General features: G+C 40.3%; 2 protein-coding genes across 3 annotated transcripts; one reads left to right on the top strand and one right to left on the bottom strand.

Moving 5' to 3' along the window:
* Positions 1–17,260: 17,260 nt before the first annotated feature.
* On the bottom strand, positions 17,261–39,013 carry LOC122541310 (uncharacterized). Its single transcript, XM_043677940.2, has 2 exons — positions 38,877–39,013; positions 17,261–19,211 (listed from the first exon to the last, which is right to left on the bottom strand). The coding sequence occupies exon 2, from the start codon at positions 19,114–19,116 to the stop codon at positions 18,163–18,165; it is 954 nt and encodes a 317-aa protein (XP_043533875.1). The 5' UTR covers positions 19,117–19,211; positions 38,877–39,013; the 3' UTR covers positions 17,261–18,162.
* A 213-nt stretch (positions 39,014–39,226) lies between these two features.
* Positions 39,227–41,393, top strand: LOC122541311 (uncharacterized). 2 transcript variants are annotated; one of them, XM_087979532.1, is made up of 4 exons: positions 39,227–39,332; positions 39,722–39,841; positions 39,942–39,985; positions 40,245–41,393. In XM_087979532.1, the coding sequence occupies exon 4, from the start codon at positions 40,594–40,596 to the stop codon at positions 41,266–41,268; it is 675 nt and encodes a 224-aa protein (XP_087835658.1). In that variant the 5' UTR covers positions 39,227–39,332; positions 39,722–39,841; positions 39,942–39,985; positions 40,245–40,593; the 3' UTR covers positions 41,269–41,393. The 2 variants fall into 2 exon arrangements, with proteins under 2 accessions (XP_087835658.1, XP_087835657.1); XM_087979531.1 differs by having other exon boundaries at positions 39,235–39,841.
* Positions 41,394–61,901: the final 20,508 nt, after the last annotated feature.

Below are 61,901 nucleotides of genomic sequence, written 5' to 3'. Positions count from 1 at the left end.
TCCGTTTGGAGCATCGACTCTGTGCTGGCTGGTGCTACGGTTAACCTGGGGGAAAAAGAAAGGAAATTAAAAGAAACAGAAGTTCCCTTTACAATTATGTTCAGAGTTCAGATGGAAAATGATGGTAGAGATTGATGTACAGCTGTGATTTATTCCTGCTTGAAGGTGGAAATGGCTTATGTTTTTAGTCTGAAAGTGACTGTGAAAATTATTCCACCAAAGTCTAATGTGTTGGTGTTATCAGCTTGAGTCTGATGTTTTAATACATTTGTTAATCCATTTGAAATCAACCTGTTCAAATATATAGGTTGGCGTTTCTATTCAAATAACAGCAGGAGGAGGTCACAAGGTCCAGTTACCTGCTGGTGTGATGAAAGGCAATATAGACTTTAGTAATTCCTGAAAGGTAGTTATAATTGTTCAAGAACACAATTACATGTGGAGTTCGGTTTAACAGACCCACACATCTTGCGATATGTGTGCTATGTGCACCATTTCCCTCAATGGTAAGGCTTACAAATGTGTATTTGAGAGCTTGTTGACATGTGTTAGTTATTGTTTGTGCTGTGTAGAGAGCCTGTCTACCATGATGTCAATATAGGAGGAGGCTATTTTGCCCTTTGAGCCAGTTACACCATTCAGTATAATAATGGCTAATCTAGCTTTGGTCTCGCCTTCAATTTTCTACCTACCCTCTAGCGTCTTTCACACTCTTGTCTATCAAAATGTTATCTAACTTAGATGTGAATATGTTAAAAAAAGCCAGCCTCAAGTACCTCATGGTGAGAAGCTTGCTTCATGTGTGCTAGAAACCTTACTATATTGATGGTGATAGTTTTAAATTCATCTCTCCCTATTGCCTCTTGATTTTCAATTACCATTGGTTTTCCTAAACTTAATTCATTTTTAAATTTGTTTTTCACTAACATATTTTTCTGATTAGTGATGTTATTACACACTTCTGAAGCAGATGGAACTTCAACTCTAGCTGCCTGGTCCAGGAGCAGGGATGCTACCACTGTGCAACAAGAGCTATTTTCCCCTCACTCATCCCATGAAGCCAGATACAAAAACTTGTTCAAAGCCTCTACCATTATTTACTTTCGATTGTCAATTGAGCAGACTTAAAGGAGCAGTAATATCTTTAGATACTCTTTTCCTTTCAAAGAATTCTCAAATACTACAATCTGTTTTATTGTAGCTGGCTCGCTTTCTCTCAATTTATGCTTGCTGTCTACTTATTACCTTTTAGTCATCTTTTGCTCATTCTTAAAAATGGTCCAATCCTTTGACCCACTGTTACTCTTTGTAGATTTTAAGTTTTTAAATTTTAATTTACTACGATCTTTCCATTCCTTATTTAGTCAAAGATGATTCATCATCCATCATTCTCAGATATATCTTTCTTTCTCTTTGAAATACATGCTGAAAGTTATTAAATACCTCCTTTAAAGTTTGCCACTACAATTTGTTCAGTATCCTTTTACTAGATGTTGACTGTTGTAATTCATCTACATTACTCAAGACATGCAGGACTGTCAATGACATTGTGACTGTGGCCTCATGAAAGTATAGCTACAATGTATACTAATAATCCACAAGACAATGCTGTCTGTTTCCACAATAACAGCTGATAGAAATTGAGTTTTATTAATAACTCGAATTGCAAAAGCCGAATTAGAAACATTTGATGGGTTAAAATGATGTTGACTAGATTGTAATTAACCTTGGTGACACAGAAGGATCTTGTGAAATGCATCCAAGGATATTGAGGGATGTACCAGATGACAGGTATAAATACACTGGTCATAATTTTCCAGAGCTCCTTTGAAGCAGGTGTGGTGCTTTAGGACTGGAGAATTGCATACTGATTTACAAAAGGGTGAAAGAAAATAAGCCTAGAAACTACAGACTGGTGCATTTCATCTCTGGAAGAAATGTTACCTTGGAACAAAATGAATCTAAACAAGTATTATTTAATATATTATTTAAGGAAGGAAGTTAAAGCCCCTGAGAGAGTACAAAGGTGATTTACTTAAATAGTATGAGGAATGAGCAATTGTAGATACAAGGAATGATTACAGAAACTTGGCTTTTTGTCCTTGGAGCAGAGATGATTAAGAGGTGACCTTATTGTAGTGTTCATAACTATAAACAATATTGACAGGGTGATGAAGAATATTTTGTTTCCATTTGGTACATCAATAACAAGATGATTACAATTTCAAGATTGTCAGCAAGAGAACTAGATGTGCGATGAAAGAAAACTTCTTTATTTAGAGTCATTATGATTTAGAATGCACTACCTGGGAAAGTTGTGAAGGCAGATCATGTAAGAGGTTTCAAAAGAGAATTTTTACAAGAAGGTTGCCAGGGTAAGGGTTTGAGCTATAGGGAGAGGCTGAATAGGCTGGGGCTGTTTTCCCTGCAGTGTTGTTTGCTGAGCGGTCACTTTATAAAGGTTTATAAAACCATGAAGGGCATGAATGGTATAAACAGACAAAGTCCTTTCCCTGTGGTAGGGGAGTCCAGAACTCGAGGGCATAGGTTTCAGGTGAGAGGGTAAAGATATAAAATGAACCAAGGGGGCAACGTTTTCATGCAGCGGGTGTATAGAATGAATTGCTACAAGAAGTGATGGAGACTGGTACAATTGCAGCATTTGAAAGGCACCTGGATGAATATATGAATAGGAAGGGTTTAGAGGGAGATGGGCCAAGTGCTGACAAATGGGACGAAGTTAGGTTAGGATATCTGGTCAACATGGAAGAGTTGGACCACAAAGTCTGTTTCCATTCCTTACATCTCTATGACTCTATGAAGTGGATATACATTTGAAAATGAGAAGTTTATAGTGTTGCAGAGGTACATCTGGACAATGTGACGAGCTCAATAGCTCTTTCCAGAGCCAGTACAGGCACAATGGGTAAAATAGCTTCTTTCAGGAGGGTAAAATTCTGTGATTCTGATTCTGAGCATGGGTTAATTAAGAAAAACCAACAAACAACTTTTTTTAGGAGCAAACCCTAATTTAGTTTAGTCTTTTAATGAGGAACAAGAGACTATAGGTGAGGATATTGTGATTAACTGGGAGTAGTCAATATCTCAAAAATATTTGCTTATAATGCCATAGACTTGTGAGAAACTTTGAGATAATTGAATTTTTTAAAAAAGTTATAATTAGGATACAAAAATCCTGAAGTATAATGTCCCAGTAGTAATTTTGCAATGATGTTCCCCAGGAGTAATTGTTATCAGTTAGTCACATTAAGCAGCAGCAGTCAGGAGAGAAGCAAAAATAATCTGTTGAAACTTTACAACATTTCTTTTGTTTCTATAGCTACACAGTAGGAAAATTTAACTTGATTATTTGCTGAAACTGTTCTGCCAGTATTTATTTTGTATGAGGGAAAATGCTGATTGGTTAGGAAGTGGATAAAATTTGTTAGAAGCATTGGCCACTTACCTTGCAATGTAAATTCTCCCCAAACAGATTCTAAATTTGCTTCCCAGGTCCATCAGTCACCTTTGCAAATTGTCCTGATAATTGCAAAACCCTTTTTTTGGGAATATTTAAATTCTGAATGACCAGATGCGAATTTAATTTGTTGAAGACTGGGTATTAGCTGTTGTGATGGGAGAGATATTGGATTTGAAATCAATAGGGTTTCCCATGGCAGATCCATTTCACATTCCCACATAATATTTAAAACAACACTTTTTTTAAACCCACTTAATCTGGAAATACTTTGAATAAATTATTTTGAAAATCACGCTGGCTTATTTCCAAAAGAATTGTGTTTTTGAAAAGTATTATTTCAGCATGGGAACTGTTGTTCTGACAGTTAAAGAAGGAATGATCCACAAATTTCCATTCTTGAAGAGTTACAATATCTTATGCTTGTCTTGATCTTTAATATAACAAATGTCCCCAAAGCTCTGCATAGGAACAACATAAAACAAATTTTGTCCATTTGGAGGGAACTGCATTGCTTGGCTTAAGACAGCTAAAAAAAAACTGGTAGAGAAATTATTTTGCAAATTACATAGCAACCTATCGATTTTTTTTAGGAGACTGTGGGGAAACTGCGAAATCTGAATCCTGGGTGTTGCTTGGCCATATTATGTCATGTAACTATGGTGAAAAATGAATTGAACACAGTATACAAATTTTTATTAGCAGGAATACTGCATGAAGAAAGGCATAATTCTGCTGATGCAAGAAACATGAAATAATTGTCTTAATGAAACACATCATTGTTAAATTTTCTTCTTGACCTCTGGTTATGAAAGTCTTATCTCCAGATTCTAAACTGATTCTTCATTTGAGCTAAACATTCAGGAAAGATTTAATTACTCAAGAAAACTGGAATATATTGAACGTATTATATGGCTGTTTTTGTTTGTGCCACAACTCTAAGTATTTACTTTCTCCACATGTGTTGCAACTACTGTCTGTCAACTCCTCATATTAAAATTAACAAGTTAGCTCGACAGAGACGAACAGTAAATTTCAACGTGTCCATTTTTAGGCCTGTGAAGTAATTAACTAATTGCAAGTTCTAGTCTTAATTCTATTTTTAAACCATTGACTTCATAAAACATTCATCTGAATACAATTAAATGGTGAAGATATTTAAATAGGATCTTTCCACAAATGAGCTTCCCAGCTTCAGACAATAATTGATTGAGGTATTCAGTTTTATGCACAGTGTTGGTTTGTAATAAGACCCTCTTAAGAACCGAGTTATGACTTGCTAGGATACTGACTTCAGCTGAAGACCATCCGAATGGTTAGCTCCCTTGTTCTCCAGAACTAGTGCCCGTGTCTAATGAACTGAAGCACATTTCTCTCATACCAGTCTCTGAGCTAAGGAGGTATATATTTAATTGTTTTGACTACATTTAGATATGCTCATTGTTCATGTAGTCATCTAAAGATTATTGCCTTTGGTTTATTTTTTGCAAACTTAGCTCAAAGCGGTTCTCAATCCCCCAGCAGACTCTCTTTCTCAATCCTCCGTTTATCATTGATTATCATGTGCATCGCCATAACTAAATTCTGCCCCTCCTATTTCCAAGTTCTTTTTCAGCTTTGAGGCAAACCTCATAAAAAAGGGGAAATGAGATAGCTTTGGCAAATAGAATTAAGGAGAATCCAAAGGGGTTTTACAAGTACATTAAGGACAAAAGGGTAACAATGGAGATAATAGGGAGAGAAAGATCTTCAAAGCAGCCCTTGTGTGGAGCTGCAAAAAATGGGGGAGAAACTAAATGAGTATTTTGCATCAGTACTTACTGTGGAAAAGGATATGGAAGATATAGAATGTAGGGAAATAGATGGTGACATCTTGCAAAATGTCCATATTACAGAGGAGAAAGTGCTGGATGTCTTGAAACACATAAAGGTGGATAAATCCCCAGGACCTGATCAGGTGTACCCTAGAACTCTGTGGGAAGCTAGAGAAGTGATTGTTGGGCCTCTTCCTGAGATACTTGTATCATCAATAGTCACAGGTGAGGTGCTGGAAGACTCGAAGTTGGCTAATGTGGTGCACAGTTTAAATTGGTTGGTCAGGATAAGCCAGGGAACTATAGACCAGTGAGCCTGATGTCGGTGGTGGACAAGTTGTTGGAAGGAATCCTGAGGGACAGGATGTACATGTATTTGGTAAGGCAAGGGCTGATTCGGAATAGTCAACAAGGCTTTGTGCAATAGAAATCATGTCTCACAAACTTGATTGGGTTTTTTGAAGAAGTAACAAAGAAGATTGATAAGGGCAGAGAGATAGATGTGGTCGATATGGAGTTTAGTAAGGCGTTCAACAAGGTTCCCCATGGGAAACTGGTCAGCACGGTTAGATCTCAGGGAATACAGGGACAACTAGCCATTTGGATACAGAACTGGCTCAAAGGTAGAAGACAGAGAGTGGTGGTGGAGGGTTGTTTTTCAGAATGGAGGCCTGTGACCAGTGGAGTGCCACAAGGATCGGTGTTGGATCCTCTACTTTTTGTCATTTACATAAATGATTTGAATGTGAGCATAAGAGGTATGGTTTGTAAGTTTGCAGATAACACTAAAATTGGAGGTGGTTTGGTGGACAGTGAAGAAGGTTACCTCAGATTACAACAGGATCTTGATCAGATGGGGCAATGGACTGAGAAGTGGCCGATTGAATTTTAATTCAGATAAATGTGAGGTGCTGCATTTTGGGGAAACAAATCTTAGTACACTTAATAGTAAGGTCCTAGGGAGTGTTGCTGAACAAGGAGACCTTGGAGTGCAGGTTCATAGCTCCTTGAAAGTGGAGTCACAGATAGATAGGATAGTGCAGAAGGCGTTTGGTATGCTTTCCTTTATTGGTCAGAGTATTGAGTACACGAGTTGGGAGGTTATGCTGCGGCTGTACAGATCATTGGTTAGGCCACTGTTGGAATATTGCGTGCAATTCTGGTCTCCTTCCTATCGGAAAGGTGTTGTGAAACTTGAAAGGGTTCAGAAAAGATTTACAAGGATGTTGCTAGGGTTGGAGGATTTGAACTATAAGGAGTGGCTGAACAGGCTGGGCCCGTCTTCCCTGGAATGTTGGAGGCTGAGAGGTGACCTTATAGAGGTTTAAAAAATTATGAGGGGCATGGATAGGATAAATAGATAAAGTCTTTTCCCTGGGGTCGGGGAGTCTAGAACTAGAGGGCTTAGGTTTAGGGTGAGAGCGGAAAGATATAAAAGAGACCTAAGGGTTAACTGTTTCACACCGAGGGTGGTATGTGTATGGAATGAGCTGCCAGAGGAAAGTTTGGAGGCTGATACAATTGCAACATTTAAAAGGCATTTGGATGGGTATATGAATAGGAAGGGTTTGGAGGGATATGGGCTGGGTGCTGGCAGGTGGGACTAGATTGGGTTGGAATATCTGGTCAGCATGGACGGGTTGGACCGATGGGTCTGTTTCCATGTTGTACATGTCTATGTTTCTATGACTCTATAACCTTGGCACCAGGCAGGCAACATTGCCTCAGGATTCATGTTGTGCTCTGCAGGTAACAGTATTTCTCCTCTTAATTGCAGTATCTGCTTCTACCTATTCTTGCCGTTTCCTCACCTCGCTTGAATCCCTGTTCCACTTTTTTTTTTAAAAAAATCAGCTGTTTCAGGCTGTACCTCAGCTCCAGGGAGCATCCACGACATCCGAACCTAAGCACCAACACTTTAAAAAAAACTTGCAGGATCTCGTCGCTAAAGTTTGCGAGAAAGTAATCAGTTTTTTCATGTGTCATGCACTATCATGCGCCTCGATTATGGCCATCTGCTGATTAGCTTTTGATGCATTTTTTAAAAAATTGCCAAATGAACAGACTAACGGTGGCAAAACCGTCCCCCTTTTTTTGTGTCATCGAGAAATAATTCCTTTCCCATTTAAAGTGGAGGTGATGGAGAATTTTTCTCAATGGGACTATCAAACGTTGGGTTGCTCGCCCTCGGAGCAGTGAAGGCTGGGAACAAGTTTATATATGTGGAAGACTGCGATGTTAAACGTATGATTAAGATTGAATTTTGTTCGAAAAAGATTTGAGGAGTGGGGAAGGGAGAAAAAGAGTTGAGCACACGATTGGATCCGACACAATCGGAGCGGTGACACTTTTTGGTTGGGGGGGTTGGGGGGGAGGTTGGGAAACAGAAGAGGATACTCGAGAAAAACATAAAAGGCGATGTCATTTATATGATTACTACAGTGCAACCTATAACAGGCGTTGTTGTGTGGCGCCGTGATCGTATAGTGGTTAGTACTCTGCGTTGTGGCCGCAGCAACCACGGTTCGAATCCGAGTCACGGCAGTGTTTTCTTTGGTGAAATTTTGCTCTGGATTACCCATATACCCATATAAAAGAACTCATATACATTTTAATTTGGATGTCAAAACCTAAATAGTCTTTCCATGTCTATTGCTCTCAGATGCCGTTTCTTCTCCCTTCCCCCATCACTGCTCTCGTTCCGTTGCCTTCTTTAATTTGTTTTTAAATTACCGCGGAGTCTAACAGGCACATTCGAAACTGACGCCGTTCGGTTTGCTCTGTTCTCATCGCTGTGGATGGGGTGTAAATCCCATCCACATCAATGCACGTTCATGCTTTGAATGCAGTCACATGAGGCGAACCACCCTCATGTTTTCCTGAGGGCGCGCGATAAACTCGGTGCTAACTGAAGAGACAGGTTGTCTGAGCGCAACATTCGGGCACTTTTCACTTTAATAGCCAAGAACAGGATAATTTTGAGAAAACGCCTCTTTTGTTTGAAAAAATAAGAAATGCGTGGTGACGAATGTTGCGCTCAGAAACGGGAGAGGAGAGAATGCGTGTTGAAATTTAAGGAGCGCTTAGGATTTCCGTCAGCATTTCTGGATATGGAGGGAAACACCAAGTGCACGTTGGGGGTTAATTCGTTTTCATCATTCTGCACATATGTGTATGTCGAAAGTGCGTGGTGCTGAAAAAGCACAGCAGATGCTTCCGAGGAGCAGGAGAATCGACGTTTCGGTCACGAACCCTTCATCAGAATGAGGCTGGGAGCCTCCGGAGTGGAGAGATAAATGGGAGGGTGTGGGGCTGGGGGGAAAGGTAAGCTGAGAGTGCAATAGGTGGATGGAGGCGTGGGTAAAGGTGATAGGTCAGGAAGGAGGGTGGAACAGATAGGTGGGAAAGAAGAATGACAATTGGGACAGGTCATGGGTGCTGAACTGGAAGGTTGGAACTGGGGTAAGGTGGGGGAGGGGAAATGAGGAAACTGGTGAATTCCACATTGATGCCCTGAGGTTGAAGGGTCCTGAGGTGGAAGATGAGGTGTTCTTCCTCCAGGAGTCGGGTGGTGAGGGAGTGGTGATTGTGGAGGCCCAGGACCTGCATGTCCTCGGCAGGGTGGGACGGGCAGTTGAAATGGTCGGCCACAGGGCCCTGGGTTGATTGGTGTGGGAGTCCTGGAAATGTTCTGTGAAACACTCTGCGAGAAAGCATTTAGTCTCCCAAATGTAGAGGAGACCGCATCAGGAGCAACGGATACAATAAACGACGTGTGGAAGTGCAGGTGAAACTTTGATGGATTTGGAAGGCTCCTTTGGGGCCTTGGATGGAGCTGGGGGGGGGGGGGGGGGAAGTGTGGGCGCAAGTTTTGCAATTCCTGTGGTGGCAGGGGAAGGTGCCAGCAGGGGTGGGTGGGTTGTTTGGGGGTTGTGGACCTGGCCAGGTAGTTGCTGAGGGAGCAAGCATTGTGGAAAGCGGATAAGGGTGGTGGGGTCCATTTGTAGGTGGTGGAAAATATCAGTAGATGATGTAATTTATGCAGATGTCGATAGGATGGAAGGTGAGGACCAGAGACAGAACCCCCCCGGTCCTCAAATTCCACCCCACCAAACTCCGCATAATTTCCATCACCTACAAATGGACCTCACCTGAATGGAGCCAATGCTGCCGTATATATATATAAACTTGTTTTCTTTCCCCCACGAGTCACCACCTGCATCTAAACCTACGTAAAGTGTGCAAGATGGAGGATGGGTTTGTGATGTATTTTCAGTGTTGCAGCTGATTTCCTTGAGTTTCAGGAACAGTAATTACTGTTATATAAGCTGTTGCATTCTTTTGAAACTTTATGGTAAAACTAAACAAAGCAACACACTTTTAAAAAAATGTAGGAAGAGAGATAAGAGGCAGCGACCACATAGGAAATGATTCAAATGAGACAGAAACCTGCACTGCTTTCTGACTCAACAGTGAATCTGCACAGCTACTGTCTCCGCTGTTTGAGTTCAAGAATCACTGGATGTCAAAGTGCATTAAGAACAATTAACAAAGAGTGAAATTCACAGCTGACCTTGGAGAAACTTGTGTGGAAGAGCTCAACACAACGGAACAGCTAAGTGGAAAATATTTAAATATATTCATACTCTCTTTCTTGATAAATCTACAAAAGTGTGTGTTATTTTATGATTATCTGTTCTATTGAGATCTGTCTCTTAATTGCATAAAAAAAATTGGTACTAAGTTAGCCTGTAGAAATGTTTTATGTTTTGAACAGTAAAACTGTGCTATTTTCTAAGTCTGCACATTGTTAAAAGGTAACCTTCAGTAGATTCTGTGATCTTCCAATCAGATGTGGAAGAATAGGCACAGTTTCCATGTTGCTGATAACTATGTCTGGAGGAGGTGTGTTTTGTTGTGAATCCTATCGAATTGCATGGATCAGCTGGAGAGGCAGTTAGACATAATGAGGATATTACAGTTACCAGTAGGTGTGATGGACGGTAGTTATGGGAAGGGAGAATAAAAACATAGATACAGTCAGGTAGTTGGGTTACCTCCAGGATGGGTAGTAGACAGAGGTAGGCCATGCAGGAATATGCTGTGACTATCCCCATCTCAAACAAGTATGCTGCTGTGGAAAATATAGGAGGTGATGGACTCTCCGTGGAATGTAGCACGAACAGGCAGGTTTCTGGTAATGAGACTTGCTTTAATGTAACAAGTAATTTGTCAGGCTCCAATTGATCAATTGTGATAGGGGACTCTCTCGACAGAGGCACAGACAGATGTTTCTGTGGCTGACAGCGAGAAATCAGAATGGTGTGTTGTCTCCATAGTGCCAAGATCAAGGATATCTCCGAGTGTGTAAAAGGTGGTGGGTGTACACATTGGAACTAACAACATAGAATCTCATCCTTTTCACTTCCTGAGGACAGAATATAATAAGTCAGGCAGGAATTTAAAAAGGAGGTCTTCAAGGCTAATAATATCTGGATTACTCCCAGTACCATGAGCTAGTGAGGGTAGGAATAGGAGAATAGAGCAGATGAACACATGGCTAAGTAGCTGGTGCAGGACAGAAGGATATATACTTTTGGATTTTTGGAATCTCCTCTGGGGTAGAAGTTACCTGAATTGCACCTGAATTGGAAGGGGGCTAATATACTGGTGGTGAAATTTGCTCGAGATGCTCAGGAGGAATTAACCTAGTAAGATGGAGGGGAAGGGGGCAGGTACAGGGGCATGGAGAAAATGAGGAAAGAGATCAATCTGAGACTGGCACAGTTTGGAAAAGGAGCCAGTCAAACAGTCAGGGCTGTCAGGAACAAAGCAGAGAATGAGGAAGGACTGATAAACTGCATTTAATTCAATACAAGAGGCCTAACAGGTATAGCAGATGAACTTGGGGCAAGATTGAGAAATGGGATTGTGATATGATGGCAATTACAGAGATATGGTTCAAGGATGGACAGGACTGGCAGCTTAATGTTCCAGGGTACAGATGGTATGAAAAGGATAGAAAGGGGAGCAAGAGTGGAGAGGCAGTGGGGTTATTGACTAGGGATAACATTATGGTTGCACTTCAGGAGGATATTCCTGGGAATCTGTCCAGGGAAGTTATTTGGGTGGAACTGAGAAATAAGAAAGGAATGATCATCTTATTGGGATTGTCCTCTAGTCACCCTAAAAGTCAGTGGGAAATTGAGAAACAAATTTGTCAGGACATCTCAATTATCTGTAAGAAAAATAGGGTTATTATGGTAAGGGATTTTACCTTTCCAAATATGGCCTGAGACTGCCATAGAGTTCAGGACTTGGTTGTAGATGTATTTTTTAAGTGTGTACGAAAATAATTAAGCAGTCCATGGTTGTACATAATAAAAAAAGGTGCAATGCTTGATCTCTTCTTGGGAAATAAGGCAAAGCAGGTGACTGAGGTGTTGGTGGGGGCCAACAACCGTAATACTGTTACTCAAAGGAGCAGTGCTCAAAAGTTTGAACTAGCAAATAATCCTGTTGGATTATAACCTGGTGTTATGTGATTTTTAACTTTGTCCACTCCAGTCCAACACCAGCACCTCCACATCATAGCTGTAAAATAATGATGGAAAAAGATAGACTGGGTCTAAAAGTTCAATATAGAAATCGGAGGAAGGCCAATTTTGATGGAATGAGCAAGCACTTTCAAAAGTGTTGCTGAACAAAGAGACCTTCAATTGCAGATTCATATTTCCTTGAAAGTGGAATCGTATGTAGATAGGGCAATGAAGATGGCATTTGGTACACTTGCCTTTATTGGCCAGAGCATTGAGTCTTGGAACTGGGAGGTCATTTTGCAGCTGTACAGCACATTGGTTAGGCCACTTTTGCAAAACTGTGGGTGAATCTGGTCTCCCTGCTCCCTGAAGGATGTTGTGACACTTGAGATTTACAGGGATGATTTACAGGGATTTTGCCAGGTTTGGAGGTTTTGAGCTCTTTTGAGGCGAGCTAAATAGGCTGGAGTTATTTTTTCTAGAGTTTTGGAGGATGAGGCATGGCCTTAGAGTCCACAAAATCATGAGGTGCATGGATAGGATAAATAACAAGGTATTTTCCTTGGGGCTAGGGAGTCTAAAACTAGAGGGCATACATTTAAGTTGAGATGGAAAAGATGTAAAAGGAACCTAAGGTGCAACTTTTTCATGTAGAAGATGGTGCATGTAGAATGAGCTACCAGAGGTGGTGATGGAGGTCGGTACAATCATTACATTTAAGATGCAACTATGGGTATAAGAATATGAATGGTTTAGAAGGATATGGGCCAAATGCTGACAAATGGAACTAGATTAATTTAGGATATCTGGTCGGCATTTACGAGTTGGACCAAATGGTCTGTTTCCATACTGTACTTCTCCATGACTCGAACTGCATCAATATAACTGCTTGTGCACATGTCCCACCATCAGACACAACTTTAAGATGAGTTCTTAAAGGTTTGGTCTACAAATATGTGATCATTCTTTCCAGAATTGTCAATTTTCTGCCTTTAGTGGTCAACTTTCAGACTGGACGGTCTTTGCAGTGGATGTGGTTTGAAATCTCCTGTCTAAAGTGGGGTGAAGGTAAACAGAACATTTGAGAAACACCAAACAGGATTGGTTGCACTTTCAGCTGTGATGAAAGGCAAATAATTTTAAACAGTTCCCTCAGTTTCTCAGTTGACACTGCCAAATCTGTTACATATTTCCAGCTTTTCCTATTTTAAATTTTGGATTTCCAGCACTTGTAATGTTTTGGCTTTGTGTAGTACCAGGAGATGTCTGACCATGTTTAAATAATTCAGTCATGGGATCTGGGCTTCACTGACTAGGCAGATGTTTGTTGCTCACCTTTAGCTCCTTTATAAAGTGACAATGAGCTGCTTTATTGAACCATTACAGTCCATTTGATGTCGGAACATTGTCATGGAGCAAGCTCCAGCATTTTGATCTGGCCACATTGAAGGAATGGCGAGACATTTGCAAGTCAGGAACAGGAGGGAAAGATTTTGCTTATGCGCCAGCATACCTGCTGTTTCATGTATCTAGATTCTAAATGATAGTGGTCATGGGTTTGAAAGATGATAAAGGAGTTTCTGTTTTGCATCTTCTAGATGACATACATTGTTGTTATTGAACCAATATTTGTGGACATGGTACCAATCAAGAAGTGTTTATTCCATCACACTGCTAGCTTGTGCCTTGGAGATGGGGAACAGGTTTGGCAGAGTATTACTCTTTGCAGAATTCTTAAACTCTGACCGGCTATCATTGGTCAGTTTTTGTATGGCCAGTCCAGTTCAACTCCTGGTCAATGGAAGATAGAGGGAGATTCAGCAATGGTAATGTCATTGACTGTCAACGAACCATGGTTAAATACTCTCTCGCAGGAAATGGTCATTGATGGGCAGCACGGTGGCACTGACTGTGTGGAGTTTGCATGTTCTCCCTGTGTCTGCGTGGGTTTCCTCCGGGTGCTCAGGTTTCCTCCCACAGTGCCAAGCTGTGCAGGTCAGGTGAATTGGCCATGCTAAATTGCCCGTAGTGTTAGGTAAGGGGTAAATGTAGGGGTATGGGTGGGTTGCGCTTCGGCGGGGCGGTGTGGACTTGTTGGGTCCAAGGGCCTGTTTCCACACTGTAAGTAATCTAATCTAATCTAATAACACTTGTGTGGCACAAACTTGCTTCCTGTCAACCCAAGCCTGGATATTGTCAAACTCCTGCTGCATTTAGTCATGAAATGGTTCAGTATCTGAGGAATCAGGAACTGTACTAAACACTGCATTCATAAAGCGATAGCCTCACTTCTGAGATTATGATGGAGGGAAGATCATTGACGATGCAGCTGAAGGTGGTTGGGCCTTGGAAATTTGTATCCAATGAGAAAAGGTTTTGATGGGTTTTCTAAGTTGGTGTTAAGACTTCAAGTCTTCTTGACATACATAATCTAGACTTGTTGGGTAAAACTTCTTTAAAGACGAGCTTACAAGGTACAATTAAAAACAAATTGTGGATGATGTGAAATGTGAAAGCATGCTGAATTGTGAGAATAACAAAATTTAAAAGGATTTAGTCTGGTGGAATGGGTGGACAGGGATGTGGAAACAAGTTACTATCAGCCTTGAATGCACAAATGTTGAAAAGGTCCCTTTTCACGTGAGAAAGCAAGAAAGACAAAACAATTTTAAGTTGGGGATGGTGGCATGCTCATAAGTTTCATGAATTATCAATTATTGTAAAAATCAGTTTTAATCACAAATGCCCTTTAGAGAAGAAATACTGCCATTCTTATCAAGTGACTCCACTCAAGGACAATTAGGAATGGACAGTAAATGTTGACCCAGCAGTAATACACTCACTCCATGAAATAACAAAGACAAAGAGCATGCAGGAGCAGAGAAAACTGCAGGATTTTGTGGACACACCATTGAAGGTGGTAGGGCAAGTTCAGGAAGCAGGTTGAAATACTGTACATACAGGATCCTGGGCTTTATAAATGGGAACAAGTACAAAAGCACAGTCAACAGTAACATTTCTGGAACATTGATTTGGCCTCAACTAGACAATTATGTTTAGTTTTAGGCAGCAGATGTTTTGGAGGATGCAAACCTTTTATATAAGTTAGGGAAACAGAGTTATGCACCACATTCCTATGTCTGATGTGCAGTCCATGAGTGCACTATTAGTTCAAGTTGTTCTTTTTTTAGTCAGTACTCTTGAGGTATAGTCACAACACAGATTATTTTCAATAACTGGCTTCAAAGCAATACCTACTAAAACAGCAAATGGGAACTAATAATTTATGTATGATGAAATAGTTGTTGGCCCAGCCACCTTCAGCTGCATCATCAATTTTTCTCTTCCAAACCTAGCAGGCTCACAGCTGTGCTTGGTATTACAGATCTCAAAATTTCATCTTCTCCAAAATAAAATTCTCTCTTTCACAATTACGAAACCACCTTTACAATCCACTTTCATTTGCTTTTTAAAAACTGAGTCCTAACAATAACTTTCAAAAGTTTCAGTGTCAGTTCTTCTACTACCATCACTGTGTCTGGTGGTAAATTTATTATTTACACCAATAAACATTCATTCCTTGAAACTAGCTGTGCTTACTTTGATCTGTGTGACCAGAATATAGACAAGTCGAGTTGAAGGCCAACAATGTGAATGCTCCAGAAGTGTTCTTGGGTACCTAAATGAGATGTCAAACAAAACTGGATTTTGTTTGAATAGATGTAGATTTCTCTCTGCTTTGGAAGTACATGATTGACAGGTTGACAAAACAAGATGAAAAAAACGTATTCTGAATACATCTGTGTATCCCTTCTTCCTAGCTGAAGTCATTGTGTGCCTTTGTGTCTCACAAATCCTTGCCTATCTTTCCTGCAGCTTTACTTTGAACCTTCCAAATAGGTTTCCATTCATGAACAGCTTGAATCCATGTCCGAAAGAACAACATCTATGAATCTGGAGCACTGTTATGACCTCCCATGGTATTTTCTAACAGTCTATTCTCATCCAGAGCAAAGGAGTGGAAGGTATCATTGACAATACTGTCATGTAGCACTTACCCAATAATAACTTGCTAACTTATGCTCAGTTAGGCTCCTGCTCAATCAACTTAGGCCCTCCTCTTTGTCAAAATGCGGACAAAAAAGCAGAAGTGGGTATGATTTCCTGAACTCAGGGCAGCATTTAATCTTCGGTGGCATCATGGATACTAGCAAAAATAAAAAGTCAATGGAAATCAGTTTTGGTGATGAGAAGCTTTCCACTGGTTCAAGTCACGTTTTAAACAAAGGGAGGTTATTGTTTTTGGTGAATTATTTCAGCAGAACAACAGCTCTGAAGGTGTTCCTCAGAGTAGTCTTCTCAGCTCAACCATCATCACCTGCGAGGTGAAAGTGAGGACCGCAAATGCTGGAGATTAGAGTCAAGATTAGAGTGATGCTGGAAAAGCACAGGTTAGGCAGCATCCGCTTCAACAATGACCTCCCCACCACCCTGAAGTAAGAACACGATGCCCACTGATGTTTGCACAATGTTCAGCACCATGTGTGACTTCTCAGACATTGAAACATTTGACGTCCGTATGTAACAAGTTGTAAACAATATAAAGCCCTGGCTAGCTAGCATCAAGTAAAATGCCGGCCAGGTAAGTTTAAAAAAAAAACAGCAAAAAAGAATGTAAAAATCACCTCCTGACTTCCAATGTTGTTCCATTTATTCTATGGCTGAATTTCTATACATACGCTCTTGGGTGGGTGGGAAGAAGAGGGGGAGGTATTGTTTACCATTGACCAGAAACTGAACTGATTGAGCCATATAAATACTTTGGCTAGAACAGCAGGTCAGAGTTTAAGAAATCAACAATAAGTAACTCAGGTTGCATGGATGCAATGGAATATTCTACAATTTCCTGGCTATTTGCAGCTTCAATGTCACTCAAGTAGCTTGACACCATCCCATACAAAGTAACCAATTACAAGTAACCTATGTACCACAATAAACATTTCTTCCTTTCACCAAAGACTGTCAGTGGCAAGTATGTGTATTCAATGCAAGATACAATGCAGTAACTGACTAGACATCTTTCAACAGTAACTTGCAAACTCTACCACATAGAAGGACAAAGGGAACAGTTGCATCGGAGAACCATCACCTGTAATGTCCCCTAAAACCATACACTAACCTCACTTGGAACTTCACTACCAATCCTTTACTGTTGCTGGGTCAAAAACAGGAACAAAAACAAATGCAGCATGAAAGAAGGCTGCTGACTCTAACCTTCTCAAGAGCAGCCAGAGTTGGTCAATAACAGCTGGCTGAGCTGGTGACGTGTGCATCCAATGAACAAATAAAATATGTACACCATTGCTGAATCACCCATTAATCGCACAATGTATCTGACTTCTTTGATAATTAAAGACACAATACCACTATTTACATTTGGACTGAGGTTTATATTTAATTGGATTATTTGAGTAAAGCCCACAGCAATAAAACTGTGGAACTATTGTAGAAATATGCTGCAGATTTTTCTGTACCTGGAAATTAAATGTCTGTACACAATTATACCAGTAGCTAACACTCCTGTGAATTTGTACATCTGTTATTTTAATGCAAACTTCAACCGATTATTTTCAATAGATATTAAAATAGTAAACTTAGAATTCTTACACCAACACATTAAGCTTTGTACAATTTATCAACAGGCCAGTTTTTCAGTTTCAGTGAGGAACAGGTTACAATTGGATATCAAACCATGATCTGATGACACATTTCCAGGATTCATTGTTACTCTTGCAAATTCTAAGCACAACTGTAGAAGATCCTTTGTGTATGTTGCTAGGAGCGCTGACCCATGGAAGAAAGGGCTCTTGCCACATTCTTAATACACCTCATGATTAACCACATATGTTCTTTGCTGTCAGAGTGGAAGAGTTGAGGAAGACCAAATGTGAATGTTTGCTTATTTTCACTCTCTGACCCCTCGTTCTTGATTTTCACACAACGGAAAATATCCTTTCAACGTTTACCTGATCAAGTCCCCTTACGATCCTTTCAGGAGTATGTCCAGACTAAATTTCTTTTCCATCCATAAGATCCTTCCCCAAATTGTTTGCCTGGTTCCAGCCAGTTAATGCTTAAAAGTGGTGGTAAGACAAAATCTTACAGCAATGTGTTCAAAACAATGCTGGCTTAATTCACATTTTTCAAGCATCTTAAATTCTACTCCATTATTGGGATTATTAGCATTGTCAGAAACAAATCCCAAATATCACAATGTTCAATTTTGGCCTTCGTTTTTAGCAGGAAAAGCAGCATAATCTAAAGTTTGTATTCACTTGTGAACTCGCTGGTGTTTCAACAGATTGGATGACACAGTGAATCCTTTCCCACATGTAGAGCAGGTGAATGGCCTCTCACCAGTGTGGACTCGTTGATGTTTCAGTAGGTTAGATGAGCAAGTGAATCTCTTTCCACACACAGAGCAGGAAAAAGGCTTCTCTCCATTGTGAACCCGTTGATGTTTCAAAAGGTAGGATGAACAAGCAAACCCTTTCCCACACTCCGAGCACGTGAATGGCCTCTCCCCAGTGTGAACCAGTTGGTGCTTCAGTAGGTAAGAGGAACGGCCAAAACCCTTCCCACATACAGAGCAAGTGAATGGTCTCTCACCAGTGTGAACTCGCTGGTGAGTCACCAGATGCTTTTTGCTTTTAAAGCTCTTCTCACAATCAGAACACTTAAAAGGTCTCTTATTAGTGTGAACAAGTTGGTGGGTACTAAGCTGGGAAGATTGAGTGAATCCTTTCCCACACACAGGGCAAGTGAAGGGTCTCTCCCCAGTGTGGCTACGTTGGTGTACAGTTAGATCAGATGATCGCCTGAACCCAGTTCCACAGTGAGTGCACCTGAATGGTCGTTCATCAGTGTGAACACGTTGATGACACGTCAGTTCCCAGGAACTTTTATAGCACTTTCCACAGTCTGGACATTTAAAAGGTCTTTGGTCAGTGTGAACTCGCCAGTGCTTCCGGAGGGCAGAGAAATGAGTACACCCCTTACCACACATGGTACAGGTAAACAGTTTTTCCCCAGTGTGCATGCGCTGATGAATTTCCAGCTCAAACGGGTAACTGAACCCCTTCCCACAGTCCCCACACTTACATGGTTTCTCACTGGTGTGGCTGTGCTTGTGTCTTGACAGGCCAGATGATCGGCAGAAGCATCGACCACAAATAGAACACATGTATGGTTTCTCTGCATTACGACTCGTGCCTTTTGCTTCCATGACAGAATGCTGAAGATATTCAAGTCCTGATTATCTGTGTGATGTGTCAGCCAGATCTTGAAGTTTCTGTCAGAAAATCCTCTTCTTCTAACACCCTATGAAATAAATTTTTAACAGGAATAAAGGGGTCATAAGAAATCATCAAAAAGACATGGTCAAGGATTAAGACGAGGACGCCTGGCCTTTCAAGCCTACTCCACCACACAGTAACATTGCGGCTGATCTGATTTTAACAAGAGAGAGAGAGAGAACCTGCACAGTTGCTACCTTTGTTGTTTGAATTCATGTATCGCTGGACATCGGAGTGCATCTGGGAAGATTAACGAACAACGAAATTCGCAACTAATCTAGAAGGAACTGTTGGGCGAAGTTCACAGCACAGAATCAGATAAGTTAATTGTTGTTATAAGTCTGTACAGGAGAAAGGCTGCAGTAGTGTTTATAGTGGATTCTTTCTTGATTATATGTTCTTGGAGATAAGTCTCTTGATTAAACTTAAAATATAAGCCATAGCTATTAATTTAACCTGGTGCAGTGTTTGTAGAGGAATAAGACGATGTTATTTTCTGGGCCTGTGGATTGTGAAGGAGCAAAAATGGCCTTTGCAGTGATATGTACTTCTTGTCAGATGTGGGAGTTTAAAGAGAGTTTAAGGGTTACTGCGGATTATATCTGCCATAAATGCTGTTGGATGCGAATCTTATCAGATTCAGTGGATCGGTTGGAGAGACAGCTAGAAGCGATGAGGAATTTGCAACAGCAACAGTATGTGATGGATGGCAGTTATAGAAAGGGGGAAAAGTCTCAGATACAGTCACATAGATGGGTTAACTCCAGGAAGGGTAAGAGAAGTCAGCACCTAGGGCAGGAGGCTTTTGTGGATATACCCATTTCAAACAGGTATGCTATTTTGGAAAATGTAGGGGGTGATGGATTCTCAGGGGAACGGAGCACGAACAGCCAAGTTTCTGGTATTGATACTGGCTCTAATTCAACGAGGGGTACGTCGGCTTCCAAGAAATCAATTGTGTCATGGGATTCTGTAGTCAGAGGTACAGACAGACGTTTCTGTGGGAGGGAGGGAGGGAGGGAGATTTGCTAGAACTGCTTGGGAGGATTTAAACTAGTAAGGTGGAGGGGTGGGACCCAGGGAGATAGTGAGGAAAGAGATCGATCTGAGACGGGTACAGCTGAGAACAGAAGTGAGTCAAACAGTCAGGGCAGGCAGGGACAAGGTAGGGCTAATAAATTAAACTGCATTTATTCAATGCAAGGGGCCTAACAGGGAAGGCAGATTAACTCAGGGCATGGTTAGGAACATGGGACTGGGATATCATAGCAATTACGGAAACATAGCCCAGGGATGGGCAGGACTGGCAGCTGAATGTTCCAGGATACAAATGCAAAAGAAGGATAGAAAGGGAGGCGAGAGAGGAGAGGGAGTGGCATTTTTGATATGGGATAGCATTACAGCTGTGCTGAGGGACGATATTCCCAGAAATACATCCAGGGAAGTTATTTGGGTGGAACTGAGAAATAAAGGGATGTTGACCTTATTGGGATTGTATTATAGACCCCCTAATATTCAGAGGGGAGTTGAGAAACAAACTTGAATGGAGATCTCAGCTATCTGTAAGAATAATAGGGTAGTTATGGTAGGGGATTTTAACTTTCCAAACATCGACTGGGACTGCCATAGTGTTAAAGGTTTATATGGAGAGGAATTTCTTAAGTGCGTACACGACAATTTTCTGATTCAGTATGTGGATGTACCTACTAGAGAAAGTGCAAAACTTGACCTACTCTTGGGAAATAAGGCGGGGCAGGTGACTGAGGTGTCAGTTGGGGAGCACTTTGAGGCCTGCGACCATAATTCTATTTGTTTTAAAATAATGATGGAAAAGGATAGACCAGATCGAAAAGTTGAAGTTCTAAATTGGAGAAAGGTCAATTTTGACGGTAATAGGCAAGAACTTTCAAAAGCTGATTGGAGGAAGATGTTCACAGGTAAAGGGATGGCTGGAAAATGGGAAGCCTTCAGAAATGAGATAACGAGAATCCAGGGAAAGTATATTCCTGTCAGGGTGAAAAGGAAGGCTGGTTGGTATAGAGAATGCTGGATGACTAAAGAAATTGAGGGTTTGGTTAAGAAAAAGAAGGAAGCATATGTCAGGTTTAGACAGGATAGATCGAGTGAATCCTTCGAAGAGTATAAAGAAAGTAGGAGTATACTTAAGAGGGAAATCATGGACGGCAAAACGGGGACACGAAATAGCTTTGGCAAATAGAATTAAGGAGAATTCAAAGGGTTTTTACAAATATATTAAGGACAAAAGGGTAACTAGGGAGATAATAGGGCCCCTCAAAGATCAGCAAGGCGGCCTTTGTGTGGAGCCACAGGAAATGGGGGAGATACTAAATGAATATTTTGTATCAGTATTTACTGTGGAAAAGGATATGGAAGATATAGACTGCAGGGAAATAGATGGTGACATCTTGCAAATTATCCAGATTACAGAGGAGGAAGTGCTGGATGTCTTGAAACAGTTAAAAGTGGATAAATCCCCAGGACCTGATCAGGTGTACCCGAGAACTCTGTGGGAAGCTTGAGAAGGGATTGCTGGGCCTCTTGCTGAGATATTTGTATCATCGATAGTCACAGGTGAGGTGCCGGAAGACTGGAGATTGGCAAACGTGGTGCCACTCTTTAAGAAGGGCGGTAAAGACAAGCCAGGGAACTATAGACCAGGAAGCCTGACCTCGGTGGTGGCAAGTTGTTGGAGGGAATCCTGAGGGACCGGATGTACATGTATTTGGAAAGGCAAGGACTGATTTGGGATAGTCAACATGGCTTTGTAAATGGGAAATCATGTCTCACAAACTTGATTGAGTTTTTTGAAGAAGTAACAAAGAAGATTGATGAGGGCAGAGCAGTAGATGTGATCTATATGGACTTCAGTAAGGCGTTCGACAAGGTTCCCCATGGGAGACTGGTTAGCAAGGTTAGATCTCGTGGAATACAGGGAGAACCAGCCATTTGGATACAGAACTGGCTCAAAGGTAGAAGACAGAGGGTGGTGGTGGAGGGTTGTTTTTCAGACTGGAGGCCTGTGACCAGTGGAGTGCCACAAGGATCGGTGCTGGGGCCTCTACTTTTTGTCATTTACACAAATGATTTGGATGCGAGCATAAGAGGTACAGTTAGTAAGTTTGCAGATGACATCAAAATTGGAGGTGTAGTGGACAGCGATGAGGGTTACCTCAGATTACAACAGGATCTGGACCAGATGGGCCAGTGGGCTGACAAGTGGCAAATGGAGTTTAATTCAGATAAATGCGAGGTGCTGCATTTTGGGAAAGCAAATCTTAGCAGGACGTATACACTTAATGGTAAGGTCCTAGGGAGTGTTGCTGAACAAAGAGACTTTGGAATGCAGGCTCATAGCTCCTTCAAAGTGGCGTCGCAGGTAGAATCGACAGTGAAGAAGGCGTTTGGTATGCTTTCCTTTATTGATCAGAGTATAGAGTACAGGAGTTGGGAGGTCATCTTGCGGCTGTACAGGACATCGGTTAGGCCACTGTTGGAATATTGCGTGCAATTCTGGTCTCCGTCCTATCGGAAAGATGTTGTGAAACTTGAAAGGGTTCAGAAAAGATTTACAAGGATGTTGCCAGGGTTGGAGGATCTGAGCTACAGGGGGAGGCTGAACAGGCTGGGGCTGTTTTCCCTGGAGCGTCGGAGGCTGAGGGGTGACCTTTTAGAGGTTTACAAAATTATAAGGGGCATGGATAGGATAAATAGACAAAGTCTTTACCCTGGGGTCAGGGAGTCCAGAACTAGAGGGCATAGGTTTAGGGTGAGAGGGGAAAGATTTAAAAGAGACCTAAGGGGCAACGTTTTCACACAGACAGTGGTATGTGTATGGAATGAGCTGCCAGAGGATGTGGAGGCTGGTACAATTGCAACATTTTAAGAGGCATTTGGATGGGTATATGAATAGGAATGGTTTGCAGGGATATGGGCCGGGTGCTGGCAGGTGTGACTAGATTGGTTTGGGTTATCTGGTCGGCATGGACGGGTTGGACCAAAGGGTCTGTTTCCATGCTGTACATCTCTATGACTCTCTGACTCTATAAAATAAGTTAGCATTTCTGCATATTCCTGACAATCTTTAATCCCATTGATAAGCGAGAATTGGTCTAACTTTGCCTTAAAATATTTAAAGATTCTGCATTCATTGGCTTTCAAGAAAAAGAATTTCAACCTCAGACGTTTAAAAAAAAACAGGTTCCTGATCTCTCATTTAAACTGTGATCCTTAATTCTGGATTGACTAACAAGAGGAAATAATCTTTCAACATTTAGCTGGTTAATTCTATCAGGATCTTGTATGTTCCAACTAATTCAATCCTCACTTCTATTAATTTCAGAGCAAAACAGGCCTAGATTAACCAGTCTTTACTGATAAGGTGATCCAGTCCTTCCAGGTATTAGGTTAGTGTACTTTCTCTGATTTGCTTCCACTGCATTAGGATCCTTCCTATAACTACTGTGGCCAGTATTGAACACAGTACTGAAGATGTGGACTTAACAACATCTTGTATAACTAAAGCATAAACTTGTGCACTCTTTGATGTAATTCCGCTCGTAATAAACCATGACATTCCATTAGCTTTCTTGATTACTTGTTTTTACTAATATTCTAAGATTCATGACTTCAACACCTGCATCTCAGAGCTCCACAACCTCTCACCATTTAGAAATTCTGCTTTTTAAAACATTTCTAATGGCAAACTGAACAATTTGACACTTGCCCACATTGTACTACATTTTCCAGATCTAAGTCCATTCATTCCCACTAGGTATAACCCCTCATAGGTTTATGTCATCTTTCCAATTGATTTTCTCATCAGCCAATTTTGTTATCATATTTTTGATCCCATCATCCAAATCATTTACATAAATTGCAAAGTGTTGAGACCCTAGCACCAGCCTCTGTGGCACACAATAATGACATCCTTCTGGCCTAAAAAAAGACCCACTCATCCTTACTCTGTGCTTACTGTTAGCAAGCTAATCTTTCATCTACACCAATATATTACCTCTTAGACCAGAAACTTTTATTTTCCTCAAAAACCTTTGATACAGCATCTTATCTTCGTGACTGAAAATCAAAATAGAACTCATCTCGTTATTCCCCATTATTCACAGCCCAAGTTACTACTTCATAGAAATCCAATAAATGAGCAAAAATGACTTCCTATTGTCAAAGCCATGTTGGCTCAGCATGATTATCTTCAATGCACCATAATGTCTTGTATAATGTCTTTACCAATAGCTTTAAATCTTTACCTTTGACAGATGTTAAACTAACTGACCTGTAGTTTCCTGTCTCACTCCCCTTTTGAATGAAAACAATTAGTCGGTTTTCTACCAAAAGAAATCTTCCCTGAATCTAATGAGTTTTGTAAAATTATAAGAACCGGACTGGGTTGTGGTGCAGTGGTAGTTTATCTATCTCTGAGCCAAATAGCCAGCATTCAAGTCCCACCTGCTTCTGAAATGCGCATAACATTTCTGAAAAGGTTGATTAAAAATACTTAAGAATAACATCAACTGGCTATTCCTGTAAGGCCTAAGGTGAAATTTATCAGGACGTGGGGACCTGTCAACATGCAGTTCAAACTGCTTACTCAGTACTAAATCTCTGGTAATTGTAACGTTGAGTTAACCCTCCCTTTCAAATCCAGAGATACAGCTATTTCCAGGATGCTTCATATTTCCTGTCTAGTGAAGACCAGTGCAAAATGTGTGTTCAATTCATACATCATTTCTTTATCCTCTATTACTAATTCCCCAGACTCATTTTAAATGGGATTAGTATTTATTTTGATAGTTCTATTTTTAAAAAATATCTGATGAAATGTTTCTTAGCTGCTTTTATATTTTTGCTGAACTTTCTTTTGTACACTAATTTTACCTTCGTTAATTTCTCATAATTCTTCAAATCTTCTGACCGGCCCCTTATCTTTGCAGATTTTTTTTCCCCACTTACACTCAGTTTGATATTATCTTTCACTTTTTTTATATATTTCATCATAGATGGAGGGGTCATCCCTTATAATACTTTTCTTCTTGTTTTGGAATGCATCTGGTCTGTGCTTTCTGGAAAATCCCTTTAAATATTTCTACCAAATCCCTATTGACCTGTCTCTTAATCTAAGTTGATAATATGTTGCTGGAAAAGCGCAGCAGGTCAGGCAGCATCCAAGGAGCAGGAGAATCGACGTTTCGGGCATGAGCCTTTCTTAATCTAAGTTACCAATTTACTTTCATTAGTTCTGCTTTCATGCCTTGAAACTAGACCTTGTTTCATTTCAACAGAGTCGCCTTGGCTCCACACTTCTCTCTCTCAAACTGTGTGCAAAACTCTACTGTATTATGGTTGTTTCTACCCTGTGAGGCTTTCTGTATTATGAAGTCAGTAATTAATCTTATCTCATTGGACAAAACAAGATCTAGCACAGCCTGTTCGCAGGCTGATGCCATAACATGCTGGTCTAAGAAACTGTCGCAAAACATTCCTCCTCTAGACTACTTTTTTCCATCTAATGTTTCTGGTGTATAAATAGGTTTAAATCCTGCATGACAACTGCTATAGCATTTTGAGAAGCAGCCATTATTTATTCCTTGTCCAGACATATGATTACTATTGCGAGCCTGTAAAAGCCTTGCACAAAAGAAAACTTGTCTTTTTTATTCCTCATCTCTACACATAGTGCCTCTATATTTTGTTTCCCTGCATTAATTTAATCACTCTCTATTGAGCTAATATAATCTTAAACCTCCACCCTTTCCTAACTGCCTGTAGTTCCTAAATGTCACATACCTTTTAATATTCAGGTGAAATTTAAGGCTGTAGGGGGACCATCTCAGTTATCACCACTTAGTCATGCTTATTTACCTCAATTTGTACCACTAGTTCACTTATTTTGTTTCAAATTCTACATGCATTCACAGTATTTTAAATTTGTCCTCTTAATGTTGTAATTTCCAGTCATATCTGATTTGCTCTTAGATTTGCACGTTCTGTCTCTACTTGTCATTTGCTTATATCATGTCCCACATTAATTCCACCCTCTGTTGCATTTTCTTCATTCTTTGATTCCCCTTTCATGCCCAAATTTGACCCCTGCCCTAACTATTTATTTTCATGAAGATAATTACAAAAAAGAGCAATTAGTAAAAAAAAATGACAAAGGCACACTGCTGAATTCAGTTCCATAAACTGATAGATTGTGATATTGACATCAAAGTGAAGAAGCCATGAAAGTTTTGGATTGTCAATTTTATATTGTCATGAGCTTAAAATCTCAAACCTTGATTGCAGTGGTGCAAGAAGTTCGATTTCCAGACTCTCAACTTGGGAGTTGGAAGAATGTGCCAGTCTTCGAATCCCTACAGTGTGGAAGCAGTTCACTCAGCCCATTGAGTCTCCTAAGAGTCTCCATCAACTCTCCGAAGAGAAGCAGTCTATACCCTATCCCTATAATCCTGGATTTCCCACAGCTGATCCATCCACCTACACATCCCTGGATACTATGGGCAATTTCGCATAACTTGTACAGCTTTGAACTGTGGGAGAAAACCAGAGCTTCCAGAGAAAACCCAGACAAACACTGTGCGGCGTTTGATTTTTCTGCCAATCAGACACCAACGAGTGGAATTGAACCTAGGTCTCTTGCGCTGTGAGGCAGCAGTGCTAACCACTGAGCCACAATAACACCCCAGGCTTGAAATAGTCAAATCCCCAAAATAAGTCAAGTATTTGCACATGGTAAAATAGATAAAAAGTTTTACAGAATATTTGTTCTTATAAATAACAACTGTATTTATCTTTCTTTAAGGATTGTTCTGTCTTGCCACCAAGTTTCCTGTACAGTGTTCTTCCAGTTCCAGTTTTACCTCCAGTAATGCTGGGTTTTGCTGGACTGAAAGCATTTCAGGTTAAACCCATAAGATCTACCTCTGTGTTCACCACAGCTGAAACTGATGCAAATCTACATGGAAAGGATAAGGCCATGTACCATAACAAATTCTAATGCAAACATACATTTTCATAACCAGTAGGTCAAGACATGTCTCTGCGAATAAGGCCTGCCATTGTGAAATATCATGGATTCTGGAAATCCTTAGTTAGGAGAGTGAATGAAAAAGCTGGTCAACAGATCAGGCATTGTCCGTTGAGAGAATATAAAACAAAATTAACATTTCGGGTTGGAGGTTTTCCTAAAACTTTACAGGGCACTAGTCAGATCACAGTTGGAATACTGTGAAGAATCTTTGTTCCCTTAGCAAAGGGAAGATACACAGGTATTGGATGCAATGCTAAGAAGGTTCAATAGAATAATGTCAAAAATGGAGGAATTTTCTTATGAGACGTTGAGTGGATTGGGATGCTAAGTAGAAATATTGAATAGGGAACAGCCCTAGACCTTTTGGCCTTTTGAACCTGCTCCACTATTCAACATCATTTTGTCCGATCATCTGACTCAGTATCCTGCTCTCGCTTTCTCTCCCATAACCCTTGTTCCCTTTCGTCCCAAGGATGACATCAATAGTTTTCTGTGGCAAAGAATTCCACATGTTCACCAGTTTCTGGGTGAACAAATTTCTCCCTATCTTAGTTCTAAACGGCTTACCCCATATTCTTAAACTGTGGGGAAAAAAAAAGGGGTAGACAGATGTACCATTGCAAAATTTGTTGGTAGTACAGTAAATAGCAAGGCTTTGGCTCGAGAGGCTTCGGAGAGCAGTGGCTCAACAAAAAAAACTACAGGTAATCTCAGGTACAGTCCTTTACACTTTTCTCTTTAGTCTTACTGCAGTTGATATGGCAGTTAGGGCAGTTGCAGATATGGGAGCTCAGGGAGACTTACATTGTCCCTGATGACTACATCTATGGGTAGTGCACCCAGCTGCAGCTCCTGGGAGACTGTGTTAGGGAGCTGGAGCTGGATGCGCTCAAGATCATCCGAGATGCTGAGCACTTCATCGATAAGAGTTTTAGTGAAGTGGTCACATCTAAAGTGCAGGCAGAGCAGGTGATCACCAGGAAAAGTAGAGGGAGTATGTAGAGAGTGCAGGAATCCCCTGTCTGCATTTCCCTCGAAAACAAGTATACCAGTGTGGATACTGTTGAGGGAATGACCATTCAGAGGAGAGCAGCAGTAGCCAGGTCAGTGGTGCTAAGACTGGCATTGTGACAGAGTGGGAAAGGGTAAAGTTAAACAGGATCTTAATGATAGGAGACTTGGTAGTTAGGGATACAAGTAGGAGATTCCGTGGCCGCAAACAGGAATCGAAGATGGTGTGTTGCCTCCTGGGTGACAGGGTTCAGGTTGTCTCAGAGCAGCTGCAGAACATTGTCAAGGAGGAGGGTAAGTAGTCAGAAGCCATCGTGCATGTTGATATACAAATGACATAAGGAGAAATAGGGTTAAGGTCCTGTGGAGTGATTATAGAGAGTTAGGCAAAAAGTTAAAAACCAGGAGTCTGTCGGTGGTAATCTCCGGATTAATTCCAGCGCCATGTGCCAGTGAGGGTAAAAACAGATGAATGCCTGGCTGAAGAATTGGTGCAGGGGGCAGGAATGCAGATTTTTAAATGATCGGGATCTTTTCTGTGGCAGAGGTGACCTGTTCAAGAGGGGCGGGTAACATCTGAACTGGAGGGTGTCCAATATCTTGGCAGCTAGGTTTGCTTGTGCTGCAAGGGAGGGATTTTTCTACATAAATGGTGGTGGTGGCAGTTGGGGGTGGGAGGAAGAGGAGGAGGAGGAGGTATCTTTCACAGTAGGGAGGCAAGTGCGAGGCTGGAAGGAGTCACAGTAATCAGAAAGAGTAAAGTCAAGAGACGGTAGAAGACTGAGGGGGTATCTTATCGAAGCATATAAGATCATGAGAAGCATGAATAGGATAAATGCAGCCAGTCTTTTTCCCAGGGTTGGGGAATCAAGGACTAGAGGACATCAATTTAAGGTCAGAGGGGAAAGAATAAAAGGGAATCTAAGGAAAAACATTTTTTACACAGAGGGTGGAACACTTATGGAATGAGCTGCCAGCCAAATTGGTTGAGGTAGGTACATTAACAACATTTAAAAGGCATTTGGAAAAGTATATGGATAGGGAAGGTTTATAAGGATATGGGCCAAGTGCAGGGAAATGGGCTTAGCGTTGGGGGATATTTTAGTCGGCATGGACCAGTTTGGGCCAAAGGGCCTGTCTCCATACTGTCAGACTCGATGACTCCATGTCATTCTGGATTCTGGACTCCCTGGTCATAGAGAACATCCTTCCCATGTCAACCCCATCTAATCCTGCTCGAATTTTATGTCTTTCCATGAGATTCCTTCATTATTCATCTAAACTTGAGTGAATTCAGTATGAGTTAATCCAGTTTCTCCCCAGATCTCATTCTTGCCATCAAGGTCACCTTCTTTATACTCTCTCAATAGTCAGAACATGCTTAGTCAGATAAGACAACCAAAAACAGCACCCAATACTCTGCTCAATCCACTTGCTATGAAAGCCAACATATCATTTGGCTTCTTCACCACCTCCTGGATCTGCATGCTTACATTCAATAATTGATGCATGATAACATTTGGGTCTCATTGCATGAGGTCTCCTTGCTCAATTTATCATCATTCAGATAACAAGCTGCCTGGTTTTGAGAACAATGTGAATAATGTCATAGTTATTAACCGTATGTTGCATCTGCCACTTATGTGCCCATTTACTCAACATGTCGAAATTCCACTGAAGCTTCTCTGTATCCTCCTAGAAGTATGCACTTCCACCCTGCTTTGTGTGATCTACAAACATGAGATATGACATATAGATTCCTTATCTAAATGAATGGTATATATTCTGAAAAGCTAGGGTCAATCCATGCAATATTCATTGGCTTTTAGAACAATGAGCCAAGACCTTACTGAAACACAGTTTTAGGAGGCCTTACAGGGTAGATCCCCATAGTCCTGAGGGAGCATTGCGCTGCACTCTCCTTAAAGAGAAACCTCTCATGGTTTAAACCTAATGGTCACCACTCCTCAGCCAAGATCAAGAAGGGGAGTCCTTTCACAATAGAGGTTGTTTGTTAATTTGGCTGAATGACTGGTCTGCAATGCATAGCGATGGCAACAGTGCTCATTAAATTTCCGAGCTGAAAATGTGTTGCTGGAAAAGCGCAGGTCAGGCAGCATCCAAGGAACAGGAGAATCGACGTTTCGGGCATAAGCCTTTCCTGAAAAAAGGCTTATGCCCGAAACGTCGATTCTCCTGTTCCTTGGATGCTGCCTGACCTGCTGCGCTTTTCCAGCAACACATTTTCAGCTCTGATCTCCAGCATCTGCAGTCCTCACTTTCTCCTCATTAAATTTCTGCACCAGCTGAGTAGAAATAGATCAGCCCAATGGAAATGAATTGCATCACAAACCAGTCATCTAGCCAACTTAGCTAACTGATCAGAGTGTAGATACAAATGGAATGTTTCCCTTGTGGGAGTGTCTTGAGACTAGAGGGCATAATCTCAAAGTAAGGGATTGCCCATTTAAGATGGAGACGAGGAGGACCTTCACCCCTCCTTACCACTAGGTTGTACATTTGTGGAATTATCGAGTAATAGAGACATACAGCATGGAAACAGACCCTTCAGTCCAACCCGTCCATGCTGACCAGATATCCCGACCTAACCTAATCTCACCTGCCAGCACACGGACCATATCCCTCCAAACCCTTCCTATTCATATACCTGTACAAATGCCTCTTAAATGTTGCAATTGTACCAGCCTCTACCACTTCCTCTGGCAGCTCATGCCTTACACGTACCACCCTCTGCCTGAAAAAGTTGCCCCTCCACTCTCCTTTATATCTTTCCCCCCTCACCCTAAACCTATGCCCTCTAATTCTGAACTCCCTGACCCCTGGGAAAAGACTTTGCCCATTTACCCTATCCAGCACTACAAAGGTCTTTTGAGTCCCGAATAAGGCTCAGACAAACAGAAATATAATCATTAATGGAATGAACAGCTATGGTCTTCAGGAGTACAAAATGGTGGACTGAGTGTACAGTGGGTCTTGCAACTGTTCCTGAGATTGCAGACATATTTCTAGATATACTCCTAGATTTCTGAAGGTTATTACATTTCAGAAATGTGAGGTATTTATTTTGATGCTTTTATTGTCAAAAAGATAAAACGAAACAGCTTGTGTTCTTTTTCAAACAAAGTTGTGTTAACAGAATTTTTGGAAAGGCTAGGCATATCTTATATAGAACATGGAACATAGAACAGTACAGCACAGTAAGGCCCGTCAGCTCACGATATTGTGCCAAGCATTTATCTCAATCAAAGATCAACCTAACCTACACACCCCTCAATTTACTGACGTCCAAGTGTTTGTCCAGCAGTTGCTTAAAAGTCCCTAATGTCTCTAACTCTATTACTACTGCTGGCGGTGCATTCCATGCACCCACCACTCTCTGCAGAAAGAACCTAACTCTGACACCTCCCCTATACCATCCTCCAATCACCTCGTGACAGCCATTTCCGCCCTGGGGAAATCCCTCTGGCTGTCTACTTTGTCTATGCGTCTCATTACATTGTACATCTCTATCAAGTCATGTCTTTTCCTTCTTCTCTCCTGAGTGAACAGCCCTAGCTCACTCAACCTCTCTTCATAGGACAAGCCCTCCAATCCAGTGAGCATTCTGGTAAATTTCCTCTGCACCCTCTCTAAAGCATCTCCATCTTTCCTATAATGGGGCAACCAGAACTGGACACAATATTCCAAGTGTGATCTAAACAGGGTTTTATAGAGCTGCAGCAAAACCTCGCAACTCTTAAATTCAATCCTCATGTTAATGAAAGCCAAACACCATACATCTTCTTTACAACCCAATCAACTTAGGTGACAACTTTGAGGGAAGAACGTACGTGGACCCCAAGAACCTGCTGTTCCTCCACACTGCCAAGAATCCTGTCTTTAATCCTGTATTCAGGTTTCAAATTTATGCAGGTTGAACTCCATCTGACACAGCTCAGCTCTGCATCCTGTCAATGTCTTGTTGCAGCCTGTAACAGCTCGACACTATTTGCAACACCACTGACCTCTGTGTCATCGGCAAACATACTAACCCACCCTTCCACTTCTCCATCCAAGTCATTTATAAAAACTACAAAGAGCAGAGACCCAAGAACAGATCCACTCCCACTTTCTTTCAGTGAGCCAAATCTGTATCCAGACAGCCAAATTTCCCTGTATCCCATACCTCCTAACTTTCTGAATGAGCCTACCGCGGGGAACCTTATCAAATGCCTTACTGAAATACACATACTCCACATCCACTGCTTGACCTTCATCAACTTCTATTGTCACATCCTCAAAGAACTCAATAAAGCTTGTGAGGCGTGACCTGCCCCTCACAAAGCCATGCTGACTATCATTAATCAAACTATGTTTTACCAAATAATCAAAAATCCCATCTCTCAGAATCCTTTCCAGTACCTTACTTGTCACACACAAGGCTGACAGGTACGTAATTCCCAGGGATTTCCCTATTCCCTTTCTTGAACAAAGTAACAACATTCACCTCACTCAAATCATCTGCTACTACTCCGTGGAGACTGAGGATGCAAAGATCATCGCCAGACATGCAGCAATCTCATTCCTTGCTTCTTGTAGTAACCTTGGATATATCTGGTCTGGCCCTGGGAACTTAATTATCTTGATGTTTCCCAGAATTTCCAGCACAACCTCTTTCTCAACATCAAGTCTATTAACCCGGTCCACAGTGTTCTCACTATCAACAAGATCCCTCTCTCTAATGAAGCAAAAGCTCATTTAGGGCCTCCCCAACCTCTTTAGACTCCGGGCCCAAGTTCACTCCACTATCCCTGATTCGCCCTACTCTCTCTGATCATTCTCTTACTTCTCAGGTAAGTGTGGAATGCCTTTGGAGTTTCCCCAGTCCTTCCTGCCACTGCTTTTTCATGCGCCCTCCGACCTCTCTTCGGTCCATTTGTGAGTTCTTTCCTTGTTACCCAGTAATTGCCTAAAGCTGTGGCAGGTTTTTGCTTTCTCAACCTTAAGTAAGCTTCCTACTTCCTCTTGCTCTAAAGCTCCTCTGCTCTTGTCATCCAAGGAACATTCACCTTACTATTCCTTGCCTGTCTTACTGGGACAAAGTTATCAAACCTCCTCCACATTTCTGTTGTGCATTTCCCATAGAACAATTGTTCCCAATTTATACTCCATAGCTCCTGTCTAATAGCAGTATAATTTTCCCTCCCCCAATTAAATACCTTCTCATACTATCCTATCCCTCTCCACGGCTATGGTAAAGGTGAGGCAGTTGTGGTCATTGTCACTGAAATGCTCTCCCACCGAAATCTGACACCTGGCCTGACTCGTTGCCTACTACCAAATCCAATATGGCCTTCCCCCAGTTGGCTTATCTACATATTGAGTCAAGAATTCTTCCTGGACAAACCTTACAAAATTGACCATCTGTATTAGGGAGGTTCCAATGAAATTAGGGAAATTGATATCACCCATAACAACAATGCTATCAGATTTGCACCTTTGAGATCTGCTGTCTGATTTGTTCTTCCATCTCTCTGCTGCTATTGGGAAATCTGCAGAAATACCCAATAAAGTGACTGCTCCTTTCCTCTTACTGATTTCCTTCCACGGATACTGATTTAGTAGACAAACCTTCCTCAACAACCTCCTTTTCTGCAGCTGTGATGCACTCTCTAATTAACAATGCAACTCCTTCTTCCTCTTTTACCCTCCCTCCCTGTTCTTTTTAAAAGGTCTAAACTCTGGAACATCCAGCAACCAATCGTGCCCCAGTGAAATGCATGTCTCTCTTATGGCCACAATATTGTTGTTCTAAGTACGGATCCATGCTCTAAGTTCATCACTCTTATTCCTGATACTCTTTGTATTGAAACAGACACACTTTAACCCATCCCTATGCCATATTAACTGTGTATCCTTCTTGACAGACACTCTACATTCTATTTCTGCCTGTTCAACAACTACCCTCTCCTCTGGTCTGTAGCTCTGATTCCCACACCCCTGCCAAACTGGGTTAAACCTTCCTGAAGTGCTCTAGCAAATCTCCCACACAGGACATTAACTATAGACTTCTTACAGTTATTACAATTTCAGTTTAGATTAGATTAGAATCCCTACAGTGTGGAAACAGGCCCTTCAGCCCAACAAGTCCACACCGACCCTCCGAAGAGTAACCCACCCAGTCTCATTCACCTCTGGCTAATGCACCTAACACTATGGGCAATTTAACATGGCCAATTCACTTGACCTGCACATCTTTGGACTGTGGGAGGAAACCACAGCACCCAGAGGAAACCCACGCAGACATGGGCAGACAGTCACCCAAAGCTGGAATCGAACCTGGGACCCTTGTGCTGTGAGGCAGCAGTGCTAGCCACTGAGCCGCCCAAATAAGACTTTTATTTTGATTCATTTTTGGTTCTTTTACAGTCAAAATGAAAGACAAAAAAAAATTTTGCAACTGAGTTCTGTTAACAGATCTTTTGGAGATGCTTACATGTGGACAGCTTGTTTCTTTTTGCTTTGAAAATTACATGTGTAGAAGGAAGATTTTTTTTAAAAATAGAGTTGTATTTATGGAGCTTTTGGAGAGGCCTACTTGAGATCGGCTGAGTGAGTAATTTTTAATCATAAGATTGAAAACTGCCTGCCGAACTAGTTGAGGAAGTCTTTTTTTTCAAATTCGATTGCGCAGTTATGTAATTGATTTTATTTAAGATTTATACTTGTTTAAGGAACTGTTATTTTTGGCATACTTAATATTCACTCTTTGGGTAAGGAAAGGTAGTTTATTTTATATATAAGGTAATATTGTAAGTTGCTCTATTTTTAGGCTTAACGACATTAAGGGCATAGAAGAGACACAGAGTTAGATGGCTAGTAGATTTAGAGAAATGATTAAACAGCGAATCAGTAAAATTGATGGATAACTGTCAGGAAAGGTAAGAAGGTAATTCAGAATCTCCTGTGACTATTCCTCTCTCAAATAGATATTCAGTTTTGAGTACTGTTGGAAAGCGTTGTCTCTCAGAGAAAAAAGGAAGAGACAGTCATACCTTGAGCACGAAGAATGAAATTTATGCTAAAATTTAAAAGATGAATTGATACTGGGGACTCTTCGGTCAACAGCACAGCCTGGAGATTCTGCAGCAGTGAGCATGCATCTTGGATAGTATGTTGCTTTCCTGGTGCGAGGATAAAGGAAGTCTCAAAATGTTTGAAGCATCTTGTTAAAGGCGAGAGTGAGAAAATGGAAGTCATTGTACACATTACAAGGAATAACATAGTCAGGAAAAGGATCAAGGCTTTACTGTGAATATATGAAGTTAGGTGAAAAATTAAAAAGAAGAATCTCAAAAGTAGTAGTCTTTGCTTTACTCCCAGTGTCAACCTTGAACGAGGGAAAAAATAAGACAACAAAGATATAAATCAATGCCTGATGAGATGGTGAATCCCTGTTGTCTATACCTGACGTAGGCTTCCTTCTGATAGTAGGGGACCAGTTTGGGACTTGTGATTGCAATTCCATTTGTTTTCAAATAGTTACAGAAAAGGGTAAGTCTTCCATTTAAATTATAATTATTAATTGGAGTAAGGCAAACTTTAATGGTGTGGGACAAAAACTTTCAAACATTGATTTGAGTAGACTGTTCACAGGTAAAGGTGTGTCTAATAAGTGGATGAATAAAAATATTGATCTAATTAATGATAAAAATAATTATATTTTATATGTAAATAACTGGATGAATCTCCTGAGAAGGTGAAGGATAATCCAAAGGCATTGTATAAATACGTGAACAGCAAGAAAGCAATGAGATAGAGAGAGAGAGAGACAGAGACACAGAGACCCCTTGAAGGTCAACAAAGTTCCCTTTGTGTTGAACCTTAGGAGTCGGGAGTGATATTAAATGACTATTTTGCATCAGTTTGTACGATGGAGAAAGAAATGGAGGCTACAGAACTCTGGGAATAGTGATATTTTGAAAACAGTTTACATTACACAAGACTAAGTGGAGGTCTTAGCAAATATTAATCTGGATACATCTCCGGAAGTTGATCCAGACTATCCTTGGGAAGTTAGTGGGGGGGGTCTTTACGTGGCCCCTTACAGAAATATTTGTACTATATGTAACTACTGGGGAGATAACTGGAGAGTGCCTAATGTTGTGCCTTTGTTTATACTAATTTAGACCTGCGAGTCTGACTTCAATGGTGGGTAAGATGTTGCCAGTGATTCTGAAAGGTAGGATTTTTATGCACTTGAAAAGGCAAAGAATGATTAGGGATAGTGAGTATGGTTTTGTGCAAGTCTCTTGTAGGGTCTCTTAAACTTGAATATTTTGAGGAAGTAACCAAGAAGATTGATGAGGGCAGAGTGGTAGATGTTGTTTGCTTGGACTTTAGTGAAGCCTGTGACAAGGGTTCATATGGTTGACGAATAAGTAAAGTTAGATCACATGGGATTCTGGATGAGCTTGGCAGTTGGCTATAAAATTGGCCAAATGGTAGGAGACAGAATGATGGTGAAGGTTTGCTTTTCAGACTGGAGGCCTGTGAAAAATTTTGATCCACAGGGTTTGGTGCTGGATCCATTTTTGTTTATCACTTATACCAATGATTTAGATCAGAATATAGAAGGCATGTATGGTAAGTTTGCAGATGACACCAACATTTTTGGGATAGTGGACAATAAATAATGTTATCTAAGCTAACAAAGAGATCTTGATCAATTGGATCAAAGTGCTGAACAGTAGCAGATGGATTTTAATTTGGATAAATGTGAAGTATTGTATTTTCGTTAAACAAACATGGGCCTAAGGTAGGGTTGTCGAACACTGAGAACTAGGGGTTCAGGTATATACTTCTTTGATGTTTGCTTCACATATGGATGGGGTGCTTAAGATTGCATTTAACATGCTTGCCTTCAGTCCGCAGCCCTTTGAGTATAGGAGGTAGGATGTCATTTTCAGGCTGTACAGGATGTGCTGAGGCCTCTTCTGCCATATTGTGTCCAGTTCTGGTTGTCCTGATACAGGAAGGACATTAAGCTAGAGAGAGTTCAGAAAAGACATACCAGGATGTGGCCAGGAATGGAAGGTTTGCGTTATAAGCAGAGGCTGGAATTTCTACTGAGGCACTGGAATTGAGGGACAACCTTATAGAGGTTTATACAATCATGAAGGTTACAGGTAAGTTGAATGGTAGGTGCAGAATGCAGAGTGGAAGATTTCAAGCTGGGGGCATACTTTTCAGATGGAAGTAGAATGATCTAAAAAGACATGAGCAGCATTTTTTTTGCACAGTGTGGTCTGTATGAGAATGAACTTGCAGAGGGACTGGTAGATGATGTACGGTTGCATAATTAAAAATACATTTATTGAGTACATGAATAAGAAATGTTTGGAGGGATGTGATCTGAGCGCATGAGGTAGGACTAGTTTAGTTTAGGATTATGGTCTGCATTGACTGGTTGGACTGAAGATTCTGATTCTGTACTGTATGACTCTATAGAGTTATGGGGATAAGGCAGGGAAGTTTGAGTTAAGAATTATTAGATCAGCCATGATTTCACTGAATGCTAAAGTACACTCAGTAGGCTGAAATACATAGTTTTTTAAAGTGCCACGAGCAGGTGCAGAAAACAGCCAAGAATGCTGGCCTTTGTATCAAGAGGAAGCTATGTTGCAGCTGCACAAAACCTGGTTAGAGTACTGTGAGCAGATTAGATTAGATTCCCTACAGTATGGAAACAGGCTCTTTGGCCCAACAAGTCCACACCGGCCCTCCAAAGAGTAACCCACCCAGAAACATATCCCCACCCTATACTTACCCCTGACTGATGCATCCAATACTGTGGCATGGCCAATTCACCTCATTTACACATCTTTGGATTGTGGGAGGAAACTGGACTACCCAGAGGACTCCAGGGAGCAGACACTGGGAGAAAGGCAACTGCCTATATGGAGTTTGCACAGAGGCGGGAACTGAAGCCAGGTCCCTGGTGCTGTGAGGCAGGAGTGCTAAACACTGAGCTACCGTGCCATCACACCTTAGAAACGGCAAACTGGCTTTGAAATACATAAATAGTAGGTTTACAAGAATGCTACCTGGACTGCAGAAGTTATGAGAATTTATACAAATTAGGCTTGTTGTCCCTAGAATTACAAAGGATGATGGGTGATTGAATCAAAGCCCTCAAGATATTAACAGGAAAAAGAAGCGCAGAACCAGGGCACAGTCTAAAAGTTAAGGCCAGACCATTCAGGAGATGTTAGGAAGCAGGCGGGTCAGTGTGGACCTGTTGGGCCTAAGGACCTGTTTCCACACTGTAAGTAATCTAATCTAATTTCACATACAAAATATGGCAAAGGTTTGGAACTTCCTTTCACAAATAGCAGTGAATGCTGGGTCACTTAATAGTTGTAAAGCCGAGATATATGATTTGTTGTTGTGAACCAAAGGTATCGAGGGTTCTGGGCAACATGAAGCCAGACCACAGATCACCCATGATCTTATTGAATGGCGGAACTAGGCTCGAGGAGCTGAATGATCTACACCTGTCCCTCACGGCCCACTTCTATTTCCAGGGCTTGAGGCCTGTAGCTGAATACTTACCACCTAGAAGCTGAGGCTGTAGCAGCAGCACTTCCCACCATGCTCCGCGTCCCTGAAATCGCCGTATCCAAAAGGCGGTCATTCTTCTGCCCGTTGACTGCGCATGTTCGAAAGGGCCAGACGCGGAGCACTCTGGGCGTCCTTTTGTCGCGCGATTGGGACTCGGAGGAAGCCGGAGCAGACGGCCAGCCCGAGCGGGTAGGGAGGGGGCGAGCTGTGGCGTGACGCCGGCTGTTTCACGGCGCTCCCCACCTACGGTGGACCATTTTTTCGTCTGTCCGTTGCACTCCTCCGGACCCAGAGGATCCGATCCGGGATCACAGAGCCGAACTCAATCTCGCCCAAGCTGAGCTCACGTCCGCTCAGCTTCCTGGCTCCGTTCCGCGCATGCTCCACGCAGGCAACGCCGCTTTAGGGGCGGGGTCATCCTCGCGACTGCGCGTTGTTGCATTGTTGGTGGGTGTAGACCGTATTTTGTCGCATGTGGCTTTCTGGGTAGTGCCAGTCGCCATTTGCACTTTGTAGCGTGGAGTGATTATTAATACACTCCGTCTGACAGGAAATTAGAAATATTTGAAGTCGTGACTTTTTGTTTTCGGTCCTGCTCCACAGCAGTATCGTGAGCGACATAAAAACATGTTAAAAATAATGAGTCATATTAATGGAGAGTTTGACTTACCATTAGACATAGAAGCTGAAGCAAGCCATTTAGTCCAACGACTCTGTTACGTCATTCAATCAGATCATGAAATCATCGATTTGAAGCATTATATATCCATTGAATTGTGCTAATCTCGTTGCATTTCCCAACTCAATTGTTGGGGTCTTATCTCATCTGGTGATAGAATATTGGCGGTGATGATGGGTTATCCTGTAAACCTTCAGCAATAGAGTCCGGAAGCTGAAGGCGCAGAGAGAAGCAGTGCTCAAGATGCAGAAACTGAGTCAGTCAGTCAAGTGAGCTGGTAAAAAGAAAATCCTTGATCGCTTCCTTATCAACTTCAATTGGGTTTTTTTAGTGATTGCATTTTCCTGCCTTGCTGTTTTAAATTTGTCTGTTCACAGGTATCAGCTAAGAACAACCTTCCAACACTCAGGTGTTCATGCAGGTGAGTATGTGTGGATGTGGGGACTGCAAAACTTATGGTAACTCAAACTAACACATTAAGGGGAGGAAAAAAGTAAAAACATTCTTTACAAGGATATGGTGGGTTTGAATTTCCACTCAGTTAGGAGGAATGTTTAAGTGAAAGGGGAATTTACAGTTTTGGGAAAAGGAGAGGAAACAATGCTTTGCATAACGTCAAATTTTCTATTCAGATTTTTGTCCAATTCCTGTAGTGATAGTTTTGTAAACTACTTTTACAGGAAACTAAAATGTTGAGATTTCCTGATGGGATACTCAAAGGAAACATCACACAGGATCTAGTGGAGCCATTTGATCTATCACGGCCTGAATATCATTGGGCGTTGAGGTTGTGAAGAGAGATATTTGCCATATGGGGATGTATTTTAAACATTCGTATGACTTGAAATGTACTGAGACATAAATGCCAAAATCAGGGTATTCCAGTAAATTGACCGTGAAAAGAGACTTAATCATTTTGATACCAGGAAAACACTGCACCATTCATAGTGGGGAGAAACTGCATGTGTGTTTATGTGGATAGGCTTCTATTAATTACTCGACCTTGAGAAACATAAGGACACATACATTATGGAGAAACCATGGAAATGTGGGGACTGTGGAAAGGGATTCAATTACCCTTCAAAGTTAGAAACCCATCGGCGCAGTCACACTGGGGAGAGGCCATTCACTTGCTCCCTGTGTGGGAAGGGTTTCACAGAGTTATCCAAGCTTCATGTGCATGTGCGAGTACACACTGGAGAGAGACCATTCACCTGCTCCATGTGTGAGAAGGGATTCACTCAGTTATCCACCCTGCTGGCACACCAGAGAGTTCACACAGATAAACGACCTTTTAAATGTTGTGAATGTGAGAAGAGCTTTAAAAGCACAAGTGAAGTTCTGACACACCAACGCACTCACTCTGGGGAGAGACCGTTCATTTGCTCAGTGTGTCAAAAGGGATTTACTCAGTCATGTTCCCTAATGAGACATCAGCGAGTTCACACAGGAGAAAGACCATTCAGCTGCTCTGTATGTGGGAAAGGATTCAGTCACTCATCAACTCTACTTAAGCACCAGCTAGTTCACACTGGGGAGAGGCCGTTTACCTGCTCTGTGTGTGGGAAAGGATTCACTCGTTCATCGAACCTACTGATCCACCAGCGAGTTCACACTGGGGAGAAACCATTCACCTGTTCCATGTGTGGAAAGGGATTTGCTCAGTCACAACATCTACTGAGACACCAGCGACTTCACATGTGACACGATATTTTGGTTGTCCTCTTACCTGCATTATATGTTTGTTTCTGCTGCTAGAATTTAGTATAATTGGACTGACGTTCAATGTACTGGAAATCTGTCAAATAAATCAACTTTCCTGAAATGGATTTACATTATATTCTTTATTTTCCAAGATCAGATGTATCTAATTAATAGTAAAGAAAAAAGCATGAAATTGTGAAAATGCTCAATATGTTAAGCAAAATTTGTAGATGGAGGAAAAAAATAGTTGCAGTCTGAAAAAAATGTTGAGAATGGAGAAAACTATAGCCGTACAGTAGGTTTTGAGCAAATATTGGGTGGGACAAAAGAAGGTCTGTGAAGCGTGTAAATGGCAGGAAAAGAAAGTTCATCTTCTAGGACCAAAAGATAAGAAATGAAACATATACCAAGGGCTGGTATGCTGTTAACTGAACACAAAACAAAAATGCACAAACCCAAGCAAAGCATAAAAACGATTCAAAATTGGTGCTGACGTTTTAGATAGAAATGTTGACTCAGTATTGACCCATGAAATCTGAAATGTGCTGAATCAAAATACGAAATACTACTTTTCAAGTTTACATAAACATTCAGTAGAACATTGTGGAGACCGGAGGACAGTATTGTCAATGTGAGAGCAAGTTGAGAATCCAAATTACATGTGATTGCAATTTTGTTTGTTTGTTTGTTTACTGAATGAAGTGTTGTGCATAGGTGTCATTTAATCTCTGCATTTGATGTTCCCAATGCAGAAGAGCACATGTTGAGACACTGAATGTACTGAACTAACTTGAAAGACATACAACTAAATACCTGCTTTAGTTTGAAAGAATAGTTTCTGGGCTTGCATGGTGATGAGAGAAGAGGTAAAGTTATAGTTTCTTAAGTCTCCTGTGCTTGCACAGAAAACTCTGTGGAAATTGGTTGGACTACTGGGTGAATTTGTTTTCTCCCAAAAGTTCCAAAACAATGCAACAGCTTATAGAACAATAATTACAAGATCTATAATTCGATGAAATCAGCTCCAGCACTGAAAGTACCTCAAAAAAGGAACAATTCTTGGCCTGAGGAGTGTTTCTGCTCCTCCGTGGAATACAGGAAGAGCTAGCTATTTTGGATATTGAACTGGCTCAAAGTTCAGTAGAGGGTTGGTTTTCAGGCTGGAAGCCTGAGACCAATGGTGTACCACAAGGATTGGTGCTGAGCCCATTGCTTTTCATCATTTATATAAATGATTTGGGTGTGAACATATGAGATATGGTCAGTAAATTTGCAGATCACAACAAAATTGCTTGGTGTAGTGGCTACCAAAGACAATTACCTCATGGTATAATGGGGCCTTGATCAGATGGACCAATGGATTGAGGAGTGGCAGCTGGAGTTTAATTTAGATAAGTATGAGGTGCTGCATTTTGGAAAGGCAGATCAGGGCAGGACTTATGCAGTTAATCTTAAAGTCCTTGGTGGGGGAGGTTCCTGAACAGACATCTTGAAAATGGAGTTCCAAACCCCTTCAAGTATATCAGTGTGACAGCCTTGATTCTAAACTTTGCCTTACTTAAAGGCAAGTGTAGTGTACTATGTTACAAATGTAATTAAATTGGAGTGCAGATTCATAGTTCCTTGAAAATGTAGTTCCAGATGGACAGGATATTGAAGAAGGCGTTTGGTATGCTTGACTTTATTGGTCAGTGCATTGGGTTTGGGAGTTGGAAAATTATGCTGCTGTTGTACAACACATTGGCTGGGTCACCATCAGAATACTGTACGCAATTCTGGTCTCCCTGTTATAGGAATGATGTTACAAAACTTGAAAGGGTTCAGAAAAGATTTACAAGGATGCTGCCAGGTTTGAAGAGTTTGAACGATGAAAAGAGGATGAATAGGCTGGGGCTATTTTCATTGGAGCTTTGGAGGTTGAAGTGTGACGCTGAAGAGGTTTACAAAATCGTGGGGTGCATGGATAGGTGAACAGCCAAGGTCTATGACCCATGGTTGGAGTCCAAATCCAGAGAGCAGAAGGCTAAGATGTTAGGGAAAAGATTGAAACTTGTTCATGCAGAGGGAGGTGCATGTTTGCAATGAGCTGCCAGACATTGTGCTGGAGACTGGTACAATTAAAACATTTAAAGGGCAACTTGGTGGGTATATGCATAGGAAAAGTTTGGAAAGATATGGGCCAAATGCTGGTCAATGTGACTAGATTAATTTAGGATATCCTTCAGCATGGATTGGTCGGACTGAAAAGTCTGCTTCCATGATGTATAACTCTATGACACTATGTCTATATAACTGAGGAATACACCAGGAATATCTCATTAGGAATGCTTCCTTTGAATTTCTGAAATGGCAGGAAGATGATTATGTGTTTTGTGTTTTATGATCTCGACCAAACCCCTTCAAGTATATCAATGTGACAGCCTTGACACTAAACTTTGCCTTACTTAAAGGCAAATGTAGTGTGCTGTGTTCCAAATGTAATTAAATTAGTTGCACCGATCGGCTTTAAGGGAAATACACTTTATTCTTACCCGTCAGTTAAATGAAAGACGATTTACTGTAACTTTAACTCCACTGGAAAACGTAACAAAATAATAGTTGATGTAACAACTAAACAATGACTGGTCTGATGTAGTATTACCCCACAAACACTCCCTCAGCAAAGGCAAATTCAATAAAATATACTCAAAAACAAGTTCCTTAAAAAGCTCAGCAGGTCTGGCTATCTGGTCTGTGGAGAGAAATCAGAGTTAATGTTTCAGTCAACTGATCCTTCTTTCTCATCATCTTATTATAAGAGTAAAAGAGCAATACCCACATCATTCATTGCCACTTTGAATGCCTTTGCATAATTAGGACTGGTTAACCCTGGAGTGACGGTTAACACAGCTTTCCAGCTGTAAATGCCTTCTAAAATCCCTTTATTCACTAAAATGTTTTGTTCTTAACTCAGTGGAGCCACCTCGTGACTAAAATTTGGTACAATTTTTTGACGTAGTCCACTCAGTCCAAAGAATTATAACTCTTCCCTCTTCGTGGATGGCATGGGAAACTCTCCAATAACTATTGTTTTCACATCCAGTGAGGCCATCTGCCAACGTCCAATAATATGACCTAGGAATGTGAATTGCACTTTTCTGAGCTCACTTTCAGCCAGGTTTAGCATATTCTGCAGTTGATCAACCAATTCCAATAGATGATGCAAATGTCCTCCCTTGTCTGAATAAAAATTACTAGACCGTCTCTGCGCACCACACAATCCTGTAATCCTGAAGTAACTTTATTAGTTAGTCTTTGAACTGCAGCTGGCACATTTTTCATACCAAATGGCAAAACTTTGAACTGATAAGGTCCATTTGGTGCCATGAAAGCTGAAGTTCCCTAGACATTCTCAGATAAAGATACCACTGAGTAAGTTGATCTTTGAAGTAAAATGTACTTGTCATACCTGCACGATACGGTCTTCCAGCTACGAAATAAGGTATGAAGCAGATTTCATAAGTGCATTGCTGTCATGGAAATCCATACAAAAATGTTGGGTACCATTTAGTTTTGGTTCTATCACTATGGGCAAGCTCTATTCTCTGCAGCTCACTTTGATTCTATCTAATTCAACAGGGTCTTAATCTCTGTTTGAACCTAAGCCAATTTTAGAGAGTTATATCTATAGGGATGTTTGTTAATTGGAACATCATTTCTTGTATATACATCATCCATAATCATGTTAGTACTTCCTAGCTTATTGCCCCATATGACTTTCAGAGTGTTGGTGTAGACTTGTTTGACTGAATAGCCCGCTATATGGATTCTATGAAATGTATCTCAGTTTTTGAGAACTTTCTCATTATTCTGTTTAATTTGAGGAATGTTAAATTCAAATTACCTGAAATTGGCTCGTCACTACGAGTTGTAACGTTTCACCTTATTCATTTGCTTTCCTTCCTTATGAAAATAATATTTCAACAGATTCATACGACACACTCAGAGATTTCTCCTTCTATTTAGTATTCTTATCAAATGATTCACTTCACTCAATTTCCTTTCCATTTGATAAGGCCCACTAACACTTGCTTTTAAAGATTCATCTACGATTGGTAAACTCTCATGAAGTTTTGATTTCTTGACTGGTCCCTGTTTCACCACATGCTGTGCTCCTTTCAAATGCTGTCTAGCGAAATCAGCCACTATATTTAATGCTTCCCTCAAAGTTAGCACTTGGCCAAGTAAGTGGTTTCTGAACTTTGCTTTCCAAATTTTCCTTAAATGATTTTAGTGACCCTCTCACTATATGTTTCAAAACGAATTCAAATGGACTGAATTTAGTTGCTTCATCAGGTGCATCCTTAATTTTAAAAAGATCAAATAGAATTCCTCTATGCCAATCCTCGGGGTAGTCTTGAATATAAGTCCTCAACATGGCCAATAAATTTGAATGCCACCGTTCCAATGATCCTTGCAATTCTGGATGGTAGATAATTTGTGTAAATTGTTTTAATCCTAAACTTTTCATAACTTCCTTGAATAATTTTGATGCAAAATTTAGTCCCTGATCTGATTATATTTCCATTGGAAAGTGATATATAATAAATGAGAAAAAAAATCTTCTACAATACTTTTAGTTGCAACATTGTGTAATGGAATTCCTTCCAGAAACCTCGTGGACACATCATTTTTAGTCAACAATTATTGAATCCCATTTGTTGTTTTAGGGAGGTATACTACAAAATAAATTAAGACTCTTGCAAAAGTTTGCTCAAATACCAGAATAAGTAGTAATGGTACTGGTTTATCAATGCCTGAGGTGCTGATATTACTTATCAAGTATGACATATCCAGCAAAATTCAAATACATCTCTGTGCTGTCCATGCCGATATATTCTTTCTCCAGTGTGGCTTGACTTTTCCTTAATCCAAAATGACCTCCTACTGATGTACTACCTACACTACCTCTTTTCTATAACTCACTGGCAATACAACTTGTTACACATCCTTCATTTTAAGGTAGTAGCATTCTGTGATGCTCTCAAATTCCTATTCTGAACATGGTTTTGAGACAACTACTTTACTTTATCTTCTTTTTGTTCTAAGTGTACAGACCTCTCTCTACTGACAATATCCACTTCATCTTCCACCTCTTCTTTTTTTTTTTTGTTTCTCAACTATTTTATCAAATAAAGTTTCCGATAATTGAATTTCAAATTGCTTATCATTATTCTTTGATTTCTGCTCCAGTTTCAATCTATACCTTTGTGACCTTCTGACCACACAGTCAAAAGGAATCCCAGGATATACTGCCTGCAACATCTCAGTGCCTCATTTTCCACTGGATTTTCAATCACAGTAGACATGACTTCCAGCTCTGATCGAGTTATAATATTCCCAAGGATAAAATGTTCCACTATTATTCAAAATCCTCACTTTATCACTTTTAATCGGACTATCCAGTCTCACCTTATGGAATTGAATACTTCTCTTCTCACCATGAATTCCACATATTACTATCTTCGCTGGAAATACTTCTTCTAAAGTACCTACATCCTCTTCTCTCACCAGCAAAGATTGACTTGGGTATTTACCTCTGAAAATGTTATTTCTTTTTTAACCCACTTATCCTGGTACACTTGAGCAAAACCTACCCACACAGCTAAATTATTTAACGAGATCTGGTACATTCTTATGAGTCAACCCAAGACAATGCTGTTCGTTTGTTTGCAGCTCTTTAGCTTTCACTGAAATCTTTACCACTTTAAGGAACCCGACTGCCTCTTTCCAGTTTACCAATCTGCCTTCCCAATATTTTTCTTAAATCATCCACTCTGCGACTTCATGTGTCCTGCTTAATTACAGTGGGAACACCTGAGGCTTTTTACTTCTCTTTTCCCCTGTGATAAACTGTCTTTACTATCATTAATGAGATCTACTTTTCCTTTACTATCTGAAGATTTCTCCTTGCTCGAATATCTGTCCCCCACAAATTGAAATTGATATGGGAACAAAAAATTTAATTTACAAAATAGCTTATAATCATGTGTAACGTCTGCTGCTTATTTTGTAGTTGTAACTCTCTACCCTCTCATATGAGTTTTGCATTTTTTAGAAACTGAACTTTCAAACTCCTCCAAAACAACGGCCACTCTCAGACCATCAGGTGTCTAATTCCCCCCCAAATCATCTATTGAAGTTACTTTGTTTAATTCTTTGAAATGGTGCGTACATTTGACAAGGTTCCCTCCTTAGATTCTTAAAACATTTACTGTCAGCTTCTGGCACTAGCTTATATGCACTTAAGATGGCTTTACAGGACCTTCATACTCTCTAGGAAACTCCTCTGATAGTGATGCAGAGCACCTCACTAGCTTTACCTGCAAATTTTGTTTGAATTAACAATATAGTTATTGGTCATTTAATTACTTTGGCCACTCTGTCATGAAAAAAAGAACTTTCACGTCTTGTCTTCAAATTTTGGTAAAGCTTGGACATATTTAAAGAGACAATCAGGTTTTTGGTTGTGATGTCTTTGTTCTTCATCACTGTCCCCATCACTGCACCCATTTTCTATCTTTGCCTCTGCCATTTTAAGTCGACTTTCTTCTTTCATTGCCAACATCTGAAGTTCAAAAATGTTTAATTTATTCCCTCTCTTCTCTGGCTGTCTCGCTTTCTTCTGCTAGGACTATCCTTTCCTTTCCTTTTGGTTCTGCCAGGACTACGTTTTCCTTTTTTTGTTTTTCATCTGTAGTTAATCCTAATTAAAACTGTTCATTTTCTTTCCTTCGTTTTATTCTTCCAGGGCAAAAATTTCGTTTTTTTTTCCCGCCTTGTCATTACCTGTAATTCAAGCTGTTTTATTCGCAATTCATTCTTTTCCAATTTCCAATCATTCTGATTGCATTCCTGGAAATTATAAATTCAGAGCTATAGCTGCAATTATCTCCGCTTCCCTCACAAACACAGGCAATTCCAACTTCAACTTGTTTGCCAATTCCGAATGCTTAACCTTGCTTACTTGCTGTCAATTATCTTTCACCCTAAAAAGTGACTGTTAGCAACTGAAGGAGACACAATTGCACGATGCACACTGGAAAGACGAACCGAATTCAACACTGGAAATAAAATCACCAACACCACTCACTGTCTTTGAGTTCAAGAATCCTAAACTCAACCTGGAATGAGAGATTTTGTTCCTGACAAGAGCCCCCAGTTTATGATTGACCATACCGAACCTATTCAAAAATGACAAGTAGATAGACTCATCAGGAACGTTGATCTTATTTAGCAACAAATGTAAGGTGTTATGTTCCAGATTTAATTAGATTGGGTACATGACTCAGCATTAAACAAAAAAGATTTTATTATTACTGAACAGTTAAAATGCAAACGAAAGAAATAAGAATTGGCATAACTTTAAGTCTATTTGAAAATCTAAAACAATAACGCAATACTTAACTACGAATCAGCAAATGTTCCAATATATTTCTCCAGTTTCTCCAGTCCATGAGGAAAGAGAGTGTTATGGCAGCTCCACAATGAACTTCAAAACTACAGCAACTACTGAAAGCTACACTAAAATCTTGATTCAGTGGGAACTTGGTTCCACTCATTCATACTACTTCTATTGCTCCAACTTTTAAAAAAGGCCAATATTAGTTTAGAAGAGACGGAAAATCACAAATGGCTCAAAACTTCTCTTCTAAACAAAGCACACAATGCAATTCTTAAAACCATGCATTGTCGCCGATGATTCACTTTAGAATTCACATACAATAAATTCATATGAAATGTTCTTGAACTGAAACAAAAGCTGTTTCTGTCTCTCTAAATATGCGACCCAAGCTCGTGTGCATTTCAGAATTATCTATTTTATTTTAGATTTACAGCGTCCAAAGCATTTCTGTCTTTCCACTGGAGATGAATTGATGTCTCAATGCTGACTGTTCTAGTTTTTGGTCTTTTCTCCTTTTTAACCTTGTATTATTTAAGGTCTTATTGTGACTCTCATGGAAAAAAGACACTGTTCCCATGCCTCATAGCGTGTGACGTAATAAGGGACATACATAAAATATTAACAGTAGTTGCCTATTCTGCCCCCTCCCCGCCTACTCCTCCCCCAACCATTTGCACTCCACCATTCCATATGATCATGGCTGATGAAACAACTCAGTACTCTATTCTCACCTTCTCCCACAACGCTCGAACCCTTTAACCCTAAGAACAATATTTAATTCCTTGACACCAGTGAATGTTTTGATCTCAATCACTTTCTGTTTTGAAGAATTCCACAGGCTTCCCAATCTCTGGTTGACGGTATTTCTGCTAATCTCAGTCTTAAATGGGATACACAGGATCTTTAAATTATGACACCTGGTGCTGGACTCTCCAATCGTTAGGAACATTCTTCCTGCATCTCTAGCCATATAATTCAGAAAATACCCAGGATCACGAAGATGGCAATCTCATCATTAGTTTCTGTTAACTTGCATGATTTTTAAAACCCACTCATGAAAGGTATTTAGTTTAAGCTTACAGGCAGCTGAGATTCTACGAACGTGCCAAAGTGTTACTGCACTGCTTCGTATATTTCCTATATTAGAAGATGACAGAAATCCTATTGTAGTGCAACGTTTTCACGTATGAAATATGTGTGCATATCACTGAGCCAAATATCTTTCATCATATCTGCTACAACTGGTTAAAAAATGTATTATGTTAAAAAAAATCTGTATGCGAAGATGTATACCACGAAAACAATATCTCGGTATTATCAAAATCTCATGCACATCGCCAAAACAATGTATAGATACGTGTTGTCGGGAGAAATATCAAAGATGAGTCTTAAATCCTGTGTACCAAAAATGTAGCAGAGGCCAGAGACCACCTAAATCTAACTTCCACCTGGAGCCCAGCTGCCCTCTTAATAATAGGTCAGTTCGGACGATCAATGACACTGGAACTTCCGAAATACAATGATTTTCTATATTTTGGATAGAGCTGGATAGAGCTCGTAAGGATAGTGGAATCAAGGGTTATGGGGGTAAGGCAGGAACAGGATACTGATTGAGGATGATCAGCCATGATCATACTGCATGGTGGTGCTGGTTCGAAGGGCAGAATGGCCTATTCCTGCACCTATTGTGTATTGTATTTTGTCTTTCAATAATTACATCCAACATTGTTGTCCTTGTGAGCCGCATCTACCTCATCTGTGCATCCCATCCAGTAAACACACAATGCATAAAGGACTACTCTATGGTCAGCCCCAGCTCCTCCCATCATCTCAGGTAGTTTAATGGATACCGCCATCATTTAGCTTTGGGATATTAAAATGCTTCTGACAGTTTTATTCTTTCCCAGACAAATGCCAGTTGTGCTATATTAACTACCAATAAGGTAAATTGCTCATTGTCATTAAGAACTCTATTGTTGCAGGCAGTGTATTCCATGCCCCTACTACTCTCTGAGTAAAGAAACTACAATGATCTCTGTCCTATATCTATAACCCCTCAATTTTGCTATGTCCCCTCATGCTAACCATCACCATCCAAGGAAAAAAGCTCTCACTGTCCACTCTATCTGACCCTCTGACTATCTTAAATGTTTCAATGAAAACACCTCTCAATCTTCCCTTTCACGAAAACAGCCCCAGGTCCCTCAGGCTTTTCTCATAAAACCTTCCCTTCATACCAGGCAACACCCTAGTAAAACTCCTCTGCATCGTTTCCAAACCTTCTGCATCCTTCCTATAATGTGGTGACCAGAACTGTATGCAACACTCCAAGTGCGGCTGCACCAGAGGTTTGGACAGCTGCAGCATGACTTTGTGGCTCCAAAGCATGGAATCAGTGGCTAGTTAAGAAGTATAGCAGATGTCAACCTAAGCTGCCATTTTTAATTTGACAGAGATGCTGTGTGCTGAAGGTTTTGAGGATTCTGCTTGAACACAGTATAGTTACGAGATTCAACGAGCAATTACTTTAGGGAGAGTTTTGGTTATCAGCGTTCTTACATTGCTGTCCGACTTGAATTTGACTTTAAAAAAATGCAGGTTATGTCATTGTCTAACCAGAACTACTAATTTTACTAGACGTATACTGGCGAATACTCTTAATATGGCTGCAGTACCCCAGTTAGAAGTGATAAAAGTTAATTCAGTTTCTGTTTCTAAAACTGCTGCAGGAACTAATCTGTATTTCCAGCTTATTTAACTTGTCTAGATTTTCTGCGTCTCTAGTACTATGTTCGTGTGAGAAGCTGAATGATATCTGACGACGCTCTTGAAAAGAAATTCGAGTCTGACTTAAATTTATAGCCTCTGGAAAATCGTTTTAGGACTATCGGTGGATAGACAAAGGAAAAATGTTTGTAGTGACAGGATCGAAAGCTTGGCGCTACCATTTATTTCAAGTTCTGGACTCAGACGACATTTTGCAGGATATTTAGGACAACGTCATTTTTTTAGTTTGTACTCACCAGTTTCAAACTGACATCATCTGATTGGTGTTCCATCCAAAAGAAAAGGTTTAAGCTGTATACACAAGCATTCGAAGTTCGAGCAGGAGTCGGCTATTAATTCCCTCAAGCCTGCTTGTCCATTCAATAAAAATCCATTCAACAACTGATCGTGGCGCTGAACTCACACTCCACCGAGCTCCCATGAACTTTGACCCCGTTGTTTGTGAAAAGCCGAGCTACTCTATCGTAGAAATATGAAATAAAACATGAATCTGCCTCTAAAGACATGTGCTAAGGAATTACTCAAAGTCTCATCACACTTTCAGACAGAAATAGCACTCTCCTCCACTCCAGTTCAAATGAAAATAAAAGCAATTAATTCTAAAAGTATATCTCCCTTTCTAATCGATCACACAAGTAAAGTCATCAATCCCGTCAGATCCCAGAAGCATGCTGTATTGTTTAAAACATCATCCATTCTTCTAAATCTTAATGGAAATAGACAAATGATATGTTGGTCTTCATAGTGAAATGATTCAGGCAGACGAACAGGATGTCATGCTTCATTGTACTTGCGCCAGCACTTATATGAGACCGAAATGGCAAGATTGTGTGTAGTCTTCGTCTGCTTCTCTGGTGAAGCGCAATGGCAATTTAGCAGATTATTCTGGATGACCAGACAAATGTATGAAGTAAAAAAGAGATTGCGTAGGACGATATCCACTGGATATTTGGAGAATCGGCTTTGGGGAAAGGGGAATCTCAGAAAAACGTACAAATTTTGAAGAGGACTAATATAAATGCAGAAAGGATTTCCTAAAAACCAGAGAGTCCCAAATCAAGGGGATGCATCTAAAGACACGGGAAATTCGATTAAGTACACAAGTTCTGGCAAAATTTATTTCAACGAACGGTGGGTCTGTAGAATTATCTAGAACAGGGAGTAGTTGAGGCCAAAATACGGAACGTTATCAAGAAAGATTTAGTTACATTTATTATATCTAAAGGAATCAAAACATAAGGGCAAAAAATTAGAACATTGTATTGAGCTGGATGATCATCGATGACGACATTGACTGATGGAGCAGTCTCAAAAAGTGAAATGTTCATTAAGGCTGCCAGTGGTGAGTGTAGCAAACAGTGACATGGATTCCTACCCATGATTTGGCACTTAGGAGGTGAAGCCTCTGTGAAGCAATGGGGAGTGATGTGTTAAGATGCAAAAAGAGTTATCTATTACGAGTAGACTAAGGTCTCCAGCTTAATAATCAATATTATGCGTGACCTCAACAAACGTCTTCTCTTGTCCAGAACATTAGTAAGAACACTTTTCAAGTTCTGTATAAAGTTCTAATCACCCTGCTATAGGAGGATAATTACTGAATTGGAAATTGCGCAGAAAAGTGCATGCTAATATGCTGTGGGACATGGGTGTCCTGTGTCTGGATCACAAAACGTTGGTCTGCAGATGCAATAGGCAATTGAGAGAGCAAACAGAATATTGTCTTTCATTGGTAGAAGACTAAAGCTTAAAATAGAGAGTTTATGCTCCAGGCCACACCTGGAGAACTGTGTTCAGTTTTTATCTCCTTATTTGACAAATGAGTTACTGGCACTGGAGAGATGAAAAGAAGGTTCACGAGATTGATTGTGGAGTTGAGAGCATTTGCTTATGGGGATGGTTTAAGTAGACTGTGGCTATACTCATTAGACTTAAGAATAATGATGGGAGGATCGTATAGTAATATAGAAAAGTATGAAGGGAATGGATAAGACAGAAACAGGAAATTTGTTTCCACTGATGGTTATAAGTAAACGTGTGTGTCTATTGAGGGATGTGGGGGGTGGGGGGGGGGGGGGTGGGGGGGCGCATAGCATCAAAATCAGGGGTCCACATTTAACAACCAGTTGAGGAGGAAATTCTTCACACAAGGGATTGTGAATCAATGGAATTCTCTGCCTAGTGAAGCAGTTGGAGCTACTTAGTCGAACGTCTTTAAGGCAGAAATAAGTAGATTTTTGAACAATAAATAAATTAAAAGTATGGTGAGTGGGCGTAAGTAGAGCTGAGTCCAGAAAAAGATCAGCCATGATCTTATTGAATGGTGAAGCAGGTCCGAAGGGCCAGATGGCCTACTCCTACTCCTGCTTCTTATATTCTGATGTAAAAGTCTTGCAAGTAATTTACTGAACGAGACGGTTTGAGTGAGAAGGAATAACTGGATAGGCTGGAATTTCTTTCACTGGTTTAGGAATTTGGGGGGGAATTCACAGAGGTTTGTAAAATCATGAGTGTCATAGATACGATAAACAGCAAATGTCTTATTTCCTTCAGATAGGGAAGTTCAAAACAAGAGGACATAATTTTAAGATGAGAGGAGAAAGATAAAAATGTGAACTGAGGGATAACGTTGTAACACAAAGTGTCATTTGCATGTGGAATAATATCAAATTAGAAAAACAAACAATAAAGCAATATACCGAATCTGTAGTGTGATTTTGCAATTAAGCCGCACTTTTTGAACTATCCTTAGCGTATTAATACTCCACACCTGAACATTTTAAGGCAAGAAGATTAGCTATGGATGACAAACTTTGTAAACGCAGTGGACAGTTCTTGGTAAATAAAAGTAATACGTTAAAGGTATTCCAAAGGCACCAATCCCAGGAAACCCTTCAACGCATCATTTAACTGCCACAGCTACACATGAGGATCTGATTTTGACTGATATTACAGTTATGTACTTTATGGAAACAGGTAAGGAAAAATCATGTTAGATAGTACTGACTAGGAATATTTTGTGCCTTGAACTACTGACGTCTAGAATTTTATCATCTTCATATGTTTCAATCAAAGCATTTTTATACTGTCAGTCCTACAAAATAGTGCAACAAGCTTGAAGCTGGTGATTTTACTTGTTGACTAACATATTGTCAACCTTATCTACGCGTCCCATAACTTCATAAACTTCTATCAAGTCTCCACCGCTCCAGAGAAACACCCCGAGTGTTTTTCGCCTCTCCTCATAGTCTATACCCTCTAATCCAGGCAGCATCCTGGTAAAATTCTTCGGAGCCCTCTACAAAGCCTCCACGTCTTTCTTGTAACATGATACTAGAATTGAATACAATTCTCTAAGTTCAACCTAACCAAAGTCTTACAACTTTGCAATATGGCATTATGACTCATGCACTCAATTCCACGACCAATAAATGCAAACCTGCCATACGTCTTCTTCATCATCGTATCTACTTGCCTGGTCCTTTTCAAGGAGCTTTGGATTTGCACTCTGTGATCGCTCTGTGCATGAATGCTGTACATAGTCTGTCATTAACTAGACACTTTTCCTGAACATTTGATGTTCCAAAATGTAGCACTCGTCTTTACCTGGATTAAACTCTATTTCCCTGTTCTTATCTGCAACTAATCTGTCTTTCTCTGTATCTTTTGACGATCTTCTACACTACCCACAACTCCAGCAAACTTACTAACCAACCCAACCACATTTTCATCCAAGTCATATATTTGTACATTTGAGAACCCAGTACGGATCCTTGCAGAAAATTACAGGTGACTGCCAGCCAAAAACACACACGCACACACACCTTTATTACAACGCTCTGCCTTCTATGGGCAATCCAATTGTGAATCTAAGCTGCCAGTTCACCCTGGAGCAGATACATCTCAAGCTTTTTAATGAGCATACTATGAGAGACATTGTCAGAATCCTGACTAATATCCATGTAGACAAAATCCACTGCTCTACTAACATTGATCGCATTCGTAATCTCCTCGAAAAATTCAATCAAGTGAGTAACACATGACCTGAACCAGACAAACCATGTTAACTGCCCCGAAGTAGTCCATGCTTTTCCAAATATGCATAAATCCTTTCTCTATAAATTATCTCTGATAATGTCCCAACCACTGATGTGAGATTCACTGGTCTGCCGTTTCCTGGATTACTCCTATTACTCTTCTTGAACAGAGCAACAATATGAGATACTCGACAGACCTCTGGGATCTCTACAGTGGCTTGATCTCTTTATCAAGTCCCCAGCAATCTCGTCTCTTGCTGTCAACAACCTCAGTAGATATCATCAGTCGTTAGGGACTTATTCACCTTAATGCCCTTCAAGAAATCGAAAGCCACGTCTTTCCTGACCTAATAATGCCCGAACATATTAGCATGGCCACATTAATCTCACTGTCCTAGACATCCTTCTCTTGGGTGAATACGACACAAAGTACGCATTTAGGGTCTCAGCCACATCCTTTGCTTCTAAGCACAAATTGCCTTCTTTATCCTTGAGTGGGTCTATCTTCTTCCCACTCATCCTCTTATTTCTAATATATGGATAAAATGCCTTGGGATTCTCTTTAACTTGAATTGCCAATGTAATTTCATGGCATGTTCTTGCTCCCCGAATTTGCTCCGTGAATTCTTTCCTGCTTTCTCGTTATTCGTCACGGGTTCTGTCCGATTTTAGATTCCAAAACCTTACATATGCTTCTTTTTTCCCCTTTGATGTGAATTCACAACCTCCCCTGTTATCCAGCATCCCTTACCTGGCTATCCTTTTCCTTTCGTCTTACTAGAACATGTCAGTCCTCACTTTTGATCAGTACATCTTTGAACAACTCTGACATGTCAAATGTGGGCGTTCCCAATAACAGCTCCTCACAAATAGCAGACTAGCACTTGCTTAGTTCTGACATGATCCATATTACCCAAATTGCTACCTTCCCGCAAGGTCCTGACATATCTTTATTCATAGTTAACTTAAAAGTTAAGGAGCTCAGATCACTGTTTCCAAAATGCTCTTCCACCTGGCCCTTTTCATTAGTGAAAATAAGATCAAATATGCCCCCTCCTCTCGTTGGATTCTGCACAGACTGTTTGAAGAACGCCTCTTGGATGCACTTAACAAATTCTGCCTCATCTAATCCTCTTGCTGTAATGAGTCGCAGTGAATTCTGGAGAAATTAAGGTCACCCACCATGGTAACCTTATTACTACACCTTTCTATGATGTGCCTGCATGTTTGTTCTTCAATGTTCGGTGGCAGTTGGAAATTCTAACGTATAACCGCATCATCTGCCTTGCATACAACATATCTTGCGCTGAAATAAAAACAATTCAGCCCGTTTGTACCATGGTATTCATTTAGCTGTCTCTGCCTGTCATCCCTCTCTGACTTATAGGTTTTAAGATCTACTTGTCCCTCAATCTCTCCACTTGCTGATCTACGGGTTTGATTCCCAGCCCTCTGCCCTTCGAGTTTAAACCCTCCTAAAGAGGATTAACGAACAGTCGTGTAAGGATATTGGTTCCGCTCCAAATTAGGTACAATCTATACCTATTTTACAGGTTACCAACCTTCCTGAAATTGTCACAAAGATCCAAGAATCTGGCAACTTTCGTCCTACATTAGCAACATAGCCTCGCATTCGTCTGTCTTAGCTTTCCATTTCTGTCCTCATGAGTACATGGCCCAAGTGGTAATCCAGAGATTAGTATTCCCGAGATCCTGCTTTTCACCCTCTTTTCAGACGCCCTATATTCATTTCACAGAACCTCATCCATCCCTTTACTGATGTCATTGGTACCGATGTGCTTGCCCTCCCTCCCCCTTAAGAATTTTATGCAACTGGTCAGAGAGATCGATTACCGAGGCACAAGGGAAACAATACATCATGCTGACTTTTTGAATGCAGCCAAAGAAATGCCTGTCTGTGCCATTAACTAGCCCGACTCGTATCACTATTGGTTGCTTGGAATTTGCACGACCATGGTCGATGGCAGAGGCAATTATCTTGCTACAGGACTGGCTGCTGCTGTTAAACTCCCCTATTACACTTCACCGTGTCCAAAATGGTGTGTCTGTTAAGGAAGGGAATACCACAGGAGACTCATGCAATACTTGCCTGCTTCTCCTAATGGTCAACCATCTACCTGACTGAACCTGTGGTGTGACCATCTCCCCGTAGCTAATGTCTGTTACACTCTCCAGCCCTAATATGCTCCGCAGTGTGTCCAGGTGTCACGCTAAGCAAGCGATGTTGTCTGTGATGAGCTGCTGCTAGGCAGAATTCCTGCAGACATAGTCGTGAAGAACAGTTGGTTTCTCCTGATCTCCCATATCTGACAGGAGGAAAACACCACGTATGTATCGTAGCACAGAATACAACTTAGAGTAGACATTTATGCAAACACTCATTTTTTTCTTAAAGTAATTACTTGGTGGATATGTAAATAAAAAATGCATTAATTCGTGGATGCATGTTTAATTGTAGGTTTGTGGTTGGTAATCGTCACAAGCAGCAATCAGCTGCTGAAATTGGTAACAACCAATGTCTGAAGTGCTGATGAACTGTGGCATTGTTGACAGCACAGTGTCATGAAAAGCTGTTTGGAAATAATTCGTTAATTATCTGAATTGTTAACGTGACAGCCAAAATGCATTCTAGATTTCTGTAAAGGGTTGGTTTTATTTTAAGACTTTACGCCAAGAAAAAAAATGCCTTGGACGTTTTGTTTTGTATTTTTGGCAACATTTAGCTTGTGGACTGCCATCCATAAACTAATTAAAATCTAAAATGTCTTGTTTCATTCAAAGCTCAAATTACAATCTGACCGTGAAATTGTATGTATCATAAATTCAAGAGACCATTAGATTACATGACAAAGCAATAGCTCATACCTCAACATTAAGCTGGGAAATGCACTTGTATGGTATGAAATTGTCAAAAGGAGAATGCTGAAGTGGTTAAGTGGCGTAACGATTTCAATCAATTTGTAACTAAGAACAAACGGTGATCATCCTTTGTGGTTTTAAACTGTTTGTATTTGTGCTCCAAGGACTTGTAGCGCTGGAAATATTATACAAAGTTTGACAATTTATGGTCATCAAGCTCACCGCCTTCAGTTTCATAAAGTGCAACAACATGTCCATAAGAGAGGAATGTGCATATAATTGATTATTTAATTTAAGATCATGCACACAATAGGGAAGTGGTTCTGGGATAACATTCAGGTACATGAAGAGTGATAGGCAGAATCCCTTGCAAAGCAAATTTGCCTTTCGCTCAACTGCAGAGAAGAACTTCAGGGCAACTGAATGGCTGTGTGCTGTCAGAAAAAAAGATGAAACCTTATGTAGTGTCTAAGCGACTAATAGCTGAAATCAGAACTCAGAAAAAAATTGGGAGCTGAAGAAGTTGGAAGGTCAGAGACTGTGTTTTGTGGGAAGCCGTAAAGGTATTGAAATAAACATAATAGCGACCTCTTTTATTTATTTAATTCCTATCTCTAACCAGCAAGACTAGAGTTCACTGGAAATGCAGGGGCATATTTTAGTGATGAAGCTAGCTGTTGGCAAAAACAAAAACAAGCCCTGCAGCTTTGCTATATGTATGTATTGAAGTGTCATTTTTAAAGTTCAGAGGACTATCGCTCGAGGACAGCAGTGCAATTGAATAGGGCAGGAGTAGTTCCTGAGACAATCAATGAAAGACTGCACTGAAGAGAGAGTTTCAAGACAAAATCAACAAAGATGAAATTCTGTATTCCCTATTGAAGTTCAACGAAAATTTGCTGACTTACTGTGTCATTAATGACAGCTACTAATAAATCCGTGGATATGTTCTGAATCATTGGTTTTGTGATGTGCACCTCGTGCTTTTTGATGACAGATTATTAGCCAAGTTAACCACGTTAATTCTGGGTGTTGGAAATAAGTTGTATATGTACAGAAGACTTCATTGCTATATTAACTTCAGCAATTTAATATCACAATTGGTTAAAACAAAGGTGAAACTTATGGTTTTATTCTGTTGTTAAGTCTCCTGGAGTAATCTTTTATCCAGTTTTAGTGTAAATACAGTTGGTACAGAACAAGATCAGAACAAAATTGAGTGGATTTCACCGGGATGTTGACGGCTCGTTCTGGAAAGATATCACTTTGTAATTCGTAACAAATCGCTCATACTGTGCTCATTTTAACAACGACTTACACGTAAGAACAAGCTAATTTAAAAAAAATGAAGCAATGAAATATGCGACAGAAATAAGACTACATAATGAGCTGATTCAATTAAACTATGCCCATGCCATGCCATGGGAAGTAAATGATTCGAGAGCAAAGTACCTACGTGTTTGGTAAAGCATACTGAGACGTCCTTTAACACTTGTATTTGTGATATCAAAAAAAAAGCTTCGATAAAGTAGGAAGACCATATCATAAAGTGAAATTGAGGAGCTCTGTGAGATACCTAAAATACTTAGAATTTAAAATATTAAACTTACTCAGAAATGTGAAGGACGTTGCAAAACAAAATGGTGTATACAGTAAAGAACATATAACGTGCCCACTCTTTGTAGTTTTCCAAATTAATATCAGTGTTTATATGTTCTATCTCAACAGAGATTTAGCTCAGCTGTCGTGATTTATCTTAATTAAACAGCTAATTTGAAAATTGTTGTAATTATACTCTCTCAGAGGACTTTCCACAACGGAGAAAATAAATTGCCTGGGAATGTATGGCTCCAAAGCATGATTCAGAGATTACGAACAAAGCAAGTAATATATTGGTGAATACAGAAATGCGTGAAACATTTTACAGTATCAGAAGAATATACTACATGATTCTTGCCATCATTGGCATTCCTGGTAAGCGAATGTAACAACTTGATTTATGCTGGGCTTTTGTTTGGCATTCTTGAGCTATTTTGTGCTCGTTTCGTTGTGACTATTTTACAGACACTGGTTTAGTACGAATTACTAACAGAGATGAAACAGCAACGACTCACTGTGAGAGTCCAGTGTTATGTGATGGATGTCACCAATTCGTATAGTCACTTTCAACTTACGAACGAAAGAAGAAAGTGTTTACAGTAAACCATATTGTTTAGTAACTGATTAAAGTTTGCAGGACTATTTGTTGATATTTCAGTGTCTCTATGCATTAAGTAATCGATGATCTCTTCGTTCATTTACATAAATTGTCTCCCTGGCAGGAGAAACACACTTAAGAATTAGCAATATTGAGTTTCTTTTTCTAATTCAAAAATCAGATCTCAAATGATGAATGTTGGTGGTAACAAATATTTAACAGCGAATTACTTAGTACAGTATTGATTGAACTGTTTCCGTCGATATGTGCAATGTCTGAAATGTGACAATGCTACAATTGTCAGAAGTTACACGACAGCAAATTATAGTTCAAAAGATTTACTTGTAATCACACGCTTTCTGAGTACAAATCCTTGGTTACCTGAATTTCAATGCTACAATAAATTACTGATGAGAAATTGAAATAAATTCCCTACGCAGTATGTAACTACCATGCTCGTTTTCATCAAGCTATATTTTTGATTGGTAGGCAGCATTAACACTTTTTTTTCTAAAATTGCCTGTTACCAGGGAACTGTTAACTTCTCCCTGATCTGCCTTGTTATTAAACCTGGCATGGACGTCAGTGTTTTGATATCAGACATTCGTACTAAACAGCCTCGAAGGAAAGCGGTCTCTCAGACCACCATTCTAAGCTTAACCACTGACTTTCTTATACTGATGAAAACGAGCATTGCATTCCCTCAAAAGTGACGATATTTCTTCTTCAAGCATTTTGTTAAGACAGTTCCATGAAGTGGAATATTTGCTCAGCACACATTCAAGACGATATCACACAGCCATTTGCGCTTATGCATGGAACAAACAAATTCTGCGACACGATCATGAATTATGCTTCTGAAGAATCTGAACTATTCAAAATTGTTAATGATAGATGCCCTTTGCTTAATTTAGATCAGCAACACAGAAAAGATTTAGTCCATGCAGTAATCTGTGAAAATTCGAGAGTCTAAGAACGATTTAAAGTAAAAATTAATAATTTTATTTCTTAAAATATAACAGACAATCATTAACGAACATTTATTTACAACTCCTTTCTCTAACCTATTACCTTCACCTTCTAAAATACTAACCCTAGAAAACCCACCGATTCTGATGTACCAAAAGAAAAAAAAAATCAAAAACCAGGCAGCTGCCAAAACCTCTTTTGGAATCTTTCTTTTCAAAATTTCTTCTGCTTCGGGATTTCCACAGGTCACTGATCAATAAAGGTACTTTTAAGAGAGCTTTTTTTTTTGGCAGTCTGTACATGCTGATGGCTTGGCATT

Source organism: Chiloscyllium plagiosum, unplaced genomic scaffold, assembly GCF_037043375.1.
Source record: "Chiloscyllium plagiosum isolate Xiang-an unplaced genomic scaffold, Cpla_swu_hap1 HiC_scaffold_35, whole genome shotgun sequence".
NCBI lineage: Eukaryota > Metazoa > Chordata > Chondrichthyes > Orectolobiformes > Hemiscylliidae > Chiloscyllium > Chiloscyllium plagiosum.
This window is presented reverse-complemented; position numbering and strand designations above follow the sequence as displayed.

Bases quoted from the DNA above. Each gene is read 5' to 3' on its own strand.
- LOC122541310 (XM_043677940.2), bottom strand. From the start codon at position 19,116: ATGGAAGCAAAAGGCACGAGTCGTAATGCAGAGAAACCATACATGTGT.
- LOC122541311 (XM_087979532.1), top strand. From the start codon at position 40,594: ATGGAGAAACCATGGAAATGTGGGGACTGTGGAAAGGGATTCAATTAC.